The 72089-nt window shown below is 34.9% G+C and overlaps 2 protein-coding genes and 2 non-coding genes across 4 annotated transcripts; 1 reads left to right on the plus strand and 3 right to left on the minus strand.

The window, feature by feature from the left end:
• Positions 1-7317: 7317 nt before the first annotated feature.
• On the plus strand, positions 7318-7424 carry LOC112100546. Its single transcript, XR_002906914.1, has one exon. It is a non-coding gene; the product is annotated as a small nucleolar RNA R71 (small nucleolar RNA).
• Positions 7425-20950: 13526 nt separating this feature from the next.
• LOC112100416 lies at positions 20951-21056 on the minus strand. Its single transcript, XR_002906788.1, has one exon. It is a non-coding gene; the product is annotated as a small nucleolar RNA R71 (small nucleolar RNA).
• A 10820-nt stretch (positions 21057-31876) lies between these two features.
• LOC18049362 (eugenol synthase 1) lies at positions 31877-34180 on the minus strand. The gene is made up of 4 exons (XM_006441474.2): positions 33981-34180; positions 33649-33783; positions 33068-33296; positions 31877-32076 (listed from the first exon to the last, which is right to left on the minus strand). The coding sequence occupies exons 1-4, from the start codon at positions 34173-34175 to the stop codon at positions 31877-31879; spliced, it is 759 nt and encodes a 252-aa protein (XP_006441537.1). The 5' UTR covers positions 34176-34180.
• An 809-nt stretch (positions 34181-34989) lies between these two features.
• LOC18049363 (eugenol synthase 1) lies at positions 34990-37259 on the minus strand. Its single transcript, XM_006441475.1, has 5 exons — positions 37065-37259; positions 36729-36863; positions 36167-36395; positions 35851-36054; positions 34990-35189 (listed from the first exon to the last, which is right to left on the minus strand). Exons 1-5 carry the CDS (start codon positions 37257-37259, stop codon positions 34990-34992), a joined length of 963 nt encoding a protein of 320 aa, XP_006441538.1.
• Positions 37260-72089: the final 34830 nt, after the last annotated feature.

The raw sequence follows: 72089 nt of genomic DNA on the forward strand, positions 1-72089 counted from the left end.
ATCAGATCGCAATTCTGATTCTTTTGCCATCACCTTCTATTACTTCCTTGGTCGAGCATCTATCAACACCTGACGATGAGGAGAGTGATCGATTCACCATGTACCTGATTCAATACAACTATCTAGCCCTATTATTGAAGCACTTCTTTATATACGTCGCCATTTGACGATCTGTCTTTAGTAGGTCGTCTATTCTTTCTTACCGAGAATCGAGCGTAGGGCTTGAAGACCCTACCGCATTCCGGCCCCGGGGCTCTCAATTGGTCATTTCTCTCTTCTCTTTTACCAGTGAGTGGTGAGTTACATATGTACCTTTAGTAGTCTATTATCTCATACGCTACCCTAACTACCATATGTACTTTTCTTCTGCCATCTAATCAACCCATTGATTCAGTCTTGGAAGGTGGTGCGTACCAATGGCATTTATTAAGTCTTTGATGAAGTGGTTTTCTTGCCTGACGAAGCCCTTCAAACTATACTTACACCTCAGCAGCCGTTAATAGCAAACCTAACCTGGTGGATCCTTGCGCTTTATGAAAGTACGTTGTACTGGCTTTCCTTCCCCTAGTTGTCAGTGAGACTTATTTTCTTTATTTTCAAGGCTTCTCAGACTCTTGTGGATTCGTCTCTTTCTTCCCTCACTTGTGACCAGCTTCTCTTGTTGTTGTTCCTAGAAAAAAGTAGAAGTCATGTGACAACCAGTGCTTTTTCTCAGCGCGTTCGTTGGAGTCGTGGAAGCGAAGCAAGGCTCGTTATAGAGGAAATATGGAATCCTCTAGAAAAAAAGTGGAACCCATGCCCCTATTCGCTTGAAAGAGCTTTGATCACGACTGGTTGTAAACAAACCATTGTCTTGCCTCTGCTTTCTATCGAGCTCCGCTCTCCCCGCCCCATTCATGGCTTGCTGTTCCCCAAACTCTTTCTGGCAAAATTTTTTCGAGATTTTGAAACTTATTGCACCTAACCTTTGGGCATATAAAAACAAGAAAAGGCACTACCTGCGGAAGAGAAAGGGAGAGGAAAAATAGTACGCATGTCAATCTATTCTACATCAATATTGTTCAAGCGAAAATTAAAATGGGATGTCTAAATGATGAATTTCTAAATAAAAAAGAAATAGTGAGTGAGAAAGAAGATGTGAGTCCAAAAGGCAACAATCAAACGACCCTTTATTAGGAAGGTTGCTTCCTTGTCACACATGTCGTCTTTGGCTCGTCTCCTTCCGTGATACGCACCTGGTAGTAGTAGCAGCCCGGCCGTAAATCCAACTTCGAGAAGTAAAAGAAAATCAAGACAGATGCCCAGAGAAACTGTTAGACTTCTTTATTGCGTTGCGAAGAGAGATCTACCGTTTATCCACCAATCTGCCCTGCTCTTTATGAGCTGAGTTATTCCATATGAAAAAAAGGAATCCAATCGTCTACCTAAGTCACTTCTAGATTCTTCTTTGATTCGCGAGAACTCGCTCAGCCTAACCAAAGCGTCACAACAACATCCAAAGGTTGACAAAGTCAATGCTACTAAGGACCGGGGTGAGCGGAATTTAGTAAAGGCTCCTCATTTCACTTCATCCACTGATCAATGTCCTCGCAGATGGACTGAGCATCAAACGCTTGGGGGAGGAGACTGAACAAGAAGCAAAAATTCTATTAATTAGATTCCACTATCAAGAGAAGGAATACCCGACAAAGTCCCATATCCTCGTCACTAGCCTTGGAGAGGAATCAACTCAACCGATCTCTCTCTGTCTTCATCTCTCAAGGACCCTGACGGAACTACATGAAAAGCTAAGCAAAGGCGAGTAACGTTTCCCTCCGCGGGGGCCGATTCCTCCTCTCTCCTTTCCTTAATAATAAGGTAAGTTTTCAAGCCGCTTTACTTGCTTGATATTCTACTAGTAAAGCGCTAGAGCCCCCCTTGTATATGATCTCTTCACAAAAAGTCACACCAAAGCCATTAAAATTGAAAATGGCCAAAGTTTTTTTCATGCATTCATATTGTAAGCTTTGCCTATAAATAGAGAAGTAGAATGCATTTGTAAAGCCTCCTAATTTGTGAGAAGTAGAGAGCAATTGCAAGTGAGCTCTTTGAGAGAATTTGAGAGAGCTTCCACTTCAGTGTTCTAGTGAGGTTTTTTGAATTTTTGAATTTTTTAAATTTTTTTGGTTTTTTTTAATAAACAAAGCACACACTATTCCCACCCTCAAACTTATTCGGAACATTGTCCTCAATGTTTCACAAACAAAAGATATGCATGCAAAAAGATGAGAAAATAAATAAATAATAAAAGAAAAAGTTAGAGAGAACACACCTAGATGGGCTGGAAAAGCTTAAAAGAAAATGATAAATAAAAAGAAAACGTTAGAAAAGAAAAATACTAGAAAAGAAAAACAAACAAAGAAAAGAAAACATACTATTTAAATAAAACAAGAATGTAAAAATGAAATTAACTAATCCTGATAAACAAGATCATCTAAAAGTATCTCCTCGACTTCTGGTGTTCTTAACTCTAAAAATGGTTTTAATCTTTGACCATTGACCTTAAATAAATCACCATTTTGAGGATTTTCAATCTCAATTGCTCCATAAGGAAAGACAGTACGAACTATAAAAGGACCAGACCATCGAGAACGTAACTTACCTGGAAAGAGATGTAATCGGGAATTGTATAAAAGTACTTTCTGGCCTGGTGTAAAGGATTTTCTCAAAATGTGCTTGTTATGAAATACTTTCATTTGTTGCTTGTAAATCTTGGCATTCTTATATGCATCATTCTTGATCTCTTCAAGTTCTGTTAGTTGTAATATTCTGTTGGAACCAGCCTGCTGCATATCAAAATTGAATTTCTTAATAGCCCAATATGCACGATGCTCTAACTCTATTGGCAGAAGACACACTTTTCCATACACAAGTTTGTAAGGCGACATCCTAATTGGTGTTTTGAAAGCAGTCCTATATGCCCATAATGCATCATCAAGTCTCAAAGACCAATCCTTTCTATCTAACCTAACTCTTTTTTTACAGAATTTGCTTGATTTCTCTATTAGAAATCTCTACTTGGCCACTGGTTTGAGGATGGTATGGGGTAGCAACCTTATGTATAATGGAATATTTGTTCAAAAGAGTTTTGAAAGGTTTATTGCAAAAATGGGTACCGCCATCACTAATGATTGCTCTAGGGAAACCAAAATGAGATAGAATATTACTTTTCAAGAATTTCACTACAACTCTATGATCATTGGTTTTGCATGGAATAACTTTAACCCACTTCGACACATAGTCCAGTGCAACCAATATATACTGATAACCAAAAGATTGAGGAAAAGGTCCCATGAAATCAATAACCCATACATCGAAGATCTCAACCACCAGAATATGATTGAGTGGCATCATATTCCTCTTTGAAATGCTACCCATGCGTTAGCACCTATCACACAAAGAACAGAAAACATAAGCGTCATGAAAAAGAGTAGGCCAATAAAAACCACACTGTAAAATTTTTGTTGCTGTCTTTTTGGCACTAAAATGACCTCCACAAGCTTGTTTGTGGCAAAAAGAGATGACACTTTGAATTTCATTTTCTAGAACACATCTCCTAATAATCTAATCAGCACAATATTTGAATAAATATGGATCATCCCAAAAGAAATTCTTCACTTCGGATAAGAACTTTGTTCTATCTTGCTTAGTCCTGTGTGCTGGGATTTGACTTGTGGCAAAGTAATTAACTATATCAGCAAACCATGGTACAACATTCACACTCATAAGTTGCTCATCCGGAAAAGACTCATTCAAAGGTAAAGATTCTAGAATAAATTTAAGATCAAGGCGAGACAAGTGATCCGCCACAACATTTTCAGAACCTTTTTTATCTTTAAACTCAATGTCAAATTCCTGTAAAAGCAATACCCAACGAATCAATCTTGCTTTAGCATCTTTCTTAGTAAGCAAATATTTTTAAAGCAGCATGATTAGTAAAAATAATCACTTTACAACATATAAGATAAGATCTGAATTTATCAAGTGCAAATACCATAGCTAGCATTTCTTTTTTTGTAGTTGAATAGTTCAACTGTGCATCATTGAGTGTCATACTAGCATAATAAATCACATAAGGCACACGATCTAATCTTTGTCCTAAAACTACTCCTACAACATAATTAGATGCATTACACATAATTTCAAAAGGCAAATCCCAATTAGGTGGCTGAATGATAGGTGAAGAAGTCAACAATTCCTTAAGCTTTGCAAAAGCATCAAGACAAGATTCATCAAAGATAAAAGGTGCATCCTTAACAAGTAAATTGCATAGGGGTCTAGAAATTTTATTAAAATCTTTAATGAATCTTCTATAAAAACCAGCATGTCCAAGGAAAAATCTTACTTTTTTTATGGATTTGGGATGTGGAAGATTAGAAATTAAATCCACCTTAGCTTTGTCGACTTCTATACCTCTGCTGGAAATTATATGACGAAGGCCAATACCTTGTTTTATCATGAAGTTACACTTTTCCCAATTTAGAACTAAGTTCTTTTCTTTACATCTCTGCAAAACTAATGTTAGATGCTGCAAACATTCATCAAAAGAATCTCCATAAACAGAAAAATCATCCATGAATACTTCAAGAAATCTCTCAGCCATATCAGAAAAAATATAAGCATGCATCTTTGAAAGGTAGCAGGTGCATTGCATAAACCAAATAGCATTTTCCTATATGCAAAAGTTCCAAAGGGACAAGTAAAAATAGGTTTCTCTTGGTCCTCTAGAGCTATAGGGATGTGATTATAACCTAAATATCAGTCTAGAAAATAATAGAAATCATGACTTGTAAGTCTATCAAGCATTTGATCAATGAATGAAAGAGGAAAATGATCTTTTCTTGTGACTGAATTTAATTTTCTATAATCAATACAAACACGCCAACCTGTAGTTACTCTAGTAGGAATTAATTCATTATTAGCATTAGCAACTGCCGTAACACCAGATTTCTTAGGAACGACTAGCACAGGGCTAACCCAAGAGCTATCTGAAATAGGATAAATAATTCCTGCATCTAATAATTTAATTACTTCAGCTCTTACCACTTGTTTCATGTTAGGATTTAGCCTACGTTGCATCTCCCTAATAGGTTTAGCATTTTCTTCAAGATGAATACGATGCATGCAATCTACTGGATTAATACCTTTAATATCAGCGATGGTCCAACCTATTGCCTCCTTATGCTCTTTTAAAATACCCAACAACTTACATTTTAGCTCAAGATCGAGGGAGGAAGAAATAATAACAAGTAGAGTGTCAGATTCTCCCAAGAATGCATATTCTAGAGTGTCGGGTAGTGCTTTGAGTTCCAATTTTGGTGGTGTCTCTGCAGATGAGCTAATCTTCTTCTCAAAATGAGTCAGTGGTTCTGCCTTTGTCTTCCATTTAGTTGTGTCCATAATTAGAGGTGCATCAAGTAAGGCGTTGACTTCTGCAATTACACTGTCATTATTAAAAGATACATCAGAATGAGTTAGACATGCCTCTAATGGATCATCAGTATAGTTAGAAATGAATGAATCTTCTACTAATTCCTCTATCATATTTGCTTCGATAAATTCATCTTCTTCATGTGGCTGCTTGGTAACATTAAAAGTATTTAATTCCATGGTCATATTACCAAAAGATAGCTGCATGTTTCCATTCCTGCAATTAATAAGAGCATCAGCTGTAGCTAAGAAAGGACGACCTAGAATAACTGGGGTGTGTTTCTTAGGATCCTGTACATGCTGAGTATCAATAACAATAAAATCAACATGATAATAAAAATTATCAATCTGTATCAACACATCCTCTATAATACCACAAGGTATTTTCATTGACCTATCAGCAAGTTGCAAAATAATAGAAGTTGATTTTAACTCACTTAGTCTAAGCTGCATGTAAACATAATAAGGCAAGAGATTAACACTAGCACCCAAGTCCAATAATGTTTTATCAAACAATTAGTTCCCTATAACACATGAGATAGTAAGGGAACTTGGATCCTTAAATTTTGGTGGCATTTTACATTGAAGTAAATTGCTAGTTAGTTCAGTTAAAAATGCTTTTTTGGTGACATGCAAATTTCTCTTTTTAGTGCATAAATCTTTCAAAAACTTGGCATAGGAAGGAACTTGCTTAATAGCATCGAGTAAAGGGATGTTTAGGAAGGAACTTGCTTAATAGCATCGAGTAAAGGGATGTTTATACTTACCTGCTTGAAGATTTCCATAATCTCACCTGTTGAAGTCCTTTTCTTTACCTTTGTTAACCTTTGAGAAAAATGAGCCTTGGGAATGTAAGCTTGTGGGCCACTCCCTTCTAGATCATTTGGTGATGAGTCTTGTGATGGAACTGGATCTGAAGAAGTAAGCTCAGATGTCTTCCTTATTTGAACCTCCACTTTGTTATCAAACAATTTTCCTCTTCTCAAGGTCATAATAGATTTTGCTTCTTCATGCTGATGGCTTAAACTCGATCCAACTTCATGCACTCTTTTAGGATTAGGAACTGGTTGACTTAGGAATTTTCCTTTTTCTCTCTCAGCCACAATAGTTGCTAATTGACCCAATTGATGTTCAAGCTTTAGAATAGCTTGAGTGTTTGACTGAAAAGCTTGTTGGGTTGACTGAATGAAACTTTAAAGTGTATCTTCTAAAGAAGGTTTTCTTTTTTGGGGTGCAATAAATCGAAACATAAGCTGTTGGGTAGGAGGATATACTTGGTTAGGAGGGATAAATTGTTGATTGGGCAAGCTAAATTGTTGTCCTCCTTGGTTTGACAAAGGTTGATTTTGTTTCCAAGAAAAATTAGGATGATTCCTCCAATTAGGATTATATGTGGGTGAATATGGATTATTAGAGGTTTTCTCATATTATTGTAAGGCATGTACCTGCTCAGAATAAGCCTCTTGATAGGCTAGTAATGATGGACAATTCTGTGCAGTATGAGACAAGTTAGAACAAAGAGCACAAACCTCATTAGCTACACTAGGATGATGATTCATTGATTGGTTCAGAGGTAAGGCATCTACTTTCCTAGAAAGAGTAGATAGAGTGGCTTTCACATCAAAATCATCTTCAACTTCATATAGACCCTTTCTAGAAACTTGAGGCGATTTCTCTATTTGATGTGAAAAATTCCACTGTTGAGAATTCTCAGAAAGTGAATTAAAGAAATCCCATGCAGCCCTTTCATGTAGGTTAAAAAATCTCCCACCATTCATAGACTCTACCATATGATGATTTGACATGGTTAAACCGTTATAAAAGCATTGTATAAGTCTCCATTTCTCAAAACCATGGTGGGGACACTTGAGGAGTAAATCATTAAATCTTTCCCAACACTCATAAAATTGCTCACCCTCTCTTTGATAAATATCATTTATCTCTCTCCTAAGGGCATTTTTTTTAGACATAGGATAAAACTTGGTGAGGAACTTGTTGCTTAATTCATCCCACGTAGTAATAGACCCAGCAGGAAGTGAATTCAACCAAGCTTTCGCTTTGTCTTTTAATGAGAAAGGGAACATACGAAGTCTAATTGACTCATCATTAAAATTTTGAAAACGGAATGTAGAGCATATGTCAAGAAATTCCTTAATGTACAAATATGGATCCTCTCTCTCTAACCCATGGAAAGATGGTAAAAGTTGAATGACAGAGGGCTTAAGTTCAAAGTGTGTTGCTGTAGTTTGTGGCAACACAATACAAGATGGTTGGTTGGCTGCAAGTGGTGAAAAATATTCTCTAAAGGTTTTCTCTGCTTGCACTGATGGAAGTATTGGCAATAGTCTATTAGGGTCATCTATCACTTCTGAAGAACTATCTCGACTACTATCAATTTTTAACTCTTTTTTTTACCAAACGATATGTTAAATCGCGTTCCCAAATACTCATAAACTAACTAGATAAGGAAAGAAAAAATAAAATACAATAAAATAAAATAAACCAACAATAATGAAAATAAACGAAATTTAAAAATAAAAGAAATCAAACAACCAAACAATGAATTTAAAGACAAATAAAAATAAAAATAAAAATTAATAAAAAATTAAATTAATTAAATAAAAGACAACCTAAATTATAACTAGTGGAAGAATCAAATCAACCTAAATTAAACTGACTTTCTGGCACAATCCCCAGCAACAGTGCCAAAAACTTGTTGTGAAAAATTTTAATATACTCGCAAGCGCACGAATCTAGAAATAAAATAGTGGTAACGAGGTCGAACCCACATGGATTGTTATAAATTAAAAAGTCTAATTTAAATCTAAAATTAATATTAATTCTAACCTAATTGAGCAAATTGAATTTTTAAGAGAAATTAAACTAATTAAACTAAGAAAACAATTAAAGCAAATGAGAAATCAATAAGACAAAAATTACCAAGGTTTCAGAATCCACCACTATTCAATTAATAATTATCTAATTATTAATTAATCCCAAATTTTAGAGTGACAACTCGAAATCAATCTATGTCATCTCATAAATATAACAATTAAGCCCAATTAAAATTAATCTTGTGTAGGTTCTTTTTCTTCTTAATAGTATGATATCTGGAGATGGCCAATGGGCCGGGCGGCACGTGGCACGGCACGGGCACGACACGTGTCCGTACGACATGGCATGACACGAGCACGTTTCGGTGGGGCACGAGGCACGACACAGTACGCATGTGGGCCGTGCCGGGCCTAGAATTTTAGGCACACGGGCCTTAAAGCACAGCACGATTAGAGATGAGCCAAAGCACGACACGCGAAAAAGCATATAATAAGCACGGTTCATTAGTGGGCTAGCACGTGGCCTGTGGGCCATCAATAGCACGTGGGCCAAAATATATCTAAGTAAATTTTTTTAACAAAAAGTAAATATAAAATGTTATGAAATTAAAGTAAAATATCTTGAAATTAAATGTTTTAATATATTTTTTAGCATAGACTTTTAAAAATTAATTTAAATCATTAAATCTTAGTTTAAATAAATATTCTAATTTTTTATGTTTATAATTTATTAAATGAATAAGTAAATATCATGATTTTAATAAATAAAATTATAAATATCATAATTTTATTTATGATATTTATTAAATGAATAATGTTATTTATGATATTTAATTTTATTTATGATATTTATTTAATTATTTATTTATGTTTATAATTTATTAAATGAATAAGTAAATAAGTAAATATCATGATTTTAATAAATAAAATTATAAATGTCATAAATTTATAAATGATAAATAAAAATTAAAAATTTTAACAACATTAATAATAAAATATTTTTCATATGAAATATTTTTCATATTAATATTAAATCATAACTTAGTTAATATTTAATAGAGATATGTTTCATTTGTGAATGAAATATTTTTCATATTTATACACAAGAAAAATTTATGAACGAAATATTTTTATGATAAATTAAAAAATACATTTTCATTAAATGAAGTTCAAGTACAATTATAATATTAGTAATTCAAACAAAATTAGGTGTAATTTGCATCACTACAGTTAACAGTACATCCCAGCTAGGTTGGCACCTACTGAACCATCTATCATTTGCAAATTTACAACCTTCTCACTAATAAAATTTGTTTCAAAAAGTTACAAGAAAAAAAAGTCTCTAGTCTTTGGAAGTGGCTTCAATGTTCAGTACTCTGCATAATCTGGATTCACTTCATCTTGATCAACATCCAAACTCTCAATTTGTTTAATTAAAGCATTTTGCCAATCTTGTTGCACTCGACGTTCAGCATCTTCTCAATCTTTCAAACATAACAAATAGTCTAATGTCTCTGATGACAATCGTGACCGACGTTCATCTAGAATTCTTCCACCTGTACTAAAAGCTGATTCTGATGCTACAGTTGAAGCTGGAGGGGTTAGTAGATCACGGGCCATAATGGATAATATAGGGAAAAAAGATGTCTTACCCATCCAAAATTCTAAAATATCAAAATTTTGCAATTGTGAAGGAGTTGCTAAATCTTCAAGATTGACAGAACAATATCTTTGCAATTCATTACGATTAGTATCAATACTAGAGGCAACACCCTTACCTTTGAGTAACAAGAGGTGAGCTGGATTTTTATAAAAAGTCGATGCTTGTTGAACATTAGAATATGTATTGCTTGATTCGAATTTATTTCGATAAAAATTAAAAAGTTCATGAATAGAGGACATAATTCTATCAAGCTCGGTTTGTAAATTTTCACTAATACTCTCAACTAAAGGTTTTGCACCAACTTCCTTGATTGTAGGATCCAACACTGTTGCAAAAATAAATAGGTGGGGAATATCTTTCCAATATTTTTGGAATTTTTCCTCCATGGCATCACAAATATTTTTAAACATAATATTCTCTCTAAAAGTCTTAAAAGTATAACTCATATTATACAAGTGCATTAACACTCTACATGAAGTAGGCTCATAAACAGTAGAACATGCAAGAGTAGCATCATAAGATACCTTTAAAAAATCCATAAATTTAAATGCAACATTCCAATCATAATCAGTGATATGATAATCTTCATAATTCATTCTCTCATTGTAAAAACTAGAAATTGCTTCAGAATAGTTTTGGCAAGAAAGCAACATCAAATACGTAGAATTCCAATGAACTTTCATGTCAATGTTGAATTTTATCCTTTTCAATCCAAAAATTTTCAACGTAGACAAAAATTGTTGACGTCTTGAAGGTGCTCTAATAAATAAAATGGCTGCTCTAATTTTTTCTAAATAATGATTTATATGAGTCATACCAGCTTGAACAATTAAATTAATAATATGACACACATCTCACATGAAAAAATTTTGAACCACGTGCAGGCGTGAGAGTAGAAATATTCCGCAAAAACATATCAATTGCAACTATATTGGCAGATGCATTATCAAATGATATGCTAAACAATTTATCAGTAATTTCATATTCTCTTAAAACAGACATTATAGCTGCATAAATTACTGAACCAGTGTGAGGATATTCTAATTCATGAAATGCAAGCAATTTTTTTTTCCAACCTCCATTTACCATTAATCTCATGTATAGAGTACGAAGTCACACAAAATAACCAACCATATTAATACCAGTCCAACAATCAGAAGAAATTGAAATAACACCATTAAAATTGATAAAAGTATTAATTAAAAGTTTGTTCATGTCATAAAAAATTTTAGTTAAATCACGTTTTAATGTATTTCTAGGCACTTTCTTAAGTTGAGGCTGAACATACCTTTGCAGAAAATTTATTAGACGTTCATCTTCTGAAAATGTTAAAGGTTGTTCTGCTGCAGCAATATACCGAGCCAATCCTTCTCGCATGTTCTGTTGTGAATATCTGAATGATGTTATACCGGAAGGTCCAGAACCATATTGTGAGAGTTGGGTTTGTGTTGGGTCTTGTGGCGCGTGTTTTGTCTGACAAGTTTCCATATGTCATCTAAGAGGTCCAGTTCCACCATTGCCTTTGGCACTTAAAGCGGATTGACAATATTTGCACACTGCTTGATCCACCATTTCACCTTTTTTGTTTTGACGTTTTTCCAAAGTAAAACATGACCAAACAATCGATGTTCTTTGTCGTTTGGAGGTAGTAGTAGGATTGGCAGTCGAAGAAGTAGAACCACTTTGACTTGCTTGAGAAGTAGGAGGTGATCGTTCCGGTGGGACAATAAATATATTACTTGGATCAAATTCTGGTGCAACAATTTCTTCATTTGCAACTTCCTCCCCCTCTTCAACAAAATTAAAATTCTCATCTAACTCAAAATGAGAGTGAGACATTTTATATAATTAGCGTTTTGGTAAATAAAGGCGGTTGGAATGTATTTGTGCGGGTGAAAAAAAAGAAAAAAATTATTGAGCAAGAGAATGGAGATTCGTGTGTTAAATGGTGTTGAATGATGTTTTGCTTTTGTTTGAGATTTCAGTAACAAAGGGAAATTGTTGGAATTGTAGCAAAGTTTCGAGAAGATTGGGCAAGCAGAGACTAGAGATGACTGATGAGACAAGAGAGATAACGAAGAGATAGAGATTGAGAAGTGAGATAAGTTCGAAAATAATTTAATCGTTTAAATAGAATAAAAAAGTAAAAATATTAACAGTCAAAAAGGGGCAAACACGCAAAGCTTCCTGCAAGGTTGCAACTGCAAAGCTTCCTACAACTCTGCAAGGTTGCAGCAAATTAAACTGTTGCATTTAATAATTCATTTGTCCGTTGGAATTGTAAGGTGAGTAATTGATTTAATTTAAATTTTTTTTTGTTATTAAAAATCAGAAATAGTTAATTGTTGAGGGACCTGTCTATGGTACCGATTCTGTAACAAACATCTCCCGTCATCCCACCATCCGATTGTCTATTGTTTAGTTTCTCACTCCACATCCAACCACATCCAACGGCTGATGCTGCAGTTTGTGGCTCACAGATTCTGTAAGCTAGTCAAGTCCAATTGTTGAGTGCCCATGTTGTGAAATTGACTAGTCACCTAGTCATATCAACTTTATTGTTTTTTTTAAAGACATATCAACTTTATTGTTAATTTAATTAATTCAGAATTTTTTTTTGTCCTTTGGGTGAGTAATGAAATTAATTTAGAATTTTTTTGTCATTAAAAATCAGAAAACATTAATTACTAATCGGAGCCCAACTGCCCATGCTGTACAATTGAGTAGTCATATCAATTTTATTGTTAATTCAAAAAAACTTTTCCGTTGGGTGAGTAATAAAATTAATTTAGAATTTTTTCGTTATTTAATAATTAAAAAAATTTAATTTCTAAGTGCAACATTGTTATTTATTTTTTAAAATAATTTTAGTAATTAATTTTTTTTTCAAAACAACGTATTAAATTAAAAAAAAATTATGGTTCATTGTTACAAGAGAATCACGCAACTATCACAATGTTAATAAATTCTATCACAAGTGTGTTGATGAGATAATATTATAGTAGGAATACGGGAGGAGCTTGCATTCATTATGTAGAGTATTTTATTTTTTTGAATTTAAATTCTCAACTCAAATTTTCAACACGGTAGTTGTCATATAGTGCACATGCAGACGTGCAGATTGCAGTGCAGCTGTGCAGTCAATTCAAGTTTCAGGATTTGAAAATTGTGAAAGTTGCAACTTGCAAGCGTGTTGTAAAATTGAGTAGTTATGTCAATTTTATTATTGCGTGACTGTAAAATTTTAAAATTATGTGCAGTGTAATCAATTAAAAATTTGAAAAATTATGAAAGTTAACCGACAATGATGTTTAAATAATAAAAAATTGGGATAATTGTGCATTTGTTTTAATATTTTCATTTATTTTTTAAATAATTTAAGATCTTTTTCCTACATGCCAACCACGCACTTGCCTCATGGCTCCACAAAAATTAAGATCTCAAGATTCATTCATTCACAAATATTTATATTTCACTAAATATTTTTTACTTACTCTTTTTACTCCCACCGACAAAGTAAATAAAATTAATTTTTATCTTTTTATTACTATCTAATATTATATATACACGCCATTATGCTATGATGCTTCACAATTCTTATTCTTCTTCTTTTTCCTCTCAAACTTTCCAATATTTTAAAAGCCAAAATCATTATGAATCTGCAGCAACATAATATGAATGCAGAAGAACCTCAACACTCTCAAGAATAAAATGTTGATGTAGTTGGACCTCAACAAAACGCTAGGCTAAATCAGTCCAGAAGTCATTCTTTAAATGAGCTTTTTCAAAATTTTGCTACAATAAGGGAGGAAATAATAGATAATAGTTTGCATCGTCCATACAAACGGATGATCTTGAGGTGCAACTATTGTCATCGAGAAGTTATTTATTCAGACAGCCATGGCACCTTGGGTTTACGTCGACACGTGTCAAATTGTTTAGTTCGCCATCTTAGCCAAGATAGAATTAACCTTGCTCATTTCCCGTATCCATAGTTGTGATTAATAAATGTTTTTTTCATGCTTGTTATTCGTCAATTGGTCGTAGTTCGCATTTCGTAGTTGTAACTTGTAAGTTGTGACCTATGATTTGTTATATTGATATTTCGTAGTTATGACTTATTGTAATTATTATTCGAGGATTGTATTTTTAATTTTAATTAATTATTATTATTATTATCTATGGAATTAAATTTATGTATTGTTGTGTTATGATTGATTATTGTGAAATAAAATATATAGTTGTGAATTTGTGATAAACTAATAATAAAATGTTAATTGCCTCTTAATAAAAATTAATATGATTATGATTATGATTATGATTATTATTATTATTATTATGTTGGTGGGCTTAAAAAAACACGCCAAGTACGTGGGTTTTTTTAGGCACGTTAAAAAAAAAGTTGGTAGACTTTTTTTGGGCACGGCCCACGGCACGATACGAGCCCGCTCGTGCCGTGGGCCGTACTGGGCTCAACTGAAAAAAATATGGGCACAGCCTTGCCGGCCCACGAGCCCTTGTGGGCCGACAGTTGCCGGCACGGCCCATTGAACATATATAGGGAATTAATTAAATGAAAAAAATAATTATTTCATTGAATAGGGTTTCATCCTTAACCTCAACATAAGAAAATTAGCTGGATATACTTGAATTAGGAGCAACAAAAGAAATAAAATCAGCCATGGGAAGCCGAACTGCTGCAGCCGGTTTTCTCCCGAATCGCGTCTGCTTTTTTTTTCCTTCCTATGGCGACTACTTTCAGTGTTCTCTTCTTTTTTCCTGGCGGCTACCCCCTAATTCGTTTTATACTATAACGCCACCACAAAATCCTCAAATCAAAATGATTTTAAAACAAGCCAAGCACAACCAACTTTAAGCCCATGCATGTGAAACCCACTTGAAATCAATGGTCAATGCTTTTCCAACTATTCACGTGAGATGCACACTTAGAAACTCAATTATTCTCCTTTAAGCATCCTTTTTCCTCTTTTCTTTTATTCTGCACAAGCGGCAATTATTTCCATAAACTCTAATTTGTTTCCTTTTTAAGCTCCCTTTCATCAATGGCTTCCACAAATTGATTTGATCTTTATTGCTGTCCAATTATTATTCCTTATGCACTTTTCATCCATAATCTCCAATTAATTCCCTAGTCAATAAAAAAATTCAATTAATTAAAAATAACAAATAAAAATAACTAGCAATTATGTAATTAAGGATAAAATATGTATATATTATATGCTCATCATTCCATTTGGGTGTATTGGGGTTGTGGGTTTTGTGAGTTTTTCCTACTTTTGTAAATTCTTATTATTAGTAAAATTATCTTTCAGTCTTTGCCCGTGGACGTAGGCATTACGCCGAACCACGTAAATTATTGTGTTCTATTTTCTTTGCATTTGTTTGTCACATTTATATTTCTCCAAAAGTTACAGTCATCGTAATATTGGTAATTGTTCAACCTCGCAATTCTGCAACACCATCCTTACACTATTAACGAAGAGAGAGAGAGAGAGAGAGAGTAAAGCATCCCAAAATGTAGAGAGCTTAAGATTTAACTCTTTGATAGAGAGTGTAGAGAAACGGAGTACTAACAAGTGAGTTCTTAAAAAGTTTGGGGAGTGTTCTCTTGAGTGTTCAGTTGAGATCTATATTATTTGTAGGGATGCGAGAGATTGTTTCCTTCGGTAGATTGTTTCCTTCAAGAGCGTTGAGAGTACTAAATGTATTTAAGTATTTGGAAAATAAGGTTTAATTACTCAAATTTATACTCTATTAATTGTTAATAAAATAATTATTCTCTCTTTGCCTCCTTGGATGTTGGTATCGTTGCCAAATCAGGTTAAAGACAAGTGTCTTTATCTTTTTTAAATTATCTAGTGCCTATTGATTGCACATCTGCGCATAAGTGGCATTGAACTGCAACAAATGACACTTTTGCACACAACACCACATTGGATACGTCACCGAGCAAGTTACCAGCAACTCGCATCTTATGAACCTAATTTACATGTGAATATAAATGAGCGTGGCATTGGCATGTTACTAAAGATATTGTACATAAATCTACTATTCTTAATACCAACTAAATATTGGCCGTGTATCATTGTGGACAAAACCTTTAGGCAACAGCGAAGTCAGATAACAGCGAAGTTAGATATTCAATATAGTTGGAGTTATGTTCAAACAACAATATGATTTAAAAAATTTTAGTAAGTACTGAAATTCTAAATTGACTTCACTGAAATAATATAATTCAATAAATTCATAATCGTACTCAATTAGCCATATACTTATGGTAGCTCGAAGTTGTACATGCTCTAAAACATAGCGGCTACCTAAAACAAGTGTATAAAATTTTCGTTATGAAAGAGACTCTAGGGTGCTGATTTTTATCATCAACAAATCCAAAAGAAAATGGCTATTTGCCCTTTTTGGCCAAACAATAGAGAAAATTTTGTAAACAGTCAAATAATATTCTGTCATATGAGAGAGTAGAGGGTTATATTAAATTAAAAAATCAATGGGACTCACTAATGCTCCTATCTTTGAACTCACTATTCTACCACAGAACACCAATAAATTGTCTCAATTAAAATTTTCTCCACACAATGACAGAGCAGAGAACCCCACTAAATTAAAATAGTTAGTAGGACCCACTAATGGTGCCACTTTTGAACCACTGCTTTACTACATGGCAAAACACTAGTGGTCTGTCTTACCTAATTTTTTCTCCACATTTATACACTAATAGGAAAAATGACTCACTAATGTTAAAAAAAATGATTTGGATCTAGCGCAAAACTGAGCTATTCTCACCTCTTCATAATTGTTTTTATACACGTGCATGTATAGAATATATGGTTAGGATTTAAGTAATTTTATATTGTTATCCAAAAACTACCAAATCCGCTAAAAAAACGAAGAAAAACTGTGATTGAAAACATAAAGAGATAGAGGAATTATTACCTAATAGGATTCATATCTTCTCATATTCTGGTATCCAATGTTTTAAAAATCTATATGTGACAATCATCAAAATGTATGGTGAGGATTTATTACAAGCCTCTTAAGAGATGAACTAATAAAAAACTCGCACTTCATGATTCCATGGCTCCTAGTGTTTTTTTTCCCTCTCCATCAATAACTCATCTTCTCCTCAACGATTAATCACTGCACACAAAAAAAGGAAAGAAAAAATGAAGAAGGAAAGAGCAGGCAGCCAGTGCAAGAAGAAAAATTAAAGAAGAAGAGCCTACGTTTGAGCGTGTACTTTAACAAGTACAATTATCCAAAGAGTTTATTTTAATTAAACCTATTAAGGAATAAAAGTCTCCTCTATAGCAATTTTATTTTCAGATGGCAGATCGAAGGTCCAACTTTAGGATGATACAAACACCCAAGAACTAATTTTAGCTGAGAGTAGCAGATTAGTCGTGCATGAAGAGAATTCTTATGATGTTGAATCAAATATTGGCCAAGTAATTATTCACATTCAAGAACCTAATCAAACTACGACTTCCTACCTTCATAACTTCGGCATTATTTTTCTTTTGTTTTTAGAAATTGCAAAGACTTGATTTTGATAGAGATCATAGCTGATCAAAAGTGTTGTGCTCTGTAGAGTGAACTAGAGAACGTAAGATTTTTGAGAGTTAGGGAAGAAAAATAAGAGTTTAAGAGTTGTTAATAAAATTCAAATAAACAAATCTTAGCCATTCATTTTGTTAATAGCCACGTATGAAGTAAATCTTCAAAAAGTCAGAAATTTCATATCATCAGAGAATTTGAATCAGTTGGTTATATCTGTGAGCAAAAACGGATGATTAAATCCCCTAAGAACATTTCCTAGAACACTATTTCCAATGGCAGCATAAGCCATGCAGGTTAATAAAGAAATGTAAAATAATGTTGTTCCACCAATGGCATATAATGTCATTTTCTTCATCACTTCATTTTGTGGTGGCTTTAAGGTATCTTTCAATTCACCAAGGAAGTAATAGTAATATATAAGTATCAATTGCTTATTTATTAAGATGATATATTGTCATTTATCTCCCTAACATATGGCCTTAAAGACAAAATTGAATGCCGAATATACAATAGAGATGAGATTTAGGATATTTTGTTCACCAATAGACTGTTATCGTTGAATGTTCTCTAAATTATGAGTGTGATATAAACTTTGAAGTGGATAGGTATCACTACCGTAGATTATGATGGACGATGCCATGGCTTGGCTTCTAAACTCATGCCAAGCCGTTGGCAACAACGGGGGTGTGGTTGTAAATGAACAAGAAAGCAAGGCAAGATTGGCACGCAGGCTGAGGCGTGACAGCTAACGCATGCTATGAGACAAGTGTGGGAAGCGCCAGACATTACACGCAGCCCACGGACGCCACATCTTACAAGTGTTCAGGCGCAAAGCATGCACACAGTACACAAGCTGAGTTGGATAGAATGCGAGATGGCACAAGGTAGTAACGCTAAGGCATGTATGGGCAGCGCATATGCTAGTAGGTAGTGGGCATAAAAGTGTGCAAGGAAGCACGTAAATGGGTAATGTACAATAGGGGTGGGCATTCGGATCGGGTTAACCAGATCCAAATCGAACTCGAAATTTATTTCGGATTCGGTTCGGTTCTGGTTAACATATAAAATCCGAACGGGTTGAAAATTATAACCTGATCGGATTTTAAATTTTGTTCGGGTTGAACCCGAACCGAATTTAAAAACTGATCGGGTTGGACCTTAAAAATTAAATCTCTCTCTCACCATTCACGCACGCCCAATTCCAATTTCAAGATCCCTAAAGTAACTGCTTAAGCCTTCAATAATCCCCCTCTTCTCATCTTCTTCCACAATAGCAGCACAACCCTCCTCCTAGCGCAGCCCACAGATGTTCAGCCGACGCCCATGCTGCGGCTCACTCACCTCACGACTGACTCACTCTCACTCCACCGCCCGTTCGCTTTCGATCAAGCTGTTGTCGCTTCTATCTTTGCCATCGCCTCCGACTGTTTCCAATCCATCTTTGCAACCAGTAGGTTACTTATTATTTTTTTATTATTGTTATTAATTTATTATTATTATAAACAATCGCCGTATGTTCCTGGTTCATGCTCTCAATTGGTTTGTCATGAAGCAAAATGTATTAAATATTATTGATTGATGCATGTCTTTCATAGCATAAAGTGGCTTAGATTGGAGCTTTTCTGAAAAAGTGAAAATTTCATTTAATTATTTAGTATTCACGGATAAGAAATAGACTTCATCTTTTTTCTAATGCCACACGTCTAGAGAGCTTTGCCTGTGTTTTAGTTGGATAAAAATTGTTGCAAATGTCACACGAGAGGAGGGAAGCATAAAAGGTTTAACCCGAATGAACCCGAATTATCAAACTGAACCAATCCGAATTGTGAACCCGAACCAAACCGAAATAATTTTGGTTCGGTTTGGTTTGGGTTAGCATTTTCAACCCGATTGGGTTCAATTCTTCAACTCGAACGAGTTGTAACCCAAACCAAAACCCGAACAATCCGAACCGAAATCTGATTTGCCCACCCCTAATGTGCAACACATTACATGGGGGACAAACTACGCAAATATGAGAGGCATGCATTCGAATTACATGTACAAGCTATGTTCAAGCAATGGCGGTCGAATGTTAGCCTTGGTGGTTGGAGTTCTCTGGAAATAGGTCCTAGAAGTGGGTAGTTATCGGTGCAACTAATAGGACATGACCTTAAAATTCACACTAGACATAGGTGTTCACCTTATAGGGTGGAGAGACTAAAGGTTATAATGTCATACCATAAGTATATTAGCAACTGGTCATTGTTAATAGATTTAAGGGTATGAGACTTCCAATATGCGATAGTTGAGGATGCAGATTTATTCTGCCCAGTACTGCAGCACTTGCTGTAACAACTGGTGCTAACTTGATAAACAACAGTCACCCCATAAGGAGAGTTTGATCATTCAACTACTATAATCTCAATTGAAACTTAGACACATTTAACCTAGTTTATTTCATTACGGTATTGTTTTATTTAATTCTCTCACAATCATTAATTACGATATAAATTACTTCACAATTGTTTGCTTCGGTCTTAAGTTGTTTTGCACTATTGCGATTGCTTTAGCATTTCGAGTAACATCAATCTCTGTGGAGACGATCTTGAATACTCATCACTTTATTACTTGTTGTGTATACTTGCACATTGGCATTGGTAGTAATTGCTTATAAAATTAACCAACAAGTTTTTGGCGCCGTTGCCGGGGATTGATTGTTTATTTTTTAAGTGTGAAGTAAATTTTGATAGTGCCAAATTTGATTTGATTCATTCTATTTATTGGCAGATCGGTACATGCATGCGCAAAGACAGATCTGTGGCATTCCAATTCGATCCTGAGATTGAAAGGACTGTCAGGAGACTGCGAAGAGAACAAAGGAATTCAAACACTGTTTCAAGCATGAATAATTTACAGGATGCGGGAAATTTGAATCCTCACGGGCCCTTACAACCAGTCAACATTCAAGAAGAGCAGAATGAACATGCTAATGGGAGACAGCCAGGCAATAACAATATTATCTACATGGCTGATGACAGAGACAGAGTTATAAAAGATTATGCTGTGTTAACCCCTCAAGTTGTACACCTTGGTATCATCAGACCTGAAGTAGAAGCTGCAAATTTTGAGTTGAAGCCAGTGATGTTTCAAATGTTACAAACAGTTGGTCAATTCAATGGATTGCCAAATGAAGATCCTCATCTCCATCTTAAATTGTTCTTGGAAGTAAGTGATGCTTTCAAGATTGCTGGAGCAACACAAGATGCCTTAAGGCTGAGGCTTTTTCCTTATTCCTTACGAGATCGAGCAAGAGCATGGTTAAATTTGTTACCATCTGATTCCATTACTACATGGAATGAATTGGCTGATAAATTCCTAATGAAATATTTCCCACCGACAAAAAATGCAAAGTTGCAGAATGAGATTACTTCCTTCCATCAACTTGAAGATGACAGTTTGTACGAGGCTTGGGAAAGATTCAAAGAATTGCTCAGAAGGTGTCCTCATCATGGTATTCCTTGTTGCATTCAATTGGAAACTTTTTACAATTGGTTGAATCCGAGTACGAGGTTAATGGTGGATATTTCAGCAAATGGAGCCCTGTTATTCAAATCTTACACTGAAGCTTATGAAATTCTGGAGAGAATTGCCAATAATAATTATCAGTGGCCTTCAGCCAGGCAACCAGCAGCAAGAGGACCAGCAGGGGTACATAACATAGATGCAATTACAGCCTTATCAACGCAAGTAACCTCATTGACTAACATGGTAAAGGCCATGACATCTGCTCCAGCAACAGTAAAGCAAGTTGCTGAATTTTCTTGTGTATACTGTGGTGAAGAACATGACTTTGATAATTTTTCTAGAAATCCAGCTTTAGTAAACTTTGTGGGTAATTTCAATCGACAACCTCAGAACAACTCATATTCAAATACTTACAACCCTGGCTGGAAACAATACCCAAATTTCTCATGGACCAGTCAGAATCGAAATGCGCTTGCATTAAATGGACAAAATAGAAACCCACAACCACCTGGTTTTCATCAGCAGAGTCAAGGGAAAAAACATATCAGTTAGGATCCAATCACTTCACTGAAAGCAATGATTAAGGAGTACATTGCAAAGAATGAAGCAATTGTGCAGAGTCAAGTTGTATCCTTGAGAAACCTGGAGAACCAAATGGGGCAACTAGCCACAGCAATGAGCAGCAGAACTCAAAGAAGCTTACCTAGCAATACAGAAGACCCTAGAAGAGAGAGCAAAAAACACTGCAAGGTAATTAATTTGAGATCTGGAAAGAATGTTGATACCCTAGTTGATGTGACAAAAAATGAGATGAAATTCAATTCAGCACAAAAACCGCCTCAAAATGGAAGCATGTTACAACAAGCCCCCCACCAAGACACTGGTTATATGAGCCAAGCTATAGCAACTGCAAAGGAAATTTAACTAGAACATGCTGAAAAAGAGGTTGCAACACCAGTAGCCACAACCTACACCAAACCGAACAAGCAGAGTTTGATACCTCCTGAAGCTACTAAGCAGTTTAGACATCCACCACCTTTCCCATAAAGGTTCCAGAAGGAAAAACAAGATAAGCAGTTCAGCAAATTCCTGGAAGTGCAGAAGCAATTACACATAAATATACATTTTGTGGAAGCTTTGGAGCAAATACCAAATTATGTGAAATTTCTAAAAGACATCTTGGCATGAAAAAGAAGGATGGGAGAGTTTGAAACTGTTGCTTTAACACAGGAAAGCAGTCATATGCTTCAAATTAAGATTCCTACAAAAGTGAAAGATCCAGGGAGTTTTACAATACCCTGCTCTATAGGAACTAGGTATGCTGGCAGAGCACTTTGTAACCTGGGAGCTAGTATTAATTTGATGCCATTGTCTGTATTTAAGCAGCTGGGAGTAGGGGAATGCAGACCAACAACAGTCACTCTGCAATTAGCTGACAGATCTCATGCATACCCTGAAGGAAAAATAGATGATGTACTAGTGAAGGTTGACAAATTCATCTTTCCAGTGGATTTCATTGTACTGGACTTTGAAGCTGATAAAGAGGTACCCATTATACTTGGAAGACCTTTTCTAGCAACTGGAAAGACTCTGATAAATGTGTAGAAAGGAGAGCTCACCATGAGAGTAAATGATCAACAAGTCACATTTAATGTACTAGAGGCTATGAGGAACCCTGATGAAGTAGAAGATTGTAATTTCTTAAGTGTAGTGGATTTTGTTGGAGCAGACAAAATGGACAGATGCTGCAGTAATGCACTCGACAAAGTCACTACCTTTGAGGATGTAGAAGAGGAAGATGTTGCAGCAATTCAGACAAATTGGATGGACAAAAAGCAATTTGATAGGCACAATAGGTTTATTAAACACCTGAATCTTTCAGACAGGGAAGTAAAAATAACTTTACCATCTATTGAATCACCTCCTAGTCTTGAATTAAAATTGTTACCTTCACATTTGAAGTATGCTTATCTTGGTCAAAACAACACTCTCTGTAATCATTTCTTCTACTTTGGATGCAGGTCAAGAACAGAGTCGAGTAGATTTGTTTGGAAAATACAGAAAAGCAATTGGATGGACCATGGCATATATAAAAGGGATAAGCTCATCAATATGCATGCACAAAATCCTGTTAGAAGATTGCTCCAGCAATTCAGTGGAGCACCAGAGAAGGTTGAACCCTATTATGAAAGAAGTAGTGAAGAAAGAAATCATTAAATGGTTGGATGCTGGAATCATATACCCAATATCAGACAGTTCATGGGTTAGCCCAGTTCAATGTGTTCCAAAGAAAGGAGTGATAACAGTAATAGCTAATGAGAATGATGAATTTATTCCTACAAGGACAGTGACTGGATGGAGAGTATGTATGGATTACAGGAAGCTCAACAAAGCCACAAGGAAAGACCATTTCCCACTTCCATCATAGATCAGATGCTGGACAGACTTGCTGGAAAATAATACTATTGTTTCTTAAATGGGTATTTAGGCTACAACCAGATTGCTATAGCTTTAAAAGATCAAGAGAATACTACATTTACTTGTCCTTATGGAACATTTGCCTTCAGAAGAATGCCCTTTGGGTTATGCAATGCTCCAACAACTTTTCAGAGATGCATGATGTCTATATTTTCTGATATGGTAGAGCAGACTTTAGAAGTTTTCATGGATGACTTCTCAGTTTTTGGAAAAACATACAATGATTGTTTACACAACTTGGAAGAAGTCTTTAAAAGATGTGAGATGACCAACTTAGTACTCAATTGGGAAAAGTGTCATTTCATGGTGCAAGAAGGAATAGTGTTGGGTCACAAGGTATAAAAGAATGGCATTGAGGTAAACAAAGCCAAGATAGAGGTAATAGATAAACTGCCACCTCCAACTTCAGTAAAAGGTATTAGGAGTTTTTTGGGTCATGCTGGATTATACAGAAGATTTATTAAGGTTTTTTCCAAAGTAGCTAAACCACTATGCTCATTGCTTGAACATGACAAACCTTTTCACTTTGACAAAGATTGCCTTCAAGCATTTGGAGAATTAAAGAAAGCTCTGATCACTGCTCCAGTAGTTATATCTCTAGATTGGACTTTACCATTTGAACTGATGTGTGATGCTAGTGATCATTATGTGGGAGCAATATTAGGGCAAAGAAAGGATAAGGTTTTTCATTCCATATACTATGCAAGCAAAACTTTTACTCAAACTCAGATCAATTACACCACTATAGAAAAAGAGTTGCTAGCATTAGTATTTACTTTTGACAAATTCAGAGCTTACTTGGTGGGTACTAAAGTAACTGTTTACACAGACCATGCAGCCATCAAATACTTAATTTCAAAGAAGGATGCCAAACCAAGATTAATCATATGGATCTTATTGCTTCAAGAATTTGATCTGGAAATTAAAGATAGAAAGGGGACTGAGAATCAAGTGGCAAACCACTTATCACAGCTGGAAGCAGACACTAGTACCTTGATAAGGAGGGGCATCACTGAAACATTTCTTGATGAACAGCTGTTGGCAATACAGCAAGCACAGATGCTGCAGCAGTCAGGACCCCCATGGTATGCAGATTTTGCTAACTACCTAGTAAATGGGATGCTACTAACTGAGCTGAAGTTTCAGGAGAAAAATAAATTTCTTCATGATGTTAGAAGTTATCAGTGGGATGATCCACATTTATATAAGTTATACTCAGATAAAGTAATACGAAGATGTGCTTCCGAAGGAGAAATACACCACATACTAGAGTCATGTCATGCTGCAGCATATGAAGGACATTTTGGTGGTCATAGAACAACTGCTAAAGTTCTGCAATCAGGTTACTACTGGCCTACTATTTTTAAAGATGCTTATCAATTTGTTAAATGTTGTGACAGGTGCCAAAGGACAGGGAACATAACTAAAAGACATGAAATGTCATTGACTAACATTCTAGAAGTGGAAGTTTTTGATATCTGGGGAATAGATTTTATGGGACCTTTTCCACCATCCTTTAGGAACTTATATATCCTTGTTGATGTGGATTATATCTCCAAGTGAGTAGAAGCTTCAGCATTACCTACCAATGATGTTAAAACAGTGGTGGCTTTTCTACAGAAAAATATTTTTTCCAGGTTTGGCACTCCTAGAGCAATTATTAGTGATGAGGGTACACATTTTTGCAACAAAGTCTTTGCTGCAACTATGATGAAATATGGAGTCAGACACAAGGTAGCAACAGCATATCACCCACAATCCATGGTCAGGCCGAAATGTCCAACAAAGAAATTAAAAAGATCTTAGAAAAAGTGGTGAACCCAACGAGGAAGGATTGGTCTTTACACTTACATGACTCTCTATGGGCCTACATAACAGCATACAAAACTCCACTCGGCATGTCTCCTTACCGAATTGTTTATGGAAAGGCTTGTCATTTGCCACTAGAGCTAGAGCATAAAGCACACTGGGCACTGAAGAAATTAAATTGGGACATTCATGCTGCAGCAGAGCAAATGAAGCTTCAACTTTGTGAGCTTGATGAATTACGACTATTTTCATATGAAAATGCAAGAATCTATCAAGAGAGGACAAAACACTGGCACGAAAAACATATTCAACACATGCAATTCAACCCTAGTCAATTAGTGTTGCTACACAATACAAGACTAAGATTATTTCCGGGAAAGCTCAAGTCACGATGGTCTGGCCGTTTAAGCTGTTAAAATTTTATCCTCATGGAGCTGTTGATCTTCTAGATGAACAAACAAGTCAAGAATTCAAAGTTAATGAACACTGGGTTAAGCATTACATACATCCAGCGCCCGATTGTTCAAAAGAGGTGTTACTCCTTAAAGAACCCAGCTATTGAACAATGAAAGAATGTCAAGCTGAAGGACCTTAAATCAAGCGCTCCATGGGAGGCAACCCATTGTGGAGACAGCCACTTTAAACCAACTTTGATCTCCTTTAAGTGCAGAGGTGAGCCACGTGTCAGAGGCTTTAGTGTGGAGTATGTAACCGTTGCTAGAGTAAGCGAATGGGTGCTGCAGCAACCAATTTTACCGTTACAGTAAATTAAAAGATGGAGCCTCTCACTTACCGTTGGAAATAAATCATGACAGATGGAGGGACATTAGCCTCAATTTGTTACTACTACAGCAATGCCGAGGTATAAGAAAACAGCCAGCCGCCTCAAAGATCCGTCACGCTTCCAGAGTTACCACGCTGAAGAAAAATATGAGGAATTCATAGAGCCGTGTAAGATTCTGGAAGAAAAAGGGTTTCAATTTCCAGAACAACTCACTGGAATTGTGCAAACAATTCACAATGCTGCAGCAAAGCGAGAATGGTTAGAGTTTTGCAACCACCCTCGGGATCCTGTGGTACCAGTAGTCAAAGAATTTTACGCCAATTTGGTAAGCCCTGATCAGCACAACATTTGGGTAAGAAACACACTTGTTCCATTAGACTCCCGTGTTATAAATGGCTTTTATAATTTACCTGCTGAAATTAATTGTGAGTATGCCAAGTTGCTTGATAAATTGACCCCGAAAAAGTGGAACACCATTTTCACAACTCTTACAATCGAAGGGGCATCATGGGCTAACGAGGACGGACGTGTAGTTAATAGGATAGATTTGAAACCGTGAAATTTCTGAAATCTAGGCTTATGCCCACCACTCATACTACTACGGTTTCACAAGAGAGGTTGGTCTTGTTATATGTCATTGTTTGAGGGCTTCTCATAGATGTGGGTAGCATCATCGCAAAAGAAATCCGGGATTGTGCAGTTAAGTCTCACTGAACTGCTGCCTTGCTATTTCCTTCACTCATCACCAGCATTTGTGTAGTTTTTCGGTGTTCGTCTTGACACACGAGATGACCATGTCAAGAACGATGGTGCGCACCATTGAGAGAGTTGCTGGTGAGAGTGCGGGAATAACCACTGAACCAGCTGTTGTAACAGGTGCAGGACGGGCTATTGGCTTAGAACAGACTATCCAGGCACTCAGCACCAATATAACTCAATGTGCGGAAGCTCAGCAGAGGGAAAACGATCGGTTTTGGAGTTGTCTACAGCACCTGGACAACCAACTACACCAATTTGCTCTGTACATGACACGCACTCACAGGAACTTCCCTGATTCATTGCTCCAGCAGTATAATTTTGACAGCAACACCACAGGTGCTCCAGCAGAAGCCAGTGAAGAAGCCACTGCCACAGATGAGCCAGCAGAAGAAGCTGCAGCTGAACATAAGTAGAGGTAGAATCAAAAGATATTGAACCATCTGAGGAAGAAGGTGACAAGTCTGAGACTGATAGCTCACCCACAGAGGCAGAGGACAACTCGGAGAAAGAACGTGAGGAACCTTCTATCCCAACTCAGTCCAAAACCAGGAAAAAGCACATTATTCAAGAAGATGAGGAGGAAGACCTTGAAGAGGAACCGTCTATTCCAGTCTTTGCGGGAAAGGGAAAGGGCAAGGGTAAAGCAAAAATGACAACACCTCTAGCCTTTGACGATGAAATGGAGCAAGTTGATGCTGAGCTGGCTGCTGCAGTAACCAGAGTTATGTCTACACCTGCAGAAGCCAAGCAACTACTTGCTATCACAGCTGAGGGCCAGGCAGCTGATGCATCAACTCCAATTCCTCCACAGCAAACTCCTAGCCAGCCTGTTCGTACCAGTCCGCAACAATACAGCAAAAGAAAAGGCAGTACGTCTAAAGGCACTGCTACAGCAACCCCAGCCACAACTCCTCTCACAAGCCCCGTGAAGAAAAAGACAAAGACATTGTCAGCTACTTCCCCACAAGTTTTACCAAAGTATAAGCTGCGCAGTGCATCCAAGAAGCGCTGATAGCATCCCGTCATGTGCTGCAGTCCCCACCACAGGGGAGTATTCTTTCCTTGCTAGTTCACTTCATTAAAAAAAAAACATTTTTTCCTTCTATTTGTCAATTTGTGTGGTATTTTCTAAGGTCTTTCATATCCTTGTCAGTTCGTGTGCCCTTGTTATGTATGCTTGTGAGGACACAACAACTCTCAAGTTTGGGGGGGTCGTGTTTCCGAATGCATGTGTTTATGTTTCTGTTGTGTGAAGCTATGTTATCTAATATTTGTGTATGGATTTGAAAACCTAATGAAGATAAATTGAGTGTTATTCAGTATTTATGAGAATGCCAAGTAGAGATAGTTATAGATGGAAGTGAAATTCTGTCCCGACACTTAGACTTTGGTTGAATTGTATGAGACTGCTAGAGCAGAGCTAAAAGAATAGAAAAGAGCTTAAGTTTGGGGGGAGAAGCAAGTTTGATTGACTGTGATATCTATGAAATAAACTTTGTTCCAATGGCTCAAGTTGCTGAGTAACCAGATCTGAGTATGTACCCCATATGCAGAATTGTGTTCAAAGGTAGCGAGAGTTATGAGCAATGCTGTTCATGAGCCCCATATTCAGCCTTGAGTAAAAGATACCTCTAGATAAGATTATACTGCAAATATTGCTGCAGTAACTCTGATCTGGGCATGGTTTGAGTAATTGGGTGTCCTCATTACAAGTGATTGACATTCACATGAAAGATAAATGTTACAGTGAGGAGGTTGATTACTCCCCAGTTTATCAATATTAAAATCATCACAGTTTGAGTATGTGAAACTTGTGCTACCCCATTTATGAATGAAGTGTTATCACTGCTGAAATTCATGTAGTCCCTTGGTGATGTTATAGCATCTCTGGAATTCAATCAAAGGAGCACACACACACTATGGACAGAAAGAAGCTTAAGTCTAGAACTGATTTACTATGGTCATTTTGCATGATTGGGATTGTGATCTGAAGGTGGAAAAATCCTTGCAAATTTGATAAAAGAGCTAAAATTACGTGCATGATTGTTTGTCGGAAGTGTTAGTATGTGTCATTACTTGAGGGCAAGTAATGGTTTAAGTTTGAGGGTGTGATAACTCTAGGAAATCAGAGTTGTTACATCAATTCTAGACTTAAATCAAGATCATTTAGAGAACAAATAAGGTGTTTTTATTACATTTTGGTTACATTTTGCATAAACATTCATTTTAGTTGAGTCTTAATAAGTTTTGCTTGAATCAAAGTAATTTGTGCTAAAAATAAGTGCATAATTGTAGGTTTTCAGAAAGTCTTAATTCATGAGAGGATGTTGAGACATTAGATGAGCAAGAGGAGGAAAGAATGTCTAGTATTACTGTAAGTGTAATGATCAATTTTTTTTCTTTATTTGTTAGCACTTTGCAATGATCTAAATAAATAGTTATAAATAATAAATAAGGTAAATGTTCTTTCAATCCCTATAGATTAAACCAATTACTCAATTAGTTTTTGTGCTCTCATGTTGTTATTTTTGTTGGAATTAGATTTAATTTTTCAAGGGTGAAATGGTATTTATATCTGATATTGTTTAAAATTGAAATAAATTTGACAAGAAACTATGAACAATAGATGACGAATCAGATTTCATGGAATTATATATATAGTAAGGCCAGGGATGACAAAACCTGGGGTTGGGCCCAGGAATGGCAAATCCTAGCTCCGACACGGACATGTTTTTTGAACACCTAGGCTAGGCATTTTGTTCGAGCTTCAAAAGCCTTGGATTTTATATTTTATAATATTAAGTATGTATATGTTTAGATTTATATATTTTTTATTTTTTATTTTTTTCAATGAAATTAGGCATGAAATATGAATTTAAATGTTCAAAAATTTTAACGTATGTAATAGATTGGCCGAATAAATATAATTATTTAAAATAATATATTTTTTATAATTTTCTTATCAAAATTAGAATTTTGGACACTATTGATTGTCCGGGGCTATGGCCTGACCTCATCCCTTGACTAGATATTACTTGGCCCATATCGCGTAAGTTCTGTCCAAGTCCGATTGCGCGGATATTTTTGACACCCCTAAATAAGATTTTAATGCAATTATCCATATTTAATTTGGTCACTTTATCAACTAGTAATAAAATTTCTGTACTTTTATCAAAAGTGCGACCTTATGTCCAATGAACCTCGATTACTAAAATGATCTCAAATTTCATCAATGCATTTTATAAAATGAACTAAAAAAATGGAAACAATTGAATTTGAATGCTTTCAAACTCGGGCAAAACTATGGTACCACAGTAGTACCATACCACAGCTGGATTCAGCCATTGGATCCAGCCTATAGTTGTCACCAAAACTAAATCCAATGGCTGGATCCAGCTGTGGTATGGTACCACTGTGGTACCATAACTGGACCCTTCAAACTCATTAACAAAATAATATTGAAACTACTTGTGTAACAAATAGGGCGCTAAGTGAGATGAACCCTTTATTAGTAAAATTTTTTGTTTTCTGTGTAAAGAAAATTTTACGAATACAATAAAATTTAAAAAGAGATTAAAAAGAAGAAAAATATGATATGAATATAAATGGTATGAGACAAACACCGATGCGCAATTCCAATAAGAAAACAATTTTTTATTTGATTAAATAACTTCATACAAGGAAAATGCCAAAATCAAGGGTTCGGTGTTGTTTGTTTTTTCACTTAATATTGAAACTAGATCCAGCTATTTTCAATTTTTTTTGTTTTTAAATTAACACCGAAAATTTATCAAATAAGTTTGAATAAAATTAAGTGTGAAAAAGAATAACTTAACATTTAATGTTGAATGCTAGATGGATTATTTAACTTTTACTTTCGAAACTACCATCATATTGAATCCATTCTAGCGCTAAGTTTACTAAACAATTTTATCATATGGTTGTTCACTTCTTGCTGACCATTTGAAAGTGATTCTATTGTTTTCTCCAATTTTATCATAGGATTTGTCTGCTTTTCCCCTGCATATTTTGTGAAATAAAGATAGAATCTGAAGTTGGCAGCATAAATAAGCTCATTTGAGAAGCACATAATTTTAGGGGTGGTCACGCATTGGTTGGATAAGATTTGTGAATACTCAATCTAAACCACTATTGAATGGGTTGATATAAAATCAATTCAATCCAACCCAATAAATATGCTCAATCCAATCCAACCTGACCCTTAAATCATCAGGTTGGGTTGGGTTGATCAAGTTGAAAATTTGAATGTCAAATTAAAATTAAAATTAAAAATTTAATAAAAAAGATATAAGACTTAAAACGAGACTTATTAAAATTAAATGTAAATATATTATAACATAAAAATTTCATTCATGGTCTAGCATTCGATAAAGAAAGCTAAAAACACTTAAATGTGTGGTCACCTAGAATTTGTAAGGCCTATAAATACATGGCCATGTCTCCGACTGAAGCAATGAAGTTAAGAATAACTAAATTTTTCACTAGTAAAATACTTTCCACTAATCAAATATTCCTAATAAAAAATATTTCCACTTTAATTATTTTAGCCTACTATCTACCCCTGCTCCAACTCCTATGCCTTCCACTTCCTTAATTCTTGGGAATCGAATCTTAAAAATTTTTTATATCATGGAATTAAAGGAGGAAAGATCAAAATGAAAGAGTATGATAAGTTTCTTTTGAAAAATGAATTATTTTTTCAACATTTCTTTGATAACGTATCATTCTCACTATAAACTATATTGTGATTATTTTATGTTGTTTGCTTATTTTATTTTATATCTTTGGTTACTACAGCATTTTTCTAGAGTAAAAATATATAAAAGCTTCAAAATAGGCATGGAGTTCCATGCATATTCTGTTATTCCGTCTTTCGATTTATTGACACATTGACACAAAACAAGGATAGAACTAGTTTCAGAGACAACTTAAAGTTGAAAATTACATAAATTAAGCTTCTTATTCAAAAGCCGTACGTGCTGGTTTTGGGGGGTCAATGAGAAAAATGTCAAGAAGTTGATCGATTGTGGTGAATTTAAAATCTGGATACAGCTTTGAAGCTTCAATGTCATCCTCTCCAAGTTCAAAGTTCATCGAGTCACCCTTTGCAAGTAGGCTGTGCATGATGGATATTGGTATGTCTTCTGGAGGTGGTAAGGCTGCAACAATTGAAAAATTAATAGGTTGTAATAAACAATATCAATTAAGTGTAAAAATGAATGAGATGTCAAAGAGATCGAAGCTTATGAAATCTTATAGTTAGGGGTGGAACTAGGCAGAGACGAAGATATGAATTTTTCTTAGAATGAGTTAACTAAAATTTTTTCAATTTAAAAAAATCTAAAATAAAAGCTGTTACATCACCCTAACATTAAATAAGTACTTTCAGGTTTGAGAAATACTTTATTAATTGACTTCATTTAACAAGAAAAATTATCCTATGTACACCATACCCAATTTGGCACAATTAAATAGTTTTTATTTTATTGACTTTCTTAAACTTTTTAATTATCTAATAATACTCGGATTGTGGGGTATTGTACGCTTAGTTAGATACTAACTTCAAACAATCAACAGTCAAATGAGTGATAAATATCATACACGAGAAACATATTAGGTTATGGCAAAAATTTATAAAAGATGAGCGCCTGCTTTGAAATTTAACCAAAAAACAAATTTACGTATTGACCCTACTAGATTATACTTTGGGCCCATAGAATGGAACATCATTCCGGTTCCGCTCCTGCTTGCATTGATTTTATCTTTTATGACTTTATATAAAAGTGAATAATTTTATTAAACAAAAAATTAAATCAAAAATCAAAATTCTTACTATGAGATAGCTTTACTAGCTCTTCCTCAGAAACTTGAATTCTTTTAAAACTCTGTCCAATCTTCTGTTCCTAAAGGGAGATCAATTCAAGATGTGATAAAATGTTTGTTTGCGGTCAATAAATCGCAATTCGATTGCATGTCCTTGGATCATTTATCACTTTTATTGTACATTTAGCTATATCTTCCTCGTAATTAAAGACAACTGAAATAGATAAATAGATGATAGAACATCAAAAAGATATTCAAAAAAATGAAATTTTAGTGTAAATTTTATTTTAATATGCGTGGACTTCTGCATTGGGAAGGTATACGTACCTTTTGCTTCACCACTTCCATAAACAACAACATCATCATGTGATTCAAATGGACGAAGCAAGACATTCACAAAGTAAGCACCACAGAGATTTGCTGAGACAAAGGTGTAGGGAATTTGAGCTGCTTCTATTGCCCTTCTTACTATTCGTTTTTTCTCCAAGTAAGCTTCAAAAGGGGGCAGAGGCCTCACCCTGTCCTCTTCACATCCAAACTCAGATGGAAGAAACCTCTAGCAACCAAAACATAGTGTGTTTAAGATTTGTTCTATATAAACAAATTGAAGCAATGCAGCACTGAATTGTAAAAAGACACTAAAATGTTACCAAGACACAAATACGAAATTAAAGTTTGTGATTTTAGGTATTTTGCTAATTAAGTAGTGCTGGTATATATTTTTATGTCTTTTATAACTAACTACTATTGCGTAGTTTAAATCTACATTTACAAAATGCGGACGTCTACACTTAAAAGTTTCTAATATTTTTCAATTAGCAAACAAACTATATTTCAATTTCTCCCCCCAAAAAAAAAAAAGCACGATTTGGTTTATTTTTTAAAAAAGAAAGAGCTCAATCAAATACCTTGATGTTACCCGCAACTTTGATGGCATGAACAATTTCCAGTTGATCAAGAAACTGAGGATAAGCTACAGTAGATATCACCACATCTACTTCCTTAAGTATAGATACAATTTTCTTGTGCTCGTCCAGCTCTCCCTGTTTTAATTTCAACACTATTATTACAAATAATATCGAAGGGCTCCAATTAGATCAACACAAAATTAATCTCATAAAAAGAAGTATAAGAGGTCTGAGGTTCGAATTTCGCGCGTGCATTTAAAGGGGGAAAAAAGAGGAAAAAAAAAAAAGAAACAAAACCAAAGGAGATCGAGATAATTGAGTAATGAAGTAACCTCAATAATGGTGACGCCAATACCCTGAAATTCCTTGTGGATTTCAAGCTTGGAGGGTCTTGAATTTTGTGTAACAGGTCGAGCATAAACAAAAGTTTTGTGACCAGAAGAAACACTTGCTTTCACCATATACTTACCGAGGTATCCAGTACCCCCAAAGATAAGTTTCTTTGGTTTTGTGTTCTCACCTTCCATTTCTTCCTTTCATTTCAATTTATCTTTTCATATTCCCTTCCCTTTTTACACATTTATATGTTGAAAATGTGAGACTCGACAGTTCATGCGGATATAATTGCTGCAAACGAACGGATATAATTGAAGAAACAAATTTATGAATGCTAGAAATATCTAAGCATCTAATAAATTTCTTTTAGACAGGTAGAAATATCTATGCAAAAGTTGTTAAAAATTAGCCACAACGAAAAATGCTAAATGTGTGGTCACCTAGTGTTTGTAAGGCCTATAAAGACATGGCCGTGTATCCAATTCAAGCAAGGAAGTTAAGAACAACAAAATCTTCCACTAGTAAAATCCTTTCCACTTCCCTTTATCTTTGATCAAATATTATTGATCAAAAATAGTTTCCACTTTAATTATTTTAGCCCACTATCTACCCCTGCTCCAACACCTGCCTTCTACTCCCTCAATTTTTGGGAACCGAATCTAAAAATTTTTATATCATTGAATTTAAAGGGGGAAAGATCAAAATGGAAGATCAGTATGATAAGTTTCTTTTGAAAATGAATTATTTTTTCAATATTTCTTTGATAATGTATCATTCTCACTATAAACTATATCGTGATTAGTTATGTTTTCTGCTTATTATTATCATTATTTTAACATCACAGCATTTTTCTATATAGTAAAAATATATAAATGCTTAAAAATATGCATGGAGTTCCATGCATGTTCTGTTATTCTTTCTTTTGATTTATTGACACAAAACAAGGATAGGACTAGTTTTGGAAACATAATTAATTAAAGTCGAAAATTACATAAATTAAGCTGCTTATTCAAAAGCCGTACGTGCAGGCTTTGGGGGGTCAATTAGAAAAATGTCAAGAAGTTGATCGATTGTGGTGAATTTAAAATCAGGGTACAGCATTGAAGCTTCAATGTCATCCTCTCCAAGTTCAAAGTTCATCAAGTCACCCTTAGCAAGTGCGCTGTGTATAATGGATATTGGTATGTCTTCTGGAGGTGGTAAGGCTGCAACAATTGAAAATGGATAGGTTGTAATGAACAGTATTAATTGAGTTTAAAAATAAATGAGATGTCAAAGAAATTGAGACCTCTGAAATCTTATAGTCAAGGGTGGAATTAAGCATAGGTGAAGATAAGAATTTTTCTTAGAATGGGCTAACTAATTTTTCTTTATTTTTAAAAAATTTTAAAATTAAAGCTGTTAAATCACCCTAACATTAAATAAATACTTTTAGGTTTGGGAAACACACAATTAATTAACTTCATTTAATAAGAAAAATTATCCTATTGTGACATCATACCCAAACTGGTATAATTAGATAGTTTTTATTTCATTTTCTTGATTTTTTAATTATCTAATAATGCTCAGACTGTGGGTTATGGTACCCTTAGTTAAATACTAACTTCAAACAATTAACATTCAAATTAGTGATAAATATCTTACACAAGAAACATATTTGGTTATGGTAAAAAAATTATAAATGATGAGGGTCTGCTTTGAAATTTAACCAAAACAATTCACGTATTGACCCACTAGATTTACACTTTGGCCCAATGGAATAGAACATCATTCTGATTCTGCTTGTAGTGATTTTATCCTTTTATGACTTTATATAAAAGTAAATAATTTTATTAAAAAAATTAAATAAAAAATCAAAATTCTTACTCTCAGATAGCTTTACTAGTTCTTCCTCAGAAACGTGAACTCTTTTGAAATTCCATCCAGTCTTTTGTTCCCAAAGGGAGATCAATTCAAGTTGTGATATAATGCTTGCTTGCGGTCGATAAATCACAATTCGATTGCATGTCCTTGGATCATTTATCACTTTGATTGTACATTTAGCTATATCTTCCTCGTAATTAAAGACAGCTGAAATAGATAAATAGATGATAGAACATAAAAAAGATATTAAAAAAATGAACTTTTAGTGTAAATTTTATTTTAATATGCGTGGACTTCTGCATTGGGAAGGTATACGTACCTTTTGCTTCACCACTTCCATAAACAACAACATCATCATGTGATTCAGATGGACGAAGCAAGACATTCGCAAAGTAAGCACCACAGAGATTTGCTGAGACAAAGGTGTAGGGAATTTGAGCTGCTTCTATTGCCCTTCTTACTATTCTTTTTGTCTCCAAGCAAGCTTCAAAAGGGGGCAGAGGCCTCACCCTGTCCTCTTCACATCCAAACTCAGATGGAAGAAACCTCTAGCAACCAATACATAGTGTCTTTAAGATCTGTTCTATATAAACAAATTTGAAGCAGTGCAGCACTGAATTGTAAAAAGACACTAGAATGGTAAAAAGATGCAAATATTAAATTAGAGTTTGTGATCTTATATATTTTGCTAATTAAGTAGCCTATAGCTAACTACAATTGCCTCACCTAAATCTACATTTACATAGTGCGGACATCCACATTTAAAAGTTTCTAATATTTTTCAATTAATAAACAAACTATATTTCAATTTCTCCAAAAAAAACAAAAGGACAACAAGCGATTTATTTTATTTTTAAAAAAGAAAGAGCTCAATCAAATACCTTGATGTTACCAGCAACTTTGATGGCATCAACAATTTTCAGTTGATCAAGAAACTGAGGATAAGCTACAGTAGATATCACCACATCTACTTCCTTAAGTACAGATACAATTTTCTCGTGCTCGTCTAGCTCTCCCTATTTTAATTTCAACAGTATTATTACAAATAATATCGAAGGGTTCCAATTACATCAACACAAAATTAATCTCATAAAAAGAAGTATAAGAGGTTTGAGGCTCGAATTTCGGGCGTGCATTTAAAGAGGGAAAAAAAGAGCAAAAAAATAAATAAATAAACAAAACCCAAGGAGATCGAGATAATTGACTAATGAAGTAACCTCAATAATGGTGACGCCAATACCCTGAAATTCCTTGTGGATTTCAACCTTGGAGGTTCTTGAATTTTGTGTAACAGGTCGAGCATAAACAAAAGTTTTGTGACCAGAAGCAACACTTGCTTTCACCATATACTTACCGAGGTATCCAGTACCCCCAAAGATTAGTATCTTTGGTTTTGTGTTCTCACCTTCCATTTCTTCCTTTCACTTCAATTTATCTTTCATCCTCCCTTCCCTTTTTACATATTTATATATGATATCAGGAACTCACATTTTTAGTGTTGAAAATGTTATACACACAGAATCTGGTAAATTTGTGTTTCTTGAAAAAGTTGCTTCACCTAAACTATTATTTTTTAATTTTCATCAATAATCAATATTCTTAACCACATAAATTTTATCTCCATTATTGTTCCCCGAAAAAAAAAAATATTTAATTATAAATTTCAATAGCTAAATGTATTATTAAAATATTTGAATTTTTTCAACCACGATAAAAAGAAGTCTAATCCGACCAACAAGTGCTTAATTTTCTACATGTTGAAAATTTGACTTGAATGTGGGAAAACATTAAAGACAATAGGACAAAATAATTGAAATCATAATTCTCTCTTGATCTAGTCTTTATATGAGTAAATTTTATTAACACAATTGGTGGTTAATAAATTAAAAAAAAAATAGTTAAATCTTAATCTTATACTAACACTAAAATACAAGTGACATAAGATCTATAAAAGATCAAGAGTGTTCAGACTAAGGATATTAATCCAAATAATTGCTCCGCAAAAGAGTGATAATGAAATAGCAAAATTCCTTGACAATTTTGTTCATGCAATTAAATACCAAGTGGTGAGAGCAAAAACAAATAAAAGGCCAAAGCCTTTCGGCTTTAGAATTGAAAAGGTGGGGCCCATTTTGAAGATTCTATAAGTAAGCTTTTGGGTTTTGGACGAAGAGGAGAGTAGGGGTGGGCGCGGTTCGGTTCGGTTCGGTTTTTTACTAAATTTTTCATAATCGTTCGATTACGATTATTTTAAAATCATAATCGCGATTAATCAAATCACCAAAATAATCAAATACTCGATTAATCGAAATAATTCGATTCGGTTCGGTTCGATTATTTCGATTATGGACCTATTGGATCTATTTTGAGTTTTTTTAAATTTAAAGCCTTAAACTAATAAATCTACCATAAACATAAAAAGTTAACAAACAAAAATTGTAAAATAAAATAAAATAAAGCTTGCTACAATATTAATTTCTAAGAGGATAAAATGTTTTGAGGAAGAAAATGTTAATCCAACAGGACACAAATTCATCAATTGGATTTCCATTTAAGCAGCCTTCCAGACTGAGAAAGTGAGAATCCCATCAACATGGCAACATGCAACAATAATATGACTTGATTGACTTATATAAGTACTTCAAGTCTTGCAATTAAATTAAAAATTGTAACTAATTAAATGTAAAGAACCCGAGGACCTGCAATTCTTCGACTAGCCATGTACAAATATAAATGGCCAACCCAACAGGCAAATTTTCATAGAAAGTAAAGCATTTTCTGGGCACCATAATGATCATGGAAGCTGAAAGTTTAAGTGAAAGCAGAAACAAAAGGGAAGAAGACAGTAAGTCAAGGCAAAAGGTGCAGAGAGAGACAGAGTTAATTGGAAATGCCAAAGACAGAGTTAATTGGAGAACTGTCTAAATTCTCCATTATTACCACTCATGATTTGATGGTTATCTAAATTCTCCATTTCCGTAACACAGGTACAAACATGAAATATTTCAGCAGCGGTTCCTTTCAATTACAAAATCACAAAAATTAAATATCACAAAATCTTGCATTTACTTAAACAAGTTCTGGTTCCTTTCAATTACAAGAAATAACAATATCATTCCGTTTCCATCACTGAAGAACTTCGATTGAAATCAAAACTTTTTTTGTTGTTTACCTTGTGAAGGCGATCGAGAGTGAAGGAAAGGAGAACTTCTTAAGGTTGCTGAGAGATAAACTTCCAGAAAACAAATACCAATCTTCACAGTTCACACGGCAGGTGACAGTGGCAGCAGCAGCAGTGATGACTGACGAGCAGCGGCGGCAACGAGCTTGCAGCGGTGGCGACGAGCAGAGGGGACAGAAGAAGACAGAAGTGTGGCTGAAGGTCACGACGAACAGCGGCCAGCGGGAATAGAAGAAATCACGACGAGCAACGGCCAGCGAACAGAAGAAGTCACGACGAGCAGAGCAGCGGCCAGCGGGAGACAGAAGTCAGAAGTGTTTAGATTTAAGCTTTAGGGTTTTTTTACAATCGATTTATTTGAGATTCCGGTTCGGTTTTTCGGTTTTTTTAAAAAAATCGAAAACCGAACCGATTAATTTTACTATTTGTATGATATTACTATTTCGGTTTTTTAGAAGTAAAAAAACCGCACAAAAACCGAACCGAACCGATCGGTTCGGTTCGATTTTTGATTAATTAACTTTTTTTGCCCACCCCTAGAAGAGAGGGAGCCGCCAAAGAGGAAAAAAAAAGGCAGACGCAAGGCAGAAAAGGAGAAGAAGAATAGTGGCAGCAGCAGTAATTTAATTCTCCATGATTGATTTTATTTATTTTGTTGCTCCTTATTTAAGTATGTCTAACTAATTTTCTTATATTAAGATTAATGATGAAATCATATTTAATGAAATAATTATTTTTTTATTTAATTAATTTCTTATACGTGTGCTTTAATGTTTATGATTTTTGTTGAAAATGTGAGACTCGACCGTTCATGTGGGGGACTCAATTTGTGGTGTTTCCGTGCAATAATGTTGTACGCTATAGATGTTAAAATCAATGGAGCTATTTCAGCAGTTCAAAATCCGAAAATTGTCTCCTTATTTCTGAGTGATAAATTGATAACATCTTTTAGTGTGAGAAATTTATAATTTTTTACTTAGTAATTTTATCTCAGCGTCTTTGACTGTTTACACATAAATTGACAAAATCAGCCACGATTCTTATGTTTCCCCTTATAAATGGATAATTTAAATTTGTGATAATATATATTTTATTTATTTTTCTTTAAATGATAGAATAATAGACAAAGTTCAAATTAATTCCTTATTTCCTTTAGTTTTAGGACTCAAACTCGGAACCAACCAAATAATACTATTTGAAAACCACTCATTAGGCCGGCAACAAATAAGTGATAATAAGTTTTTGGTTTATAAACAAAATGACGACGTTTTCTATGCGAAATGAATGGTGACTATTGCTCTATGCCACGAGCAATTTTTGTGAGTATTCAGATTCTCACATGAATATATAATACAATGGTTGATTGATAAAAGGATGACGGGTCTTTTGTGAGCTTTGTAGATATATTTTTCTTCCAATTGTACTATTGCAAAAAAAAAAAAAAAGGGATCCGAATCTTCAATTGATTTTTTTAAATTGTTTTAAGGGGAAATTAAAGCACTTACGTGGTCTTGTACAATTTTTATAAATATATATAGTTGTTTTAAAAAATAGTGACATCGTCTCTTCCTACGACAACTATGTCTTTTATTGTAGTGATCGAATTATTTTTATCTAGGCGTAATTATTCCAAAAGTATCTATATAATCATTTTGTTAAATGACGAAATGTGACCATTTTTTTCTCATTTTTTTTCATTTACAGTGCTGATATTTTCATACCACAATTTTTGTAAACCCACCCTACTTCAAGAAAATAATTATAATAAATTCACATTATTTTTAAGAAAATTCAAATAAAGAAGAAGTTTGAGAAGTAATTAATTAAATCTACCTTGATTTGTTTTGTGACTTTAATTTTTTTATCATATTTGACTAAAAAGATTGCTTTGTCATAATTTTAAATTGATTATTTACTCTTATAAGGTAAAAGTAGCAAAATACCAAAAAATTTACTTTAAGTTCAGAGTTTTTGAATTTTATACAAAATTTATAATTTCTAAAAAATGTATCAAAACAAATTTATTAGAATGATTATTAAGATTTAGTTAAACTAACAAAATATTTTTATGGCATAAGACTCATGTAATTTATTGGATGTCATGTTGTAAGTCACAAAACTAAATACTTAGATTGTTAGATATAGGAACATTATCACATTATCTTTGGATAATTTGGTCATTTTATGTATCTTGGGTAAAACATTGAAATAAAATTTATCTTAAACCAACCTTAATAGCAAATATGGCTAAACAAACATAAGTGAAAAAAATACATAAGAATTAATTGATTAATTGCCCAATCTCTTTGTTTATCTCTATTTTTTGAAAATAATGTGAGCTTATTATAACACTTCTATCTCCCTCAAGATTTACATTCGGGTGACTAGCCAAATATAGATGCTTGAAAACCAAAAGGCTTGGGAAAATAAGAAAATCTTATATATTTTCACTATCTGTTTCAACAAATTTATACACATGGAATCTGGTAAATTTGTTTTCTTGAAAAAGTTGTTTCACTTAAACCATTATTTTTTAATTTTCATCAATAATCAATATTGTTAACCACATAAATTTTAATTCCATTATTGTTCCCTGAAAAAAATTTATTTAAATATAATTTTCAATAGCTAAATTTATTATTAAAATATTTGAATTTTTTTTAAACCGCGATAAAAAGAAGTCTTACCCGACCAACAAGTGCTAAATTTTCTACACGTTGAAAATTTGACTTGAATGTGGGAAAACATTAAAGAAAATAGGGCAAAATAATTGCTCGGTAAAAGCGTGATAATGAAATAGCAAAATTCTTTGACAATTTTGTTCATGCAATTAAATGCCAAATGGTGAGGTTGGGGATCATTGAAGAAGTTGAATGGTCTTTGGCCATTATGAATGGTCGATCCGCAATTCATTCATGATTTGTCAATATTTGCTCATGGAAATGGCGGATATTTCACCGGATATTGGACCGCAAGCTTAAGGCGATCCTTACACGCCATCTGTTGAAAAATTCAAAATTGAAATTCAAATACACATGCATGCATTCAGCTTTGACGAGGTAAATTTGAAGACAAATTCCTTGCATGCAAATTTCAAGCACACCAATATTGAGCTAGCGTGATCCAATTGCATGTGCTACTTAGGGTTCATGGATGATTTGACCTGAACAGGCCAATTCCTTACCTCAAAAGGTCAACTATCTATCTGACCTGTCGATTCCTGAGCCTCCCCTCCCGGTTGGCGTTTGTCAGCCACTAGAGCAAGTAAGAGAACCTACAGTGAATGAACTTAAAGATAAAGAACAGCCTATCCTAGATCTTCCCATTTTCAAGAAGATCCCGGGCTCGATCCGGTTTAGTATCAAGGTGAGGGATCAGTGTTTTCTAAGTGAATCGAAAGCTTTCTTTCTTTAAGAGATTTCAAGTCTGGGTCCCCTCGAGCACCCTTCCCTTGAACCTGAACTGGTCGAGAGAGATGAACCCGCACCACATTTTATAACAGAACCAACTGGTTTCACACCGGAGGAACAATTCTTTGAGGCCACGCAACGACCCAAACAGTTTGGAAAGCGTATATAGAATGCAACCCTTGTTGGAGAAAAATCAGGTTTTTAAATTTTTTATAAAACCTTTTGAAGATCGCTCTCATATAATATATAAGAATTTGTAATCTAGAAATCGTACCTTGAAAATCCGATTTGGCTTTTTCCGTTGAAGTGATTTAGGCTCCTAGATCACGATCCGTCACCACCACTCTTGTTAGATCACGATCCGTCACCACCACGCTTGTTAGAACACGAACTGGCACCAATGATCTTCCAGGTTATGACTCAGGTTCGATCAGCACTTGACGTGTGGGTGCCTTTATCACTACCAAAGCAACTAGCACGAGAAAATTTTTCTCTCAACAATAGAGAGAAAAATCTTTTTCTCTAATCTGTATAAAGTGGCTTTTTTTCTTTTTTTTAGAGAAAAATAAGCCTTTTATATCACCCTTTAGTGAAAACCCTGGGCTCCAAATAATCAAAAAATAAAACTCACGTTATTTGCTTTTTCTATAGGGGACCCACCTTGTAAAATAACATAAGGCCCCTTAAACAAAAGCTAATTAAATGGAGCCTCCTACTAAATGATAAATTTAGGCTTTTGACCCAAATAGCTAGTTATCTTACTTATTAGTCCAGTAGTGGTGCAGTCAATTAAATAAGCTAACCCGGGGATCATTTGGGAACATACAATAGTGGCTACAATAATTAGACCTGTAATTAAACTAGCCCAATTATTTAATTCCAAATCTACTCCACTAAAAGATTGGAATTGGCTTCCATAATTGTATGCTCGAATAATAATTCGTCCCAAGCCACATTGATTTCTTTACTGCACAATCCTTTATACCACTTCGTTAATTAAATTGATATCTCAACTGTCCAATCAATTTAATAACATCTTATTCCTTGATCCTTACTGGTTTTCTCTAATGATCATTTTCAACATACTAAATATGTTGACACACTCTGGCCAGAGAATTCTATGATCAAGTGCCGAAAACCCATCAAGAGATGTGTTGTACAAATTCTATATTGTTAATCCATAACTCCAATACTCATAATTGCTCCCACCAAGATACCGGGTAATCTTGACCACAAGGATGTGTCGTGCCCATTGGTAACTCAAATGGAATAACAATTACAATCATGAAATCATAATTAACTCAAGATTAAGATTACAGTAAAATCAACGCCTATGAGATTTAATAAGTCTGACAGTTATTACAAAGTTAATTAAATCTCATATGTGATCCTATTCAATGTAGTCGTTCTACATCAATAAATTCATACATGATTAAGACAAATCATTCAATGAATTTATTACAGTCTATACCTAAATAAAGTGCCCAACTTTATTTATCAACTGCGAACTAAATTTATTTAATCATAAGATAACTTGTATTTATGTCTTCTGTGAATCCACATGGTGATCACATAAATACATATAATATGATTAAATGGATTTTAATAAAAATATTAATGCAATTAAGATATTTGCATAAAATACCTCATTATTTTTATTAATCAGAAAAAATGTTTATTACAATTAAATAAAGACATATGCTTTTAAAGAGCATATTTTCCTAACAATCTCCCACTAGCTCTCAAAGTATATCTGACATATTGCACATGCTCTAGGGCTCTAAGTGCAGGTTATAAAGGTTTCCCACTAATGGCCATTGTAATAAGATCTGTCATTTAGCATCTAATGCCATTTGGGGTACTGTCATATAACCTTTCTACACTATTCCCTTATAAGATGATACTTCCTGTCAGTATGTTTTGTTTCTTGTGGTTCCTTAGATTGAGCTACTGCACCACCACTATCACAAAATAGTTTAAGGGGTGTAGTTACAACAGGTACCACCTCAAGATTTTGTAGGAACTTGTGGAGCCTATATAGCTTCTTTTGCAGCTTCAGATGTAGCCACATATTCAGCTTCAGTTGTGGAGTCTGTGATACAAGATTACTTCACACTCATCTAACTAATAGCTCCACTTCCTAATATAAACACATAGCTGGAAGTTGATTTTCTAAAATCCTTATCTGACAAAAAATCAGAATTAGTATAACCCACTAGAATAAGTTCATCACCAGAATACACAAGCATATAATTTTTAGTTCTTTTCAGATACTTTATAATATGCTTGACTGCAGTCCAGTATTGAGGTCCAGGATTAAATTGATATCTGCTAACCATCCCTACCGCAAAACAGATGTCTGGCCTAGTGCAAAGCATGGCATACATGAGACTTCCCACAGCTTCTGCACAGGGAACTCGTCTCATTCTCTCTATCTCTTCAGATGTTTTAGGTGATTGATCCTTAGAGAATGTAATTCCATGTCTGAATGGTAATAAACCACTCTTGGAATTTTTCCATGCTAAATCTAGCCAATATCTTATCGATATAGACCGCTTGAGACAAGGCTAAAGTTTTATTCTTCCGGTCTCGTAGTAACTTGATACCAAGAATATAACTTGTCTCTCCCAAGTCTTTCATATCAAATTGTTTTGCTAACCAAATCTTTATTGTAGTCAATACTCCTATATCGTTTCCAATCAGGAGAATATTGTCTACACAAAGAACTAGGAAGGCTACAAATTTTCCCTGAATTTTCTTGTACACACATGGTTCATCAATGTTCTGAATGAATCCAAGCGATTTAATTGCTTGATCAAATCTGATGTTCCATGACCAGGATGCTTGCTTCAATCCATAAATGGATCTCTGCAACTTACATACCATGTGTTCTTAGCCTTTTTGTATAAATCCATCTGGTTGCTGCATGTAGATGTTTTCTTCAAGATGCCCGTTAAGAAAGGCAATCTTGACATCTATTTGCCAAATTTCATAATCTAGCACTGCGGCAATGGAGAGCAGAATCCTGATGGATTTAAGCATAGCAACCGGAGAAAAGGTTTCCTCATAATCGATTCCTTCTTTCTGAGTAAACCCTTTGGCTACTAATCTTGCTTTAAATGTTTCCACCCTTCCTTCTACTCCTCTTTTTCTCTTGTAGATCCACTTGCACCCTATAGGTTTTACCCCATTTGGTGCCTCTACAAGTTCCCAGACTTTATTGGAATACATAGATTCCATTTCTTGATTCATGGCCTTTTTCAAAATTCAACATCTCTATCTATTAGAGCTTCGTTGTAACTAGTGGGATCTTGTACATGTTCATCTGAAATAGCCATATAGGTTTCTCACAAAAGCATGTATCTCGCAGGTAACCTAGTTACCCTCCCACTACGACGAGGTTCTAAAAGTGATGGTTGTTCAAGGATAATCATGTGCTGATCAACTTGTTGTTGCTGTTCTTTATGTTCTATAACAGGTGTTGAAAGCTGAGCATCAACCTGATCTCTTTTATTTCTCTAGTTTTACCTTACTCTTAGGTTATAAGTCATTATATAGTCTTCCTCAAAGAAAGTAAAGAATATTTCTATAAATACATTCCTATCTTGAGGACTACAATTCAGACTTTCCCTATTCCTTTAAGATACCTAAAACATGCAAGCTTCTGAACACGAATCCATCTTCTCTATCTCTGATTCTAGTAGAAATACTAGTAAACTCCAAATACGAATGTGTCTCAAGCCATGTTTGTGACTTTTTCATAATAGCTTGGAGTAGTAGACACCGAGATAGATGAAACTAAGTTCAATAAACTTTGTAGTTTCAAATACTAGTATCTGGAATCAAAAAGGTAAATGATAAATCACTTAGTATATATCTTGTCTTATCCAAAAGAATCTTGTTTCTCTATTTAATTACACTATTGTATCATAGTGTTCATTGACAACCAAATAGTGCTTGAATTCTCCATAGAGATATTCTTTGTTTCGATCATATCGAAGTTCTTTTATGTTCCTGTCTAATTGCTTCTGTCTTATCCATGTACTCTTTTGAATTTCAAAAGCAATGGAATCATGACGCATTTAGACAAACATAAATAAAATGAATATTCATCAACAAGATTGATAGAATACTCATAACCTCTTATAACATGTATACTGATTAGTTCGTATACATTTGTATGCGCTAAATCATCAAATACAATGTTATGCTTTTAGCTCAAAAAGAGCATCCTTGTCATATTACTTTTCTAAATAAGATTTATAGAGTTACAATGATCAATCTTAATAGGCTAGCAAGTCTATCATTAATCATTTTCTTAAAATCTTATTATAGTTTATATGACTTAAGCATAAATATCAGAGGTGATTTTTGGTTAGAAGAAACATTTCTTTTCTTAGATAAATGCATATACTTTTTATCATTATATCTTAATTTGAATAGATCAATGTACTTCTATGATATAAATTGTCTTTATAAATAACCAAAATAAGTAATAAATAGAGGATCCAAAAATAACAGTGTACTTCTGTTTATTAAAACAAGCCACCGAAATTAAATTCCTCTAATATTTGGAAAAATAAAGACAAATATCAAAACTAAAGTCTTGTAAAATTGATCTAGTCTTTCAATTGATATAAACTAGCATGTCCTCAACTGCTGTTTGAAGCTTTCTTCACTTAATCTTTTGGTTTCCTGAAAACCAAATAAATTAATTATAAATAAGATTAGTTATCTCAGAATTCATTATTGTATGAATCAATAGAAATCTGAACTAATTAGGAAGCTTAAAAATTTCATATACCTGATTTTAATAATCTTAGGACAATCTTTCTTCCAGTGACCCTTCTGTCCACATTTGTAACACTTGCCTTTTGGCTTGCCACTTCTTTTAGTGGACAGTTTGTCGATCCCAACTCTTGCTTGCTCATTCTTGTCTTTCGACTTAAGCCTTGAAGAGAATCCTTTTTCAGGAAGTTTTCTGCTATGATAAAATTCTTCTATAGCATGTAGTTCGTGCATTAATTCAATTAAGGTCATATCTTTATTGTTTAAGATATAGCTGACCTTAAACTCTTTAAATGTATCAGGTAAAGATTCAATCACAATGTTAATCTTTGATTTATCATTGATTTGAACACCATGAATCTCTACCTCATTCAAATAGTCCATCATTTTGAGGACATGATCACGAACTTTTGTGCCCTCTTCCATCTTAGTATCCGTAATACGTTTTAATGCTGCTTCTCTAGCAAAATGAGTATTTTGCCCAAACATCTTATGAAGACAAGCCATTATTTCAGTGGTTGTTTCCATGCTCCGATGTTTCTTATGCAGTTCCACAGAAATCGAAGCCAATATATAGCGTTTAGTCATTTTGTTAGCTTCGTACCATTTCTCATAAGGCTCCCTCTGATTTCTATAATCGTATAAGGATGGTTCAGGAGGGCAAGGCTGGGTCAACACATATTTGCAGCCCTTAGCAGTGAGAATATTAAATAGATTGCGTTTCCAATCTAAATAATTTTCGCCAGTGAGTTCATTTTTAACAAGGATAATTAATAATGGGTTGATGGAAGACATTTTCTGAAAAAACAAAATAGACATGCATAAATACTTTGAAACAATATTCACAATAAATGACAAAAATGCAAAAAATCATAAATGCATTTTAATTTATTGTAACGATAATCTAGTACCGCTTTGACAAGCTATCCGTTGGGGAAGTCATGTCTACACTTACTAGACCCAATTATCCATTAGATTATTTACTTTCATGTAGAGACATGATAAATAATTATCGTTATCCTTTTTGGGCCTAAATTTGTTAACAGAGCTTCGTTGGGAAGGTTAATAACAAATTTTAGTTGAGTGTATAACCATTGTTTCAATCTACATATTTTTTATATCAATAGTCACCGTTGGGGCGAACAATCGATTAAAAAATATTTCAATTTTATCTTTGAAGAAGTTCATCAAATAAAATATCTAATATATATACCCTCCGTAGGGAGCATCACCGTATCATGAAGTCGAGGTATATATATAATTTTATTATTGAACTAACAATGGAGCCCATGGGAAAAATTATCTTGAATTTTCCCTCTCCCACTGAATATTTTAAAATTGATTTTTCCTTTTTAAAATATACATATTGTTAATTGCATGCTTCCTATAATATTATCTAGATGATATCCAATATTATTAAGCATAGGCAAATTTCAAACAATATAATGAAATTCATAATTAATGAATGACATGTATCATTATACATAGAGTGGCACTACCTATTCTATATGACATGTTATCATGGCATGTTATCATCCAAAACATAACATATAGAAAAATAATTAATTAATCTTAATTCATGGCTTTCCTAATAATGAAAAATACATTAACCCTAAGCCTCATCTTCATTGGGCTTCTTGTCAATGTCCATCTTCCATAAGCTTGTCTTTGTTAATGGACTAGGGGAAATTGAGCTTTTAAATTTATAATTGGTCCAATTTTAATTTTTGAAAGGAAATAAATAAATGATTAAAATTTATTATTAAAATAAAAATTTTGGACCAAAAATAAATTTAATACATTCAATTTTATCTATGCATTTTAATCTATTAAGCCCAATTGAATTGAGCCTAAAACTAGGATTCATCAAACCCAAAACTATTTTTGGACTTAAACGCAAAAAATTAAAAATTTTCTGCCCAAATGAAACATTATGGAACCATAGGGACCTCCATGATAAAAACCATGAAACCCTAAATTCATATTTTTCTTTCTTTCTTCTTCCCTAGCCGCCATATCCACAAACGGCCACTGTTCAGGCCAATCTCACCGGACAGCCGTTATCAACGTCGAGTTTGCCGTCGTCGATACGCTGGAAGCAAAACAACCCTGCACACGCTGCTGCTGGCCAGGCTGGCCGCGCATGCTGCTGGCACGTGTGCTGCTTGCTGCGCGCACTGCCAGCATGCGCTTGCAGCGTGTGCCGCTCGTTGGCTGTAGCGAGTGCACTGGTCGGTGGTCGATGTCGAAATTTCCGGCCTCCGTCGCTTTGATCTGTCATCCGTGATTGATTTACAAATTTCCTAGGCCAATTTTGGCTTACAAAATTCTATAACAGTAAATTAAATCAAGAGGGAAACATGGTGATTAAAAAACCACCCCTCTTATTACAGATCCAAACGAAAAATACAGTAGAAAATCTAACCATGAATTAAGACAAACCAAAACATGCTTTATTCATATATTAAACAAATAATATATATCTGAATAAATTATGCCACTCTAATACATAAATTTCAAGAATGATTTCATACGAAATTCTTATATATTAATATGAGGAGGCTCTGATACCAATTGTTGGAGAAAAATCAGGTTTTTAAATTTTTTATAAAACCTTTTGAAGATCGCTCTCATATAATATATAAGAATTTGTAATCTAGAAATCGTACCTTGAAAATCTGATTTGGCTTTTTCCGTTGAAGTGATTTAGGCTCCTAGATCATGATCCGTCACCACCACTCCTGTTAGATCACGATCCGTCACCACCACGCTTGTTAGAACACGAACTGGCACCAATGATCTTTCAGGTTATGACTCAGGTTCGATCTGCACTTGACGTGTGGGCGCCTTTATCACTACCAAAGCAACTAGCACGAGAAAATTTTTCTCTCAACAATAGAGAGAAAAATCTTTTTCTCTTATCTGTATAAAGTGGCTTTTTTTCTTTTCTTTAGAGAAAAATAAGCCTTTTATATCACCCTTTAGTGAAAACCCTAGGCTCCAAATAATCAAAAAACAAAACTCACGTTATTTGCTTTTTCTATAGGGGACCCACCTTGTAAAATAACATAAGGCCCCTTACACAAAAGCTAATTAAATGGAGCCTCCCACTAAATGATAAATTTAGGCTTTTGACCCAAATAGCTAGTTATCTTACTTATTAGTCCAGTAGTGGTGCAGTCAATTAAATAAGCTAACCCGGGGATCATTTGGGAACATACAATAGTGGCTACAATAATTAGACCTGTAATTAAACTAGCCCAATTATTTAATTCCAAATCTACTCCACTAAAAGATTGGAACTGACTTCCATAATTGTATGCTCGAATAATAATTCGTCCCAAGCCACATTGATTTCTTTACTGCACAATCCTTTATACCACTTCGTTAATCAAATTGATATCTCAACTGTCCAATCAATTTAATAACATCTTATTCCTTGATCCTTACTGGTTTTCTCTAATGATCATTTTCAACATACTAAATATGTTGACACACTCTGGCCAGAGAATTCTATCATCAAGTGCCGAAAACCCATCAAGAGATATGTTGTACAAATTCTATATTATTAATCAATAACTCCAATACTCATAATTGCTCCCACCAAGATACCGGGTAATCTTGACCACAAGGATGTGTCGTGCCCATTGGTAACTCAAATGAAATAACAATTACAATCATGAAATCATAATTAACTCAAGATTAAGATTACAGTAAAATCAACGCCTATGAGATTTAATAAGTCTGACAGTTATTACAAAGTTAATTAAATCTCATATGTGATCCTATTCAATGTAGTCGTACTACATCAATAAATTCATACATGATTAAGATAAATCATTCAATGAATTTATTACAGTCTATACCTAAATAAAGTGCCCAACTTTATTTATCAACTGCGAACTAAATTTATTTAATCATAAGATAACTTGTATTTATGTCTTCTGTGAATCCACATGGTGATCACATAAATACATATAATATGATTAAATGGACTTTAATAAAAATATTAATGCAATTAAGATATTTGCATAAAATACCTCATTATTTTATTAATCAGAAAAAATGTTTATTACAATTAAATAAACACATATGCTTTTAAAGAGCATATTTTCCCAACAACCCTTATGGACTGAATCTTTATTACACCCTTGGCGAGGAACCAAGAGTCATTTACTACATGCTTATTAGGCACTGCCGCAGCATCCACTGGTACAAGGAAGAGGCACGATAGCGAAGATCAATCCATCTCAATCTGCAAAAACGAAAAACATTGCCTTAGGCATGCAACCCCAAAAAAAGGATAGAAAGACTGCTCTAAATTGATTCTTTTATGCTGATAAACTCCAATTGCATTATAGGAATTACAAAAAAGGGGTTCTTTCGTATACTTAGGTGATGTTTGGTTGGGGGGCGAGAATGGAGGAGAGAAAAGTAATTTAAATTTTATTTTTATTTTCATTGTTTGGTTGCACAAAATATATAAGAATTTAATTTCTATTAAAATTTAATATCCCTTATAATGTAGACTTTAAATTCCACACCAAAAAGTGAAGAATTTAAATTCCTCTTATGTTGAAAACACAAGTTTTCAAAATTGCCCTTCAACATTTCAACTTGTTTAATGTTATTAATAATAATAATTATTTATAATTTTATTTTATCAATTTAATATTATAAATAATTTTATATTAATCAAATTCAATGAATGATTTAAAAAAATTAATAAAATAAATAAACTTATTTATTTATTTAATATGAAAATATATAAATATAATTAACTATCGCCGTGCCTTCACCGGATTTCTGCCGGAACTTCGCCGGACCATCGCCGGATTTTTGCCGGACCACCGCTGACACACCAAATCTCCGCCGGAACTCGCCGGACTTCCGTTGGAAAATAGCTGGTCGACGTTGACCGGCGCTGACTTATGTTGACCTACGTTGACTTATATTGACTGGCTTTTATTTATATTAAATTATATTAAATAGTTTAAGATATTAAATTATTTTATATTTTATATTAAATATAAATCATGAATTGTTTTAGAACTGTTTGAAATTAAAAAAGTTTGGTATTAATATTAAATTATATTTTATTATTAATATAGATAATTTAATATTTAAGGCAAAGGATAAATTTGTCCAAAAAAAATTAAAATTCCTTTCCCTATTAAATTTTATGTCAAACCCAATAATGAAATTTAATTTCACTATTCTCTTTCACTCCTCTCTTCTCCTTTCCCCTCCATTCCACTCTTTTCCTCTCCTCCCCTTTCTTAAAACCAAACACCACCTTATAGCTATTATCGTCGCAAGCATAGCGGAACCCAAGCTCATGCTCACGATAGCACAACGTGGCCTACGGTGGTACCACGATGTCCCTAGAGTCATAGACAAGCTTCGCATATAGACAACCCGTACAGTATAGCGGATGCACGTTTAAGCCTCACGATTCCGTAACACAGCTAGGCTTAAGGCCAACTACTGGCTATACTGACTACTTATTATTGTTCTAGAGCGGGGAAAGTCTTCAAGAATGCTGCTACCGAATGAAGTTCATCTTTCCCCTCTTTCCCTATAATAAAGTGCAGGCCCCCGTAGATAGATATCCCATATAGCCCCTCCTCACGTCGACTTTTTGCCGTTGAATCCCGAAGAAAGAATAAAATAGACAAAATTCCTAACAAAAAGATAGTGATGGTTCCTCTTTGAGGGCCCGAAGGGCAACGTACCTAATAGATAAAGGATTTTTCAAACGGGAACTCATCTTGTACCGCAACTTAAACAATCATTGTCGGAAGGGCCGGAAACTTGCGTTTTCTTATGATAAATTGTACCATGATGATCTTCTATTTATATTCTCTAGTTTATCTTTCTTCAAGTGAGATAGTTGAGCCCGCCCCAAGCGGAACCGCATGAGTTCACCGGGGTTGAGCACGGTCCGCCAAAATCGGCATAGGTTAGGTGCTATTGATGGAACATGGTAAGCCTATCTTTGTTCTCTATATGGAAGTGTTGCGGGATTAAAGGAGTTGGAAGATGAGCAAGAGTATTCTCAATCGACACTCCTAAAAAAGATAATAGGTTCTATGATAAGGAATAGGAACAACAAAAGCAAGTCTTTTGAGTATAATCCTGGTATCTTTCTACAATCGTCTTTGTGGCGTAGGCCGATCAATCCCCGAAATAAGATCACTTAAAGGAAATGAGTGGAAATAAGACAGGTCTATATTCCTATAGAAAGAAAAGCCCTTTCCCTCCCTGCACGAGTGAGTTGCCAAGTGCCTCCCAAGAGGGCAGTCTACCACAAGATCTTACTTATGAATGTCAAGGAAGAAAAAGAAAGACAGGTAGGTTTGTAAACTAAAGCCAGAAGCCCGGGAAGAGGTGTTCTCCATTAGTACAAGTAAGCGGCTGAGTTAGCAAAGCCTACCCTACTAATGTATTGTATAGTAGCGCCTTTTCCTTTTTGAATATAACTAAGGCTAGCTCACTGGTAGTAGAAGGAAGCAGAGATTCAGGCAGTTAGGCATCAGTTTGAGTTCGAGATCGAGACCCCATAGATAAGGTAGGTGTTAATAGATCAGTTCGGTCTCTGAGGCCACCGAGTAATCATAGGTAAGTAGCAGCTATCTCCGACCGAGCAAGTGTAGAGGAAGAAAAGACATAATTAAAAAAATTGTGTAAAATAAATGAATTTATCCAGTTAAGGCATGCTTGATTGCGCATTCCTTTACGCATTCCGCTGACCTTTCCATTACCATGGGAAAGCCTCACTCTCGGTGAAATGGATAACAAACTGAATAAGCGATCATCGTCCGGTGGTCGGTAGCTCTACTAAGCGAATAACCGCTCGCTGCTTTTTCTTCGCGAATAACATGTGCGGGTAGCCTAGGAAAAGAGAAGCAAGCTACCTTCGCCTACCTCCCCGCCGCTCATGACAAGCAAGCAGCATACTAGGTTTCATTATTATATAGGACTTCTTTTGTGCTACCACGCCTCTCTTGACCTCTGCTTGCATCTCGAGAAAGTATAAGGGTCACCGAAAGTGAGGGAAGAGATATCCAATTTGATATCTTATGATATATTGAGGATGCTGCAATAGTTTGGTTTCACCTCTAGATGGTGTGAGTGAATCAGGGCTTCCAAAACCTTTCTTTTTTCGGTATGCCGCTCCGCGAGTAAGGAGTGCCACGCACGAGCGGAGCGAAAACAAAGCCGGTCAAAGATTCCATTGGAAAGGTAGATGACATTTCTGCTATTTCGGTAATGCTTGAGCAGGGGCAGCCCAGTCTTAGTCTAACTAAGTATTCTATCCATACTATGACACTGCGCAAAAGAACCAGGCATAGTGTGAAACATGATAATACAAATAGGGGCGTGCCACATTCTTGGTTTAAGTATACTAGAACATATTCCATTTTGTTGACGGTGAATGCCTGTCGAGCCACAGGCGGAAAAATAATAAAAAAGTTTCTAAAAATAAAAATACTAAAAAATAATTGATAAGGGGGGTTGAGCATCCTTTGTAGAGCACTTTGCTGGCGCTACACTATCACGTTACAACTAGCATCCCCTTTTTGCTATTTCTATCTATTATTAGTTGGGGCTTTTCCCAAACTAATAGCAAGAGAGGGAGTGAAAGAGGCTGGAAAGTACGAAGCAGGTTCTATGCAATTGACTCGACTGAAAGGAAGATTTTTTACTTAGGCCCAGGAGAGGAGGGCTCTTTGGGACTGGGGGAGACGAGTGGATTATAGAGCTAGGAGTGGATCGAGGGTTTGTCCATTGGGATTGGTTTGATATGGTTTGCGTGTTACTGGTTGCCGGAAGAGTTAATATCTCCATTAACTAAACCCTTTCTTACCCTATGATAGATTCATGAAATGAGCAAGCATCTGATATATTTTACACCTTTTCATAACGCCTATGTGACTTGCCAAAGCTGTCGCTCCGTATTTCTTGCTTAAAGCACCGCAACTTATACGCTTTAAAGCTGCGCTTTAAACTTAACGGCATTTGAGCATCCATTTTCTTACTCTTTGTCGTAGAGGCTCTCTAACCGGAGAGAGGCTTGCTATCGTAACCTTTACAAGCCATGATCTAAAAGTGATTGCCCCCCAGGCGAGAAAGACTAATCTTAGAATTCCGCTTGAAAACGAGTCCTGTCCTTGCTTTTCTAAAAAGTTACTATCCCCAACAGGATTGGAACTCTAGTTGTTCAAGTTCCGTTCACCTCCTTTAACTTTCAATTAGTGAAATTCTATTTATTTCTTTCTTAGGGAATTGTGGTCGACCCCGACTAGATGACCTGGGCCTGAAGAATGACAAGCTTTCGCAATGAAATCTTTCTCCAGATAATGCCTTGGTTACATAAATAATCTACTCCGATACACCTACCCGTGGTATAGGTGTGTTCAAACACACCACGCTATTTTTTTCCTTTTGAGAGGGTACTCCGAGTAGTGGGTACCTCGTAGGACCTCAACCCGCCTACTTGGGTCTTGTATGGATATGCAGGAAGATCTTTAGCTAACCCATACCTTATCTAAATACCCAGGTTCCGTGATATCATATCCCAATTCTGATTCTTTTGCCATCACCTTCTATTACTTCCTTGGTCGAGCATCTATCAACACCTGACGATGAGGAGAGTGATCAATTCACCATGTACCTGATTCAATACAACTATCTAGCCCTATTATCGAAGCACTTCTTTATATACGTCGCCATTTGACGATCTGTCTTTAGTAGGTCGTCTATTCTTTCTTACCGAGAATCGAGCGCGAGGCTTGAAGACCCTACCGCATTCCGGCCCCGGGGCCCTCAATTGGTTCTTTCTCTCTTCTCTTTTACCAACGAGTGGTGAGTTACATATGTACCTTTAGTAGTCTGTTATCTCATACGCTACCCTAACTACCATATGTACTTTTCTTTTGCTATCTAATCAACCCATTGATTCAGTCTTGGAAGGTGGTGCGTACCAATGGCGTTTGTTAAGTCTTTGATGAAGTGGGTTTCTTGCCTGACGAAGCCCTTCAAACTATACTTGCACCTTAGTAGCCATTAATAGCAAACCCAACCTGATGGATCCTTGCGCTTTATGAAAGTACGCTGTACTGGCCTTCCTTCCTCTACCTGTCAGGGAGACTTATTTTCTTTATTTTTAAGGCTTCTCAGACTCTTGTGGATTCGCCTCTTTCTTCCCTCGCTTGTGACCAGCTTCTCTTGTTGTTGTTCCTAGAAAAAAAGTAGAAGTCATGTGACAAGAAGTACTTTTTCTCAGCGCGTTCGTTGGAGTCGTGGAAGCGAAGCAAGGCTCGTTATAGAGGAAATATGGAATCTTCTAGAAAAACGTGGAACCCATGCCCCTTTTCGCTTGAAAGAGCTTTGATCACGACTGGTTGTAAACAAACTACTGTCTCGCCTCTACTTTCTATCGAGCTCCGCTCTCCCCGCCCCATTCATGGCTTGTTGTTCCCCAAACTCTTTCTGGCAGAACCCTTCGAATTTTTAGAGAAAAACCACGCTAAATGTTTTTGAGATTTTGAAACTTATTGCACCTAACCTTTGGGCATATCAAAACAAGAAAAGGCACTACCTGCGGAAGAGAAAGAGAGAGGAAAAAAAATACGCATGTCAGTCTATTCTACATCTATATTGTTCAAGCAAAAATCAAAATAGGATGTCTATATGATGATTTTCTAAATAAAAAAGAAATAGTGAGTGAGAAAGAAGATGTGAGTCTAAAAGGCAACAATCAAATGCCCCTTTATTAGTAAGGTTGCTTGCTTGTTACACAAGTCGTATTTGGCTCGTCTCCTTCCGTGATACGCACCTGGTAGTAGTAGCAGCCCGACCATAAATCCAACTTCGAGAAGTAAAAGAAAATCAAGACAGATGCCAAGAGAAACTATTAGACTTGTTTATTGCGTTGCGAAGAGAGATCTACCGTTTATCCACCAATCTGCCTTGCTCTTTATGAGCTGAGCTATTCCGTATGAAAAAAAAGAATCCAATCATCTACCTAAGGCGCTTCTAGATCCTTCTTTGATTCGCGAGAACTCGCTCAGCCTAACCAAAGCATCATAACAACATCCAAAGGTTGACAAAGTCAACGCTACTAAGGACCAGGGTGAGCGGAATTCAGTAGAGGCTCCTCCTTTCGCCTGATCCACTAATCAATGTCCTCGCAGATGGACTGAGCATCAAACGCTTGGGGGAGGAAAGTGAACAAGAAGCAAAAATTCTATTAATTAGATTCTGCTATCAAGAGAAGGAATACCTGGCAAAGTCCCATATCCTCGTCACTAGCCTTGGAGGGGAATCAACTCAACCGATCTCTCTCTGTCTTCATCTCTCAAGGACCCTGACGGAACTACATGAAAAGCTAAGCAAAGGCGAGTAACGTTTCCCTCCGCGGGGGCCTATTCCTCCTCCCTCATTTCCTTAATAATAAAGTAAGCTTTCAAGCCCCTTTACTTGCTTGATATTCTATTAGTAAAGCGCTGGAGCCCCACCTGTATATGATCTCTTCACCAAAAGTCACACCAAAGCCATTAAAATTGAAAATGGCCAAAGCTTTTTTCATGTATTCATATTGTAAGCTTTGCCTATAAATAGAGAAGTTGAATGCATTTGTAAAGCATCCCAATTTGTGAGAAGTAGAGAGCAATTGCAAGTGAACTCTTTGAGAGAATTTGAGAGAGCTTCCACTTGAGTGTTCTAGTGAGGTTCCATGTTGTGAAAAATTTTAATATACTTACAAGCACACGAATCTAGAAATAGAATAATGGTAACGAGGTCGAACCCACATGGATTGTTATAAATTGAAAAGTCTAATTTAAATCTAAAATTAATATTAATTCTAACCTAATTGAGCAAATTGAATTTTTAAGGGAAATTAAACTAATTAAACTAAGAAAATAATTAAAGCAAATGAGAAATCAATAAGACAAAAATTACCAAGGTTTCATAATCCACCACTACTCAACTAGTAATTATTTAATTATTAATTAATCCCCAATTTTAGAGTGACAACTCGAAATCAATCTATGTCATCTCATAAATATAACAATTAAGCCCAATTAAAATTAATCTTTTGTAGGTTCTTTTTCTGCTTAATATATGATATCTAAGAATCTTATGTAAACATATTGAATAACAAAGAGTTAAAGTTTTCCTAAGTACTATGTGTAAATAATTTAATGAAAGACATAATCAAATATAATCATGTATAAATTTTATATATCCAAGCATAGATTTAATCGAAAATCAATCATAACAATCAATAATGCATGACAGAATTGGTGAAAATATTTAATAACACCCAATTAATCATGTGAAACAAAAACCATAATTATCAAAGAACATATATAGGGAATTAATTAAATAAAAAAATAATTATTTCATTGAATAAGGTTTCATCCTTAACTTCAGTATAAGAAAATTAGTTAGACATACTTGAATTATGAGCAACAAAAGAAATAAAATCAGCCATGGAAAGTCGAACTGCTGCAGCTGGTTTTCTCCCGAATGGCATCTGCTTTTTTTTTTTTTCCTTCCTCTGGCGACTGCTTTCCGTCTTCTCTTCTTTTTTCTTGGCGGCTACCCCTTAATTCTTTTTATATTGTAACGCCACCACAAAATCCTCAAATCAAAAGGATTTTAAAACAAGCCAAGCACAACCAACTTTAAGCCCATGCATGTGAAGCCCACTTGAAATCAATGGTCAATGCTTTTCCAACTATTCACGTGAGATGCACACTTAGAAAGCCAATTTTTCTCCTTTAAGCATCTTTTTTCCTCTTTTGTTTTATTCTTCACAAGCGGCAATTATTTCCATAAAATCTAATTTATTTCCTTTTTAAGCTCCCTTTCATCAATGGCTTCCACAAATTGATTTGATCTTCAATGCTGTCCAATTATTATTCCTTATGCACTTTTCATTCATAATCTCCAATTAATTCCATAATCAAATAAAAAATTCAATTAATTAAAAATAACAAATAAAAATAACTAGTAATTATGTAATTAAGGATATATATATATATATATTATGCTCATCAAATACCCCCAAACTTAGATTTTGCTAGTTCTCCAGCAAAACTAAAACTAAAAACAAAAATAAAAGTAACGAAAAAAATAAATCCTAACTAAACTACTTTCGCAGGTAATCGCGATTGCATTTAGCGTATGCAACAAACCTTTAAACCCCTAGGCGGCCCTAGTGGACGAGTTATAGTCTCGTGAGGACTTCAGTGATAATACCCACAAACATCATTTAAATAAATAAATAAAAAGAACAAAAAAACAAAAAAAACTTTAAATAAAATATGAAAATAGCCTCAAAGATTGCATAAATTATATAGCTCAAAGAAAATGTCAAATATTGGCAAAGTTCTAACTTTAATTCAATAGTCAATCCCATCTCTCTTTCGATTCTTGTAGTGTGTGTGTGGAATCAATTCAATCAAATCCATTCCCAAAATCATCAATATCAACAGCCTTCGCCTCAAACAAAGAAAAGAGTAAGTCAAATTAATCTTATCATCTTAATCTCCAATTTTTTTTTCACAGGCTTTTATGTGCATTTTTTTTAGCACATGCACTTGATTTTTTTTCTATTTTTTTCCTTTCTTTCTTTCTTTTTTTTAACCATAGTCATGAGCTTTCACTTTACCCCTTAAGGTAGTCTTCTTCTCATGGTAAATTATCCTCTACATATTGGTGGTACATAGGCCCAAATTACTCAAGGATAGCTTCACTCTTAAGGGTTATAGATAGCTATTTCTGACTTTGGTGTCTGTGTATACTATTTTGTATTGTCGAGATAAGAATCAAGACAAACAATCATTTACTCTATCTAAAATTCTCAACTCAGACTGCGTCAATCTCAAATTTCAAGTCAAAATTACGAAAGAATTAATATTAGTACTCATGATTAAAGAATCTCAATCAAGATGAATTAACACAAGAATCAAGTATAAACTAAGACAATATTCAACCCTTTCTAAGAACTATATTCATTGTCATCAAGTTCTTATCACTGGCTTTTCACATAAAAACAAAAAAAAATAATTTTTTTTGAATTTTTGAATTTTTTGATTTTTTTTTGGTTTTTTTTAATAAACAAAGCACACACTATTACCACTCCCAAACTTATTCGGAACATTATCCTCAATGTTTCACAAACAAAAGATATGCATGCAAAAAGATGAGAAAATAAATAAATAAAAACATAAATAATAAAAGAAAAAGTTAGAGAGAGCACACCTGGGTGGGCTGGAAAAGCTTAAAAGAAAATGATAAATAAAAAGAAAACGATAGAAAAGAAAAATACTAGAAAAGAAAAAAAACAAAGAAAAGAAAACCTACTCTTTAAATAAAACAAGAATGTAAAAATGAAATTAACTAATCCTGATAAACAAGATCATTTAAAAGTATCTCCTCGACTTCTGGTGTTCTTAACTCTAAAAATGGTTTTAATCTTTGACCATTGACCTTAAATAAATCACCATTTTGAGGATTTTCAATCTCAATTGCTCCATAAGGAAAGACAGTACGAACTATAAAAGAACCAGACCATCGAGAACATAACTTACCTAGAAAAAGATGCAATCGGGAATTGTATAAAAGTACTTTCTGACCTGGTGTAAATGATTTTCTCAAAATGTGCTTGTCATGAAATACTTTCATTCATTGCTTGTAAATCTTGGTATTCTCATATGCATCATTCCTGATCTCTTCAAGTTCTGCTAGTTGTAATCTTCTCTTGGAACCAGCTTGCTGCATATGAAAATTAAATTTCTTGATAGCCTAATATGCACGATGCTCTAACTTTACTGGCAGGTAACACACTTTTCCATACACAAGTCTATAAGGCGACATCCCAATTGGTGTTTTGAAAGCAGTCCTATATGCCCATAATGCATCATCAAGTCTCAAAGACCAATCCTTTCTATCTGACCTAACTATTTTTTCCAGAATTTGCTTGATCTCTCTATTAGAAATTTCTACTTGGCCACTGGTTTGAGGATGGTATGGGGTGGCAACCTTATGTGTAATGGAATATTTGTTCAAAAGAGTTTTGAAAGGTTTATTGCAAAAATGGGTACCGCCATCACTAATGATTGCTCTAGGGAAACCAAAACGAGATAGAATATTACTTTTCAAGAATTTCACTACAATTCTATGATCATTGGTTTTGCATGGAATAGCTTCAACCCACTTCGACACATAGTCCACTGCAACCAATATATACTGATAACTAAAAGATTGAGGAAAAGGTCCCATGAAATCAATACCCCATACATCGAAGATCTCAACCACCAGAATATGATTGAGTTGGCATCATATTCCTCTTTGAAATGCTACCCATGCGTTGGCACCTATCACACAAAGAATAGAAAACATAAGCGTCATGAAAAAGAGTAGACCAATAAAAACCACACTGTAAAATTTTTGTTGCTGTCTTTTTAGCACAAAATGACCTCCACAAGCTTGTTCGTGGCAAAAAGAGATGACACTTTGAATTTCATTTTCTGGAACACATCTCCTAATAATCTAATCAGCACAATATTTGAATAAATATCACTACTAGAAAAATGCCTTTTACTATCACTCGTCTTCTGACACTTTTCTACAAAGTATCAGTAGTTACATATATTTGGGTCATTTTCTGTGTTTAATAGACAAGTGTCACAAATTACTAATTTTATGGTGTTTGTAGATTAAACATCAGAGATTATCGACACTAAGGTATCAGAAACAACAAAAAAAAAGTCTATTTTTGTTTTAGTTGCTACTCGAACCTAAGACCTCAAAACTAAAGTGGTTTATGTTCAAACAACAAACCACCAAGCCAAATTTGTATTTTAGTTTATGTTGAAAATGTTCAAATTATCATATTAAAATAACAACAATATAAAGCAAAAGAAAAAACCCTAAAATCAACATAAACATAAAATTCCCTAACTTCTAATTCTATGGCCAGCCGCCTCATCTCTATGGCAAGATCCTTCTTCTTCTTCGTACCTCTAAAAAATTCCCCTTCGAGCCCTAAAATTCAAGGGTCCATGCCATGGGAAATCCTAACAACATTGCTCAAATTCTAAGACCCATACCATACGAGACCCTAACGAGCTACATCAGGTTGCGAAACATCCACCATGCCACTATGCCACAAGCTCAGAAGATCATGTTTAGATCTCCACATTTTGCTCACTGCTGAGTGTTAGAAAATGTATATTTATAAAGAAGAAAATCGTCATTTTACACTTCAAGTTTTACTAACACCCTTACTTTTATGTAATTATGTGTGTTGTATTATAATTAAATATTTTATGTATTTTAGGGGCATCATGGTTATTTCACAATGAACGAGAAATCAGACGGCAAAACGGACATCACTTTTGAACTCAGGACAGTCGAAAACCTTAGGAGGAGCATAAAAGGAAAATGTCATTGTTCACATGTACGGTACTATTCACATGTACGGTATTGTTTATGTTAGTGTTCACGACACTGTTCACATAGACGGAATGATGACGTGATATTGACCGATGATGTGGCATTGACTGATGAGGTGTCACAATCCTGTTGGACTAAAATTCTTATGTACTGTTGATCGATGACGTGGCAGCATATCAATGGACCAAAAATCTCGCGTACGGTACATGCATTACATAGGATTATTTTCAACCAAACCATGTCACTGTTCAAGCCAGGTCAAACCGTGTTACTGTTCAAACCACGTGCTCAAACCGCGTACTGTTGACTGATGACGTGGCGCAATCCTGAGCGTCCGAAATGTTTTTGATCCGATGGCCATGATTTACTCAATGTATCTATAAAAAAGGGGCTCTCCCCCCCTAATTTGGCATCTCTGAATCCATTTTTGGACTCCATTTTCTGTAATTCTTTCTCCATCTTGTATTTTTTACGTATTTTAATAAATTTCTATTTTACCCCTAGTTCAATTATGAGTAGCTAATTTTCTTTCAAGCTTGGGTTGAAAGTGAAGTCTCAACATGTGTCATGGGCTTTATTTGGTAAATTTATTTTCTCTTCCCCTCTAGTTTTTGTCGATGTTTTGACTTCTCTTCGATAAATTATAATAATCTTGTCTAGATACCACATTGATTTCACCGGCTCCCTAGTACAAGGTTATTATTATTTGGCACGATAAACCCTTAGCACCATATTATTAGAGCGTGGTTCATGAGGTGTGGAATCCCCCCTCATGATTTAATTCGCATTAATAAGAAATATTTAGCCTATGGTGCATGTTGATACGGATCCAGATACCCAAGTACGTCATTTCAATAGATTTCTCTTCAATATATTTTCGCCATTTCAATTCCAATTTTAGGATAATCTAAGTCACTTTCACCACAAATCCAACCACCCATTTAGAAAATTAATTCTACACACAATTAAAACCCACCTCTTCGTGGGATTGACACTCGTCACCATTGATCTATTCTACAATAGATTCGTGCACTTGCAAGTTCAATAAAATTTGTACAACAAGTTTTTGGCGCCGTTGCCGAGGAGGTAAGTTATTTTAATTCGTAGAATTAATTTTTGTGAATAATTTTTTTATTTGTTTTCTTGTATTTTTTTTTCTTATTAAAAAAAAGTGAATCTACATTTAGAGGTAATAATTTCTTTTCTTTCTCTATTCTTTACAATTCCGCAATTTAATTTTTAAGTTATTTTCTTTGTAATTTTTTTTGTTTATTTTATTAATTTATTTTTAGTTAATTTATTTCACGTATTTTTTTTAGTGTGTTTTTATAAAAATGTTTTAACAGCGTGATAAGGTTAGTACCGTAATTTCTCATTCTTCTTTATTTTTATTTGTTTTGTTCCTATTTATTTTGTGTTCTTTGCATGCATGGTCGAAGGCCATTATTGCCTAATCTTGAGCCTATAGAACTTGAACTTGAAAAAATATTGCGCACACACAAACACATTAAATATAAAAGTGAAATGGATTTGCAACAACAACCACCACCACAGGAGAGGCCATTTAAGGACTACTTCAGTCCCTTAGCTAATTTGAGCACATCTTGCATAAGATACCCAAATGTAGCTGCTAGGAGTTTTGAATTAATACCTAGTGTGCTAAATTGTCTCCCAACATTCTATGGCTTAGAAAATGAGGACCCATATAATCATTTGAATGATTTTCATGTTGTTTGTCAAACTTTTAAATATGAGAATTTTTCAGACGATGATGTTAAACTTAGATTATTCCCATTTTCTTTAAAAGATAGAGCTCGTTCATGGTTAAATACTTTGCCTGCTAAAAGTATTACATCATGGGAACAAATGGTAATGAAATTTTTGAATAAATATTTCCCAGTGCATAAAACCAATGCTATTCGCAGGGAAATTTCAGAGTTTACCCAGAGAGAAGACGAACAGTTTTTCGAAACATGGGAGCGATTCAATGGGCTACTCTTGAAGTGTCCACATTATGGGTACGAGAAATGGCACCAATGCCAATACTTTTTGGAGGAATTATTACCAAATGTGCAAGACTGGCTAATGGCAACAAGTGGAGGAGAGCTAATGTCAAAAAGTGCATCAGAGATTTGAGAATTCTTCCAGCGACAAGCGGATAATTCCCAACAACGGAGTCGATCGCTCAGAAATACTAAAAGAATTAAGGGAGTGAATAAGGCTCACATTGGCGAGTCAACTTCGGGAATCAAAGAAGTCAAGGAGATGGTTGAAGGTCTCTCTCGACAAATAGCATCGTTAACGACTGCTAAATCAACAAAACCACATGACCATGATTCATACTCAGATCAAGCCAATGCCATAGGTGTAATGAGAAAACCATCAAATTACAACCCATACTCCAACACATATAACCCTGGATGGAGAGACCACCCCAATTTTTCATGGTCTCAAGGATTCCAACAGAATGGACCAACAGCTCCAGCTCCACCAATGCAAACAATTCCTCAAATTCCTCAAGCCTCTCAACCACCATTTAGACCATACAATCAGAACCAAAACTACTCTCAACCCAGACCGTGGGAGGATGCATTCCAGAATTTCAAGAATGTTACTTACTCTATGATTGAGCAACAGAACTGCACCATTGATGGACTACGAAATGAGATGAGAGCAGGCTTCAACTCACAAGCCCAATTAGTTTCAAGCCTCAAGAAGATGGTGCGACAACTTGCTTCTTTAGTTCAGACCTTGGCGATAACTGTTTCCAAGTCAACTAATACCTAATCCTAAAGGAGTACATGAAGTAAGTACCAGTTCACCACAGCAGCATGGAGAGGTCAAAGCAGTCATGACCTTACGAAAAGGAAAAGAAGTCGACAACAAAGTGGAGATGCTAGTGACAAAAGAAAATCAAATTGTACCTGTGAATGTTGATGGCTCACCATCGGAAGAGAAAGAAGAAACCAACCCACAAGAATATGTTCTCTAAGCTCCATTTCCTCAGAGGTTAGCTAAAGGAAAGAAGGGAAAATCCACAGGTGAGGTTCTTGAAATCTTCAAATAGGTAAGTGTTAACATCCCTTTACTTGATGCTATAAAACAAGTTCCATCTCATGCCAAGTTTCTTAAAGACCTTTGTACTAAAAAGAGAAACATTCACGTTCAAAAGATGGCATTTTTAACAGAAAACGTTAGTTTTACACTCCAACACAAAATTCCTTTAAAATGCAAAGACCCAGGCTCCCCCACTATCTCATGTAGTATAGGGAACCACACAATTGAGAATGCTTTGTTGGATTTAGGAGCTAGTGTAAATCTGTTGCCTTATTCAGTATTTGTGAAACTTGGACTGGGAGAATTACACCCAACTCTAGTGGTGTTACAACTTGCAGATCGATCCACGAAAATACCTCGTGGTATTTGTGGAGGACGTGCTTATCCAAGTAGACAAATTTTATTTTCCTGTTGATTTCATTGTAATTGACACTCAACCAATACAGGATTCAAGGAAGCACATCCCCATTATTCTAGGCCGACCTTTCTTGGCAACTGCGGATGCTCACATTCAATGCAGGATTGGAAATATGCAGTTATCCTTCGGCAATATGACTATGGAGCTAAACATCTTCAACATTACCAAACAACCTCACAATGCAAATGATGAAATTGTTGATGTGGATTTAATTGAAGCATTAGTTGATGACACTTTTCTTTCAAACCTTAGTGATGATCCTTTACAAACATGTTTAACTCACTTTGGTTTTGATTTTGATATTGACAGATCAATTGATGAGGTTAACGCCCGGCTTGACTCAACACCATCCATGGACACTAATAAATGGAAGTCAAGAGTTGAACAACTCGCACCATCAGAGAAGAAACTCATCCCATCATCAGAATCACCACCGAAACTCGAGCTCAAACCATTACCCAACACATTGGAATATGCGTTGTTGGGAGAAGAAAGTATTCTACCAGTAATCATCTCATCATCCATAAATGACGAACAAAAAGGTAAGTTGTTGGATATTTTAAAAGAGCACAAAGGAGCATTAGGATGGACCATAGTGGACATAAAAGATATAAACCTAGTCGACTGCATGCATTACATTCACCTTAATAAAAATGCTAAACCTACTAGGGAAATGCAACGTCGGTTAAATCCTAACATGAAAGAAGTTGTTAGAACTGAAGTTCTTAAGCTATTAGACGCATGTATCATTTACCCAATTTCTGATAGTTCATGGGTCAGTCTTGTACAAATTGTCCCTAAAAAGTCAAGAGTCACAGTAGTTACGAATGCCGATAATGAATTGATACCCATTAGAGTGACTACAGGATGGCGTGTATGCATTAATTATAGAAAGTTGAATTCTGTCACACGTAAAGACCATTTTCCTTTACCATTTATCGATTAAATGCTTGATAGATTAGCAGGCCATGAATTTTATTGCTTTCTAGATGGCTACTCAGGATACAATCAGATTCCCATAGCACCAAAAGATCAAGAGAATGCCCTTTTGGTACTTTTGCATATAAGAGGATGCCATTTGGATTATGTAATGCACCTGCTACATTTCAACGATGCATGTTAAGCATTTTTTCTGATATGGTTGAACGATTCCTTGAAGTCTTTATGGATGACTTTTCTGTCTTTGGTGACTCGTTTGATCAATGTTTACATCATCTAACACTAGTTCTGCAGAGATGTATCGAGAAGAACTTGATCTTAAATTGGGAGAAGGACCATTTTATGGTAAAACAAGGTATTGTTCTCGGTTACATCATTTCGAGCAAAGGTATTGAGGTTGACAAAGTCAAGGTGGATCTCATTTCTAATCTTCCTCCACCCAAAATAGTTAGAGAAGTAAGATTTTTTCTTGGGCATTCTGGTTTCTATAGACGTTTCATTAAAAATTTTAGCAAAATTTCTAGACCTTTATGCAATCTACTTGCTAAGGATGTATCTTTTATCTTTGATGATTTATATCTTGTGGCATTTGAAAAACTAAAGAAGTTGTTAACATCATCACCTATCATTCAGCCCCCAAACTGGAACTTACCATTTGAACTCATGTGTGATGCATCTGATTATGCAGTAGGAGCAGTTTTAGGACAAAGAGTTGATCGAATTCCCTATGTTATTTACTATGCTAGTATGACATTGAATGATGCACAGTTGAACTATTCAACTACTGAAAAAGAAATGCTAGCAGTAGTGTTTGCATTGGAAAAATTTTGATCTTATCTTATTGGTTATAAAATAATTGTATTCACAGATCATGCTGCTCTCAAAATTTCTTCTCACAAAGAAATATGCAAAAGTTAGACTAATTCGTTGGGTGTTATTTTTGCAGGAATTCGACTTGGAATTTAAAGATAAGAAAGGCACAGAGAATGTTGTGGTTGACCATCTCTCTCGTCTCCATTTTGACACAATTATGGAAACATTACCATTGAATGAGTCATTTTCATATGAACAATTAATGAGTGTGGAAGTATTACTGTGGTATGCTGACATCGTGAATTATCTTATTACAGGTCAACTTCCAAAGCATTAGACCAAGCAAGACAAGGCCAATTTTTTTGCGGAAATAAAGAATTTCTTTTGGGATGACCCTTATTTGTTCAAGTATTGTACAGATCAAATTGTTAGACGATGTGTCCCAGAAAGTGAAATTCAAAATATCCTTTCATTCTGCCATGAACAAGCTTGTGGAGGCCATTCAGCGCTAAGAAAAAATCAACTAAAGTTTTACAATGTGGTTTCTATTGGCCAACTATATTTCGAGATGCTTACACTTTCTGTTCTTCATGTGATAGGTGTCAACGAATAGGGAGCATTACACGAAGGAATATGATGCCACTAAATCCAATTTTAGTGGTTGAGATTTTTGATGTGTGGGGTATCGACTTCATAGGTCCCTTTTCCCCTTCTTTTGGCCATCAATACATATTGGTTGCTGTTGACTACGTATCGAAATGGGTAGAAGCAATTCCATGTAGAACCAATACATAGGATTTTTAAAAAGTAACATTGTTTCACGCTTTGGATTCCCTCGAGCGATAATCAGTGATGGTGGTGCCCACTTTTGTAACAAAGCATTCAAAGCTCTTTTGACAAAGTATTCAATCACTCACAAAGTGGCGACCCCATATCATCCGTAAACCAGTGGCCAAGTTGAGATCTCCAATCGAGAAATAAAGCACATATTAGAAAAGACGGTGAGGCCAGACATAAAAGATTGGTCATTAAGACTTGATGATGCATTATGGGCATATAGAACGGCTTTCAAGACCCCGATTGGGATGTCACCCTACAGGCTAGTGTATGGAAAAGCTTGCCACCTACCTGTGGAACTCGAGCATCGTGCATATTGGGCCATCAAGAAATTCAACTTTGACATGCAGCAAGCTAGCTCAGAAAGAAGATTACAACTGGCAGAACTTAAAGAAATTCGCAATGACGCATACGAAAATGCCAAAATTTACAAGCAGCGAATGAAAGTCTTTCATGACAAGCAAATTATGAGAAAATCTTTCACTCCAGGTCAGAAAGTGCTTTTATTAAATTCTCGCTTGCACCTATTCCCAGGTAAGTTACGCTCTCGATGGTCTGGCCCTTTTATTGTTCATACTGTTTTTCCACATGGGGCAATTGAAATTAAGAACCCAAAGAACGGTGTCACGTTTAAAGTTAATGGTCAAAGATTAAAGCCATATCTAGAGTACCAACCACATAGAGAGGACACCGAAATAAATTTGAGTGACCCACCAGATTTGAATTGAGTTTTTCTTTCTCTCTTTTCGGTGATTTGATTTTTTTTCTTTCTTTCTTTTTATTATTCTTTTGCTAATTGAAATTATTTTTGCATAGGTGTGTTTGTTTAACCATTAAGTTTTCTCTTATCATTGTTAATCATGAGTGCCATAGCTAAACAGTTCCTCCTGAACATTCTTAAACCACTTCAACGTGTCAAATCTCATCTCAAAAGGCAAATTCGATTTTGTAAAACACATCGTATTTGGGCTCTGCAACCACCAGAGTTAGTATCTTTTGTTGAGGATTTAGAAAGCCAACTCAGAGACATTGAGAGAAGTGTGTACAATATCCAGTTGGAACTTAAGGTAAATTCAATAAGAGGACGATTGTAATTTTTTTATGTGTTTTAGTTTATTTTTCTTTGTTTGTGTGCTTTAGTTTGTTACCCCGGTGAAGTGGCGGATAACGGTATTCCGTGACAATCAAGTCGGTTACTTCAGTTTCCCATAATAACTGATATTCTGAGGTGAAGGTATGGACAAAAACGAGATTCTAGTAAAGCTTTACAATTGATTCCCTTCACTTCCTCAGAATGCCCTCCTTACAATCTATAAAGCTCGGTCTGAACGCATGCGATTGCTCATGAGGAATAACATACCTGCTGACATCCGTTAGTTAATCGAGGCTAAAGTATGATTGGCAGGTGAGTTACCTTCAAAATTTATTGCATACATGTAAAGGAAATTATGCAAGAAAATGAAGAGCTCGAAGAATTTCTGTTGCTTGTCATAAATGCGCCAGAATGAGTTGCGATAAAAAACCATGTTCTTTAGGAATGATGTCTGATAACAGGTAAGATAAGATTCAATTCATTATGGATGGCTTGAATAAGGAGTCATTGGATGATATCTTTTTGTCTCTTGAAACACATCCCAGTGGATATGTGCAAGGAGCGATTCTCCAGTTATGACCATTATTCCAGAAAGAGCATGCACGATATAGTCTCGGGAATCTGACTATAAACGACCCTGTTTGCCAGTTTATAAGAAAACTGGATGGGAAGCCTATCCTCGACTCATAGAGGGCGTTCAAGCCGTTTCTGGACGTAAAACCAGAGGAAGATATGAGCCACAGTTGCAACTACCTGTAAATATCCTTTTACTTCACTGTTGTTTTATTTTACTGTTGTTTTATCATTTGCATTATTGTCTTTAATAATTTTATTTTATCATTTTTTTTACTGTTTGTATTTTTACTCTCGAGCCATGTGCTTTACACGTTAATTGACACTGACATGTTACCTCATACACAACTGTGACCCACTGTCACCAAGATTCTTAAATATGACTTTTTGTTAAGCACTCACAAATTGTTTTTGAGAAGTATCCCAATGGCAGCTACTCCCAATAGACAATTCAAGAACATTTGTGTGCTTTCTGGATTTAACTATGACAAATATAAAGAGTTCGTTGAGGCATCCATAAATCTTGGTCGAAGCATAGCAGAGAGAAAATTACACTTGGTGTATGGAGGAGGTAACCATGGGTTATCAAAATTGGTCTCAGAAGCTACTTTTGTCAGAGGAAGCCAAGTGTTAGGCATCATCCCAAGAGCCCTAAAACCTTTGGGCTGTTTGTCTGACTCACCGATTGGAGAAGAGTTAGTCGTCTCAGGTATGGAAGAAAGAATAACTTAAATGCTTAATCATGCTGATGCTTTTATTTTCCTTCCAGGAGATCTTGCAACACTAGAGGCACTTATCACACTAGCATGTTGGGCCCATCTGCACATTCACCAGAAACCCATCGGTTTGTTAAATGTTAATAACTTTTATGATGACTTTATCGCATTTCTTAACCATGCAATAAAAAACTATTTCATTCCTTCCACAGCGAAAAAGCATTTTATTTGTGCTCACAGTGCTAATAAGCTACTTGATTTGTTACAAGCTTATAGACCGGAGCCAGACCCATGGACCTTTGTGTTGGAGCGTCCAAATAATGATGGTAATAGTAGCCGCAGTAAGAAGTACAAATTAGATTTAACTCTCCGCTTGTAAATATTTTCTTATGTGTTACACCACCCAAGTGATGTCTTCTAAACTCTACTTCTTTCCTTTCAAACATTGAGGACATTGAGGACAATGTTTCGTTCTGGTTGGGGGGAGGGAATAGTCGACAATTGTGGAATCTTGGTTAACTTTTTATTATTTTTTATTGTAGAAACTAATTGTTGCTAACTTTTTGTTGAAGATGGCTGAATATGGAGTGTAGTGACTCTAGAAACGCATCTTCATCGTTTGAAAAAAAAATAAAAAAATTTAAAAAAAAACAAAAAAATTCAGACATTTTCGTTTTCTTTATTAAGTTTTGATATTCATTTTTCTTCTTCTTTTTAATTTCTCCTTTATAAATATACACTTTCAAATTTTTGAGTCGAAGATGGCTGAATATGAAGTGTAGTGCCTCTAGAAACACATCTTCTTAGTTGAAAAAAAAAACTATTTTCTTTTTCTATCATTTTAAGTGTAACTTTTCTAATTAGTTTTTCTGCATCATTTTCACATTTCTGCATGCATATTTTCCTTTCATGCTTAGAATAGGTTGGGGGGTAGAATGTTGTT

Source organism: Citrus clementina, unplaced genomic scaffold (genome assembly GCF_000493195.1).
Source record: "Citrus clementina cultivar Clemenules unplaced genomic scaffold, Citrus_clementina_v1.0 scaffold_3, whole genome shotgun sequence".
Classification (NCBI taxonomy): domain Eukaryota; kingdom Viridiplantae; phylum Streptophyta; class Magnoliopsida; order Sapindales; family Rutaceae; genus Citrus; species Citrus x clementina.

Bases quoted from the DNA above. Each gene is read 5' to 3' on its own strand.
- LOC18049362 (XM_006441474.2), bottom strand. From the start codon at position 34,175: ATGGAAGGTGAGAACACAAAACCAAAGAAACTTATCTTTGGGGGTACT. The intron at 33,784-33,980 runs GTTACTTCATTA...AAATTAAAACAG, and splicing joins TTGGCGTCACCATTATTGAG to GGAGAGCTGGACGAGCACAA. The intron at 33,297-33,648 runs GTATTTGATTGA...TTTGGTTGCTAG, and splicing joins AAGTTGCGGGTAACATCAAG to AGGTTTCTTCCATCTGAGTT.
- LOC18049363 (XM_006441475.1), bottom strand. From the start codon at position 37,259: ATGGAAGGTGAGAACACAAAACCAAAGATACTAATCTTTGGGGGTACT. The intron at 36,396-36,728 runs GTATTTGATTGA...ATTGGTTGCTAG, and splicing joins AAGTTGCTGGTAACATCAAG to AGGTTTCTTCCATCTGAGTT. The intron at 35,190-35,850 runs GTAAGAATTTTG...CAATTGTTGCAG, and splicing joins ACTAGTAAAGCTATCTGAGA to CCTTACCACCTCCAGAAGAC.